Here is a 60,948-nt window from a genome sequence, read left to right as displayed (position 1 = left end):
TAGCAAAAATGTCACTCATCACACATTTGCAAATGTATATACATTTCAGTGTAACATGAAATTCAACCACATGGATGATCCCGTCAACCAAATATGCAGCAATCGTCATACTTTCTGATAGAGCATAGCTTAAAAGAGGAAGGTAACAGGTGTGTTCTTTATTCTTTTGAATGTTTTAATTCATGTTAGCAGATGAACTGATACTAGTCCTGACCTGCATGCCCTTCACTAACATACTAGCTGAAGGGAAAATGGCTGCCGATTGCTTTGTTTCATATCTACAGAAATGTGGACCATACAACTGTTTCATGTGTCAATGTGTGCAGATTGTAAAACAAGTTGTAGAAAAATGGCAACCTAAAAGTTACTTTTAAAAGCAACAGTAGCTACAGTAGAAGTGCTATTTATAATACTTGTAATACAAGTAAACCGTAGACCCCAGTCACACACTTTCACGCACACACACGCGCGTGCTCGCACGGATGCACACACACGTGTTTGCGCACACACACACACACGCTCACATAATACCCATTGGGGGGTGGCCATGAAAAGATCAAAAGTGCTCTTACATCAAATGGAAGTGTTATGCAAACTGTGGGTCCATATAGTACACCATACTATTTATAAATCGAACCAAATCACTATGTTGAAAGAATCAGGCTTTGAATTCAAATAATGAATGAACTATGAGTACAGTGTGCAGTACAGACGAGTGCTAAACTCAACGCCAGGTGTCATATGCACATATTATAATGGAGTTAGACATCTTTGGAAAAAGACCATCAATGTGTTCCCTTTATTATAATTTTGTTAGTCATCTTTCTTTACAAGAGTGCTTCAACAGAAACAAGGAGTGGAGAGAGAGAGAGAGAGAGAGAGATATTGAAATACATCTGTCATACACATTGCTTTATGACAATGAATGTCTACGAAAATGAAGATCTCATTGAATCCCTCTCAATGAATCTGTTGACATACATTCAGGATCTCTGTGTCCGTGGGCATGTTCATAGAAACAGCGAGGGGAGAACAACAGCAATTCATATAGATGTACAAGATATATCTTTACCAAGTGTCACCGATGATAGGTTGTGGAATTAAGCTTGTGCATAATGTAACGTTCACGTGATGAGTAACCTTGCCTGAGACCTGAAGACCTGGGTTAGTCTCAGACCTTACCTCAGCGGGCTAGCATAGTCTTGTGGTGTGCAGGAGACCCGGTTAGTTACATATACAGTACCTATGCTTATTCCCAGAGGGATACATGAAAACTGCTGCCTGAGAACAAATAGTTCTGGGAGTAACAAAACGTATATGTGGCGTTAGTATTGGAACATGGATTTGTTTAGTCGCTGCGTTTTTCTGTACATGGTGTTTTTACAACCGTGAAAAGCAGCGGACACATTCTCACAATTACACGATAAAACATTCCTTACCATTAACAAAAATGAAATTATACTAAAATGCAAGAACCTTAAGTAACACGGCGATCGTTATTCAAGACACTGGATGTATAATGGTAGCAGCAGCACTAGCTACAGAAAACTTCACAGTATACTCATGTGTGTCAGATAGTAACACTCTACAGAAAATCACAAGCGGTTTCGCAATGGCTTTTTGAGTTGCCATCTTTCACTTACTCCTGGCAGTGATACATAACAATAATCTTCCCCTGCCTTGTTACTATGTAACCCCCTGGAACAGTCCCCTTAAATGGCTCCAATCCTGCTCTCAGGCCTCAGCCTTAGCTAGCTACACATCAGTTTGGCCTAGCACCCAACACCACCACACCCCCTCCACCAAGACATTAGCATACATCGGTCCTCCAAATCTGTAAACACGTTTTTCTTCAAAGCGAACGTCTTAGTACTCATCATTTGTCCTTTTGTTCGCTTATTTATTTTGCTCTCTCAGATCTTTGTCTCTGTTCTCTTTCTCCCTCTTTTCTTTCGCATATTGGTCCTTTTCCAAATTTGTGGCACTGTTGTACGAAGGCAGCGAGGCGGTGGAGGGCGTCATGTCCGTTTTCTCAGTGAGGGTGGAGTTGTCCGCGGACTGTCCTATCACCAGCACCTCCTTGTCCTCCAGCTCATACATCACACTGCCTTTAGGCTGCTTCTTGTAGAGCTCTGCTGCTTTCTTCAGAGCGAGTCGGGCCAGGTAGCGCCTGAATGACCTCTGGATCACCAAGGCAGACATTTCTTCCTGTTTGCGCCGCAGGGTACTGGTGATGGGTTCATAGGAGACTTTGGAGGGGTTGGAGGCCATGAAGCGCTCCTCCATCTGGCCCCGGAGGAGGTCCAAGCCTTCACCCTCTCCCAGGACACGCTTGGTGAAGGCAAACAGGATGTCAAGGCAGTGGATGCGCTCCCCGCTGACCATGGGCAGATCCATTTTGATCAGCTGGATGTGGTTGGGCTTGGCCATTCGCAGCGGCGGGTCCAACGCGTCTGCAAAGTCCGACAGCTTGTGGTACTCCACGAACTGCGTGGCGTCCGGGTCGAAGCGCTCCCACACCTCGTAGAACATCTCAAAGTCGTCCTCGCTCAGCGGCTCGGCCGACTCCTCGGTGGCCACGCTGAAGTTCTCGAGGATGACGGCGATGTACATGTTGACCACGATGAGGAAACAGATGATGATGTAGCTGACGAAGAAGAACATGGCCACTGGCGGGTTGCCGCAGTTTCCCCGGTACAAGGTGCCCGGGTGCTCCATCTGGCTGTCACAGTCGGGCTCCTTCTTGTTGAGGATGGGCGCCAGGAGGCCGTCCCAGCCCGCCGACGTGGTGATCTGGAACAGGCAGAGCATGCTGTTGCCGAACGTCTCGAAGTTGAACATGTCGTCGATTCCCGCCTCGTGCTTGACGTAGGCGAAGTTGGACATGCCGAAGATGGCGTAGATGAACATGACCAGGAAGAGCAGGAGGCCAATGTTAAACAGGGCAGGAAGTGACATCATCAAGGCGAACAAAAGCGTCCGGATGCCCTTAGCGCCCTTGATGAGACGGAGGATGCGGCCGATTCTGGCAAGTCGGATGACTCGGAATAACGTTGGGGAAACAAAGTACTTCTCAATCAATTCTGATAAAAACATACCTGTAAGGACAGAGACAAAAACCACACCAATTAAACACATACAATTTCTCAGTTACAGCTCCAAACATTTATTCTGAATGCTACATTTCGATTCAAAAGACTATGAAGAGTCAGGGTTCTTACCTACGATTGAAAGTATGACAACGACAAAGTCAAACACGTTCCAGCCAATTGTGAAGTAGTAATGGCGGAGGGATATCATTTTGAGCATACACTCCCCAGTAAAGAGCACTATAAAGACAAAGTTAATCCAGTGGAGGATTTTTTCCCTCTCTGGTGTCTGGTCGTCCTCTTCCACCATCATAGTGACCATGTTGAGGCAGATGAGGATCATGATGACAATGTCAAAAGCCTGCTTCGTTATGAAGTCAAACACACAGCCTTGGAATGCATTCTAGAATGGAAAGACAGATGAAGGGAGAGAGAAAAACAGAGAGGTAGAGAGCGATAGAAATATATATATATTTAATCATCATTACTGCGAGAATTCAAAATAAATATTGATTTACATTTTTTGTTATTTTGCTTTCTCAAAGCAAATATTATTTCTTAAATATTAATTCTTAATCAGTCTTAAATATTTGAGCTACTGCTTGGTTGAATGGTTATTGTAATATCAACAGGTATCAATATCAATGTCAAACCGTTGGCCTGGGAATAGGCTTCTGGGGTTTCTTGGAGCCGAGCTTCTTCATGGCATTGTAGTATTTCTTTTGTTCCTCTGTCATGAAGATGTCCTGACCTCCAAAGTATAGGGAACAATACAAAACCTGGTAAAAACCTAACACACGGACACCCAGACCGTCTCTCTCTCTCTCTCAAGTTTCTTTCACTCATTGTTAGCTCAGGGCTAGGCGCGCTTTTCCGATCTCTCTCTCTCATCCCTCTCCTCTCGATATCTCTCAGGCTATTTTACGCTCTCTCCTCTTCCTCCTTGATCTGTCTTTCTTTTTCTCTTGTCTCCTCTGTCTCTGTATCACGGAGACTGCAGTCACAGTGTTAGCTCTCTTAACGACTGGAAGGTGAATGTGTGTGTGTATGTGTATGTGTATGTGTATGTGTATGTGTATGTGTGTGTGTATGTGTATGTGTATGTGTATGTGTATGTGTATGTGTGTATGTGTGTATGTGTGTATGTGTGTATGTGTGTCTGTGTCTGTGTGTGTGTGTGTGTGTGTGTGTGTGTGTGTGTGTGTGTGTGTGTGTGTGTGTGTGTGTGTGTGTGTGTGTACCTCGTATGCCTGCTGTATTTAGAATAATCTCTCAGCTAGCAGCAGGTTTGACAAAACACTGAGCTATCGATATCGCAGTGTATACGAACACCTGGTCACTACAGAATACGTATCTTTTTCTTCTGTTGGTTGAAGTTGTCAATGATGACACCAATGAAGAGGTTGAGAGTGAAGAAGGAGCCAAAGATGATGAAGATGACAAAGTACAGATACATGTAGAGGTTCTGTTCATATTGGGGCTGAAGTTCCACCTGAAACACAAACAAGAAAGATATACAGCAAAATGTTTCATCATTGCACATATTCAAGTCAAACCTTTATTTACAGGACATTCCTAAGGGAATAAACATTATTTTACGAAAGACATAAAAACACCAACATTCCAATAAAAAAATGTCAACTCAAAACCTTAAATACAAGAGTCAACCGGACTTTAAACTGTCAGCCATTCTCCATGACCAGAGCCCCAAAGAAACACGTACATTACGAGAGTCCACAGCTGCATACATGATGTCCATCCAACCTTTAAACGTTGCCTAGGAGCAGAGAACAGAATGAATTTCTCTCAGAGGGGTCACTCTCAAGTGGTTACTTACATCTGACTTCCCTGTTCCTTTGCTGCAGCCTTGCAGTCAGGCTCCGCTCCACTACTTTTGGTTAAGGAGAGCTATTTTGGTAGCAGGTAGAAAATATTAAATGAACACTCTGTGAAAGGTGCTACGCTATGTCTCAAACAAAAAATACTCTACACTGATTTAAAAGCACAAAAGTGGCATAAAAGGTCAAAAACAAGACTGCCATACAGGCATAAGGTATATACACTGAGTGTACAAAACATCAGGACCATCTTCCTAATATTGAGTTGCATCCCCTTTTGCCCTCAATTTGTCGGGGCGAGGTGTCGAAAGCATTCCGCAGGGATGCTGGCCCATTTTGACTCCAATGCTTCCCACAGTTGTGTCAAAATTGGCTGGATGTCCTTCGGATGGTGGACCATTCTTGATACACACGAGAAACTGTTGAGGGTGAAAAATCCAGCAGCGTTGCAGTTCTTGACACACTCAAATTCATCTGATCAGTCTATGTCATGGAAAGTCTATGTCATGGTTTTCCTAATGTTTTGTTCACTCAGTGTAAATGAACATTATATGCACAATTCATAATAACTACACTTTTAAACCAGCTTTATGCATAATCTTCCTGAACGCCAACAGACAACTGACCATGTCCTCATGCCTGTCCCACTCACCACTTGCAACAAGGCCAAGTACCCGGCCCCGACATTATCAAAGTTGATCTTGACATTCTTCCATCGGGCGCTGTCATTGGCCAGGGCCAGACAGTCGCTCTTGTTGTTGACCACCTCGATGGGAAAGGTCTCGTCGTTGGTGGTGTTGACGCAGTAGTAGTACTTCCCTGCGAACAGGTTGACGCCCATGATGCTGAAGATGAGCCAGAAGATGAGGCACACCAGCAGCACGTTCATGATGGACGGAATGGCACCCAGGAGGGCGTTCACCACCACCTGTCAATCAAAGACGACACGGTTAGAGGGCTCGATCAAACCGGTTCTCTGAGGTTTCTCTGGATAGGACTAGAAAGTAATGTGACAATGTGTTGAGTGAGATAAAGTCGAAGCTGAAATGCACACTCTTGTTACTCAAGAAAACATGTATTTCTAGGCTTATCCAAGAATCCTGGTTACCATAGATAATAACATATGCAATAATATTATAATAACGTATAGGGAGGGTGAATAGCGGTGGTAATATTTAAATATTGTGTTAGGTTTAGGAACACATGAGAATATGTGTACAGTATTTTCACTATGTTATTTTTAGTACAAAGCATTTTACGAGCACTACCACAAGAGTTTGACAGTTAACTATTTAAGGAAAGGAAACGGAAGGAAATGCTCTTTCAAAGGAGTGGCGACAGAGCACATTTAACCACTCAAAGTTAAAAAAGCAAAACAGAAAAAACCTTAGAAGAGTCAGGACGAAGTCACAACAGTGTTTACTGTAAATGAAAAGACACACAAAGAAAATAATTACACATCAAAAGGCCCCACCCAAGCAACATCGAGGCAGAGCAATGTTAGAATCTATCGACACAATGTGGAGAAAGTCATGCAGATACACACGAGAGACATATCTCGAAATCTAGCTCTGTACACAGGCATGCGCCCATTTAAAATACATCACTGGTGTCTATTTTCCTCCTTCTAGAAGCCTCAGCCATTTCAAAAGGACTGTGGCTAAGAATGCTACAAGATGTCAAATGTAACAAGGCATTCGTCTCCTAAAATAAGTTACATTTAGTTATGACATTTAGTTATTTTCAAAAGACTCAATCGCAGTGGACTTTACCATAACAAATATCCTAAAAGCTGCTTGAGAGGCTCTTTCTGTTTGCAGTTCAGCACGAAACATGTTCTCCAGTAACCCTTACCCTCATGCCCTCGAACCGTGACAAGGCCCTCAGGGGTCTTAAGGCTCGCAGTGTTCGTAGGGATTTAATGGCACTCAGCTCAGAGTAGCCTAACGCATTGGCTACCAAGCTCACCAGAGACACCTGAGAGAGAGAGAGAGAGAGAGAGAGAGAGAGAGAGAGAGAGAGAGAGAGAGAGAGAGAGAGAGAGAGAGAGAGAGAGAGAGAGAGAGAGAAAGAAAAACAGACAGAAAAGAGAGAGAGAGAGAGAGAGAGAGAGAGAGAGAAAGAAAGAAAGAAAAACAGAGAGAGAAAAATACAAAGAGAGAGAGAGAGAGAGAGAGAGAGAGAGAGAGAGAGAGAGAGAGAGAGAGAGAGAGAGAGAGAGAGAGAGAGAGAGAGAGAGAGAGAGAGAGAGAGAGAGAGAGAGAGAGAGAGAGAGAGAGAGAGAAATAAGCAATGTCATGAGAGACATTTGCAGAAGGAGAACTATGTGTGGTACATGGGTAAAAAATGTTATGGAATTTCCATTTTCCAATTGGTAAATGAATAATCACAAAATTAATCAAATCACTTTAAATTGCTATCCAAAGCTTAGATTTGAATTAATCTGCTGACAAAGCGTGTTCAAGGTCATTGCGTGTGCACGGAGTTCGGAATACAACTCCAGCAAATACATACATCAACAATGAGGAAGTCCAGCCAACACCAGGCGTTGGTGAAGTACTTCTTGAATCCATAGGCCACCCACTTCAGCAGCATCTCCAGGATGAAGATATAGGTGAAGACTTTGTCTGCGTACTCCAGCACAATTTTAATGGTCTTCCGCTGTTCTATGTAAATGTCTTCAAACGCCTACACAGAGACACAAACGAGAAATCAAGCATCAGATAGTTGATAGTGCCTGAGGTCTGGGCTAAGGTCATGTTTGTCAAGTGTTTTGAGTCACATAGGTTGGTGTTTTTTTGGTCAATTGTAGGGCTCTGAGTTTTTTCTGAACACAAGACATGGCCAGGAAATACTCTGGGCCCTAGTTATGCATATGGATCAGAGTTTTCCCTGTACGGACTCAACCCTACTGATGAGTACACTCTGACCAATCAACGTTTCAGTTTTCACTTCAAAACAGAAGTGTTAGGCTAACCAAGAAGCCATAAAGCTCATCTTCACTCTACATCAAAGTAAGCAGACTGTAATTATTTGACACTCACATTGTGATGTAAAGACAACTAGAGCACACGTTTACTTGACTTTTCTTAAAGGAGCGGTAGAACATTACACAGGCCAGGTGAGCAGCAGCCACTCACCAGAGCGCCACTGCTGAGCAGGATCATGAAAATGATTAAGGTCTCGAACCAGTTGTGTTCCACGATGATGAAGCACGTCTTCCTCAAGGTCCACCACATCTTCCACTTGCCCTCCTCAACGTTCACCTGGAAACACTGGAACCTGAGCACACAGCCTGGGAGAGACAGAGAGAAAGAGAGAGAGAGAGAGAGAGAGAGAGAGAGAGAGAGAGAGAGAGAGAGAGAGAGAGAGAGAGAGAGAGAGAGAGTGAGAGAGAGAGAGAGAGAGAGAGAAAGAGAAGATAAAATAATGCCTTGTCCTTGCCCGAAAGAAACTTCTCCTCACATTTTCCAAACAGTTTCCCCCCCCTATCAGAGCTTGGAATTCCCTATAGACTACTTCTGATGTGTGAAAGGACAAAGTATGTCAAAGATAAAACATTTGTCTCTGTCAGTCTCTCTCAAACCTTCCTCTCGCCAGTCCCTCTCTCCCTTCCCCCCCTTTCCCTCCTTCTTCCCCGTCCTCTGCTCCAGCCCCTCCCTCCCTCACCATCGGTGAAGCAGTTCTCTGGGTCCTCTGACTCCTCGTCCTCCAGCTCCACTGACTCAGCTCCATCCCCCGGGGGACCGATATCCACCGAGCTGCCCTCCGATGAGATAAGGTGCTGGGGCTCTATAGGTAGCTTCTGCAGGGGGGGGGGGGGGACACACAACCTTCTGAGCTACTAGAGATCTTGAGATTCTTGTAATGGTTCATTCTCCATTGTCATGGACTGTAACAGTACAGTAGTCTCACCAGATTCTTTGATCTGGACTGGAGACATGACTTTGGCTTAAATATAAACTCAGAGTTATACTCGTTTCATCATTATCATCATCATTACATGCAGCGTCGATCAAAAGTACCTACAGGCTTTGAGATCAGTTTGATCAGGGGAGATCCAATCACACTGTAGTATACAGCACCTGGTAGCAACAATACATGCTACAGGGAGAGGTTGGTGTTACAATGCACTGTGGGTATGTTTGATATCGGCTCAGACAGTCGAAGGGGGCATGCAGTATTCCAGTGCATTTCCAATCCTGAAATCGGAAAACAAGCAAGAGTGGGCTGACGGAATTTCATGTCCACTGAAAAATGACCCAGGATTTAGCATTTGATTGGCGGATAGCCCCATCGATCAAAAGACAATAACAAATCAATTCCCCCTCTTCCCTCCCTCCCCCAAAATACTGAACATTTTCCTCATTGACATGAAAACACATTTTTCCCAATCCTTAAAAAAGCACAAGCTTCGGTCTCTGTTTCGGTAAATAAATGGGTATTGCCACATTAGCTAACCAGCAAAAACCAGTACTGTGCACTGTTTACAAGACAGCATGTGGTCTGGAGCTATCATATAATAATAATAATATAATGAATACTAATATAACATTAGATGCATTGTGACCATGCTGCCCAGAAAACATACAGGGGAGATACAGCTAAATGGGGTACTCTAACAGGATTATCCACTGGAGACTAAGAGGAAATGTCCCTCCAAGAGGAAATAATGTTGGAGGGATCTCTAGGGCTGACTAGTAAAACTGTCACGACTTCCGCCGAATTCGGCCCTTCTCCTTGTTCGGGTGGTGTTCGGCGGTCGACGTCACCGGCTTTCTAGTCACCACCGATCCATGTTTCAGTTTCGTTTTGTTTTGTCTGTATCACACACACCTGGTTTCAATTCCCCTATCATGCTCCCTATTTAACCCTCTGGCATACATTTCTGTTCTGTCTGTGATTGTTTGTGTCGTTAGTGGTTGTTGTAGGTGCATGTTTGTTTGTGATTATTCCTATGTGGAATTTTGCGTGTATTTTGAGTAAACTCCGTTGTTTTACTCAACACCTGTGTCCTGCGCCTGACTCCGCTACATATCTGCACACAATCGCTGACAAAAACTGTCCTTATTCTTTGCTATTGGCAGGATAATCATTGGATTATAATACACACTTTGACATTAGAGCCCTGCAATCCATGCAAGTTATCCATAGTACAGTACTTGAGATTTTTTTATATTTAATCTACAAGCCGATTGGGCTCCCGAGTGGTGCAGCGGTCCAAGGCACTGCATCTCAGTGCTACAGACCCTGGTTCGATTCCAGGCTGTATCGCAACTGGCTGTGATTGGGAGTTCCATAGGGCGGCGCACAATTGGCCCAGCGTCGTTAGGGTTTGGCTGGGGTAGGCCGTCATTGTAAATAAGAATTTGTTCTTAACTGACTTGCCTAGTGAAATAAAAAATAAAAAAAGTGTTCTGTGTACTGTATGGTGAGAAGGCTTAGCTCTGTAGGTGGAATCCCTGTCCTGTTTGCATTGGTAAAACATGGTGCAATGTTTAGGGAGTCTGGCTGGCTGGTAGACAGAGGAGTAACATGCCATCAATACTAGACAGTGCAGCAGGTCTGATTGCCGTGGGACCCAGCTAATACGTAGTGTGAACGATGGAAGCATGCTACCCTACCCGCTCCACGTCCCTCCCGCCCCGAGATGCACAATGTTCCAGAAGGATCGGTGGTGCTCTCTCTCACACACATTATCTCTCTCTCTCTCTCTCTCTCTCTCTCTCTCAAAGACTATATATAAATTGAGTGTGCCCTCCTGACATGCTTTTGGAAGGCAATATGTAATTTGTGTCTTGATTTCACTTGGGTGTTTGCTATAATTGCTGCATCAGTTCAGTATGAACTTTGCTGACTATGCAACCGCTAATCTACCAGGGGTTCAAAGAGACTAATATTCAGACTCCAAAACATTCACTAGGTCTATACAGGGAGAACATGTAACCCTCGTGAGTTTAACCTAAAGTACTTCGGGCAAAACTCATTTATTTCATCTTTGTCTCTTCCTCTCCTCCTTTTCTCTCTTCATCAATTCTCTGTTATTTTTTCTCAATCTTGGGGTGGTTAATGCCATTCACCTCCAAAATCAATCAATACAAACCAAGCAAGGAAACCAGAAGCAAAAACATGTCACATGACTTCACCTATCAATTTGAAAAGTGGATGCAGCTCATTCGTAATGGTGTTGAAACTACAAAAAAGCCTGGTGATCAAATTAGAAATAAAGATATGAGATGAAAGGGGGGATAGAAGAAAAGAAAGGCCAGGGACTACAACAGAGGAAAGCAGTTGGGGAGGGTAGTCAGGCAGAGAACAAAAGAATAGGCAATCCATTGAAAAAAATGCAAGATAAGTCTTGGTTGGTTCTGTAAAATGGCATAGGCAGTCTTCATGGTTAGTGCTATGTAGAATAAAATGGTCTTACAAGTCTCCTCTCTCTCACTGACAACCTTGTGAGCGTCTGTAACACAGCTGCAATAACAAACGGTGGGTTAAGCAAGGTACAGTGATACAACCATGAGCCAGCTCATAATGTACAGTACAACCTCGATGTCTGTTTTCATCAATCAGCTGCAAGGCACATAAGGACACAGGTTATCCACAGAGAAACACTTTAGAAGACAAGGCTAATATAGAATAGGATTAAACAGTTTGTGAGGACGACAATTGACCTTGTACTGTTCGTAGCCCAAAATCACACTCACACACACACGGTTTATGATCCCGTTCCCAAATAAATAGTCTAATTTGAAGCTATTATTTATAAGGGAGAAGGGGGATCAGCAGCTGGCATCTAATCCATATTTGTTGCATGGAGTCATGGCCAGAAACAGACCAGGCTAGCTTTCTCTAAGAACTGAAGGAGTTGGCTGGGTGCAGGTTGGCGACACTTCTGTAGGTCGGCTCAGCTCCACTCCACTCCCTGTACTTGGCTCTGGTCTGGAGATGTGGGGGCGGGGCTACAGAGCCCAGAAGGCCCTCTTACCCTCCGAGCCTAACGTGACATTATGTCTTTGAAGCAGACACACATCTTATTTTCAACATCTGCTCCAGAATGTTGTGTGTGTGTGTGTGTGTGTGTGTGTGTGTGTGTGTGTGTGTGTGTGTGTGTGTGTGTGTGTGGGGGCCAGTGAGTGGGGTATTTTAAGTCCTTTATCTTTCTTCCGGCCTTAATTTACAGTCTATTAAACATGTCATAAAAATGTGGTTTATTTTAAAATCTCACTGGTGTGATTTCTAATGAAAGGGATTCAATGTGTGAGAAATGAGCCCCCACACACATCCGTGAGCCCCCACACACATCCGTGAGCCTCCACACACATCCGTGAACACCCACACACACACACTTCACTTCGCTTCACCCTTTGCAAGGACGCTGCACTAAACAATTTCTTTCAACAAGCGCATATAATAGTGAAGACCTATTTGCCCGCCTGTATACTCAGTCAACCAGATAACACACACATCAGCCCATTATAGATATCTAATGAGAACATCCAGAAACGACCTGCTACTTGGGCCATAGGCCATTCTGACTCATTATCTGTAGTCAATCATCGTCAAATGTCAAATGTATTTATAAACCCCTTCTTACATCAGCTGACATCACAAAGTGCTGTACAGAAACCCAGCCTAAAACCCCGAACAGGAAGCAATGCAGGTGTAGAAGCAGTGACTGTACTGTCCTCTCATGCTACGTCATTATTTTGACTCCTAGGGCTTTATAACAGTATGCAACTCCCTGGATAGTGGACTAGGCTACAGAGACTTGGTGCAATGACTCAATGAGTCAGCAAAATATCTAGCTGGTAACTGCCTCTGGAAAGTCTGGAGTTCTCAGATTCTATCCATTGATGCGTAGTGGTAAAATAATCAGTGAACAAAGTAACGCTGTCTGTATTTCCAATGCATTTTTCCACTTTAGGCGGGTAAACGCCTGGCAAGATGAAAAGGTGGTGTGAACGCCGATTATGTGCGTTTCCCTTCCACTTCACCACTGATTCTGTATACAGATCTACGTCAAACACAGCAGACCTGGGTCAAATACATATGACGAAAACGATGAAATACCATAGAGTTGCGCTGTATTTAGCTGGCCTGACAAAATGGAACCAATGGCACAGTCCCAAAAGTGTAAACCAATGGAATAGTCCAAAAGGTGTAAACAAATAAGCCTTGTTTAACCATCCTGATCTCCTGAGCTCACATTCTGTTTCACTACACATGACACGTAACGGGAGCACGCACGGTTAGTTCTGGTTCACAAGGCTAGTAAACCAATGGAACAATCCCAATAGTGTTAACTGAAGAAATCGTCCCAAAAGTGTAAACCAATGGAATTGTCCCAAAAGTACAAACCAATGGAATAGTCCCAAAAGCGCTCACTCTGCTTAAGGTCAAGCTAAATCATGGCATCTCCAGTAACACAGACACCACTCAGAACTAACACAGACACCACTCAAAACTAACACAGACACCACTCAAATATACCACAATTAAAAGATGTGATGTGACTGTGCTCGTTGCTACTTAACAGAGCGAGTCTCTAGTCAAACCTCCTCTCTTACCTCTTTGCTGCCCATCGACATTTCCTCGGAGGCCGACTCGCTGCTGAAGTCCTCCGTGATAGTGGTCTCAAAGTCCGACTCGCACACCGCGATGGGCACGCTCACCGTCAGGCTGGGGTTGTGGATGAACGACATGTAGTTGTACTCTTCCTTTGGGTAATTCTCCGTACTGTCTCCTAACCCCACCCCCAACCCCCCTCCGGGCCGCCCGTTCCCCTCCTTCAGATAGACCCCACTCGGATCTTTAGTGATCTCGACCAACATGTGTTTTGAGTTGCAGTTGTCCCCCTTGCCGTTGATGGAGCTGTGGAGCTCGTCCAGGGTCTTACCCCCCTCCAGTGACCCCCCCTTGACCCCTTTGGTGGCTCCGCCCCCGAGGAACAGGCTCTGGATAACCTGGCGGATGGCCACCTTGACCCAGGCCACGCCCCTCTGGATGCGGCCCACAGCGATCTGCAGGTTGTTCATCTCGCTGTCGTCGTCCGTGGCCGCCAGGTTGTCGGCGCTGAAGGAGCTGAGCAGCAAGGCCAGGAACAGATTCAGGACCTGTAGAGACAGAGGGATGAAAGGAGTCAATTTTGATCTGGGTTCAGTTGTTAATATGGAGATTCAGTTCAAATTGAAAATTGCATATCACGTAAATATGGCAATGCTTTAAACATATTTGCGGCACCATTGTCAAACACAAATTGACCAAGAAAGATTCATCACAAGTACAGTGATATCATCCATAGGTATGGGGATTTTGGGATATACAATGACTAACAGCAAAAACACCTACCACCAGGTTCCCTATAACCATGACCATCATAAAAACGATGAGGCACATGCTCTGGCCAGCCACCTCCATACAGTCCCACATGGTCTCGATCCACTCCCCACACAGCACCCGGAACACGATGAGGAACGAGTGGAAGAAGTCATGCATGTGCCAGCGCGGCAGCTGGCAGTTGTCTGCGATCTTACACACACACTCCTTGTAGCTCTTGCCGAACAGCTGCATGCCCACCACGGCGAAGATGAACACGATGATGGCTAGGACCAGTGTCAAATTACCCAGCGCTCCCACCGAGTTACCGATGATCTTGATCAGCATGTTCAGGGTGGGCCAAGACTTGGCCAGCTTGAACACCCTCAACTGTTGACAAGAAGAATCACATGAGGAGTTTTGTTGTTCCTGGTTGTGGCTACGGTATTAATATCTAGCTAGCATCAATCAACAAAGGATGAAGATGAATATTACCAGTGTATCAAGGAGTACGTAAAAGAAAGGGCATCTGTCATTCAGCTAAGGGGGGTAGTATAGTTCTGTTTCCTGTAGAAATGTGGCAACTAGAAGGTACACAATCTGCTCTGACAGGGTCAACTCGGGAGAAACTGGTGTCAGAAGTGGGATCTTACCAATCGGAAAGACCGGAGCACAGACAGGCCCTCTACATTGGCCAGACCGAGTTCCATCAGACTCAGACTGACGATGATGCCGTCAAATATGTTCCATCCCTGTTGAAAGTAGTAGTAGGGGTCCAGAGCGATTAGCTTGAAACCCATCTCAGCCGTGAAGATGCCTGTAAACACCTACACAGAGACAGAGACAGAGACAGTAGTTAGATTTGAGCACGGTTAGAAATATTTCCAGAGAATGAGTGTTAGTGGTTGTGTGGGTAGTGTGTGGGTTAAGCTTGGCTAGCCATACATATTTGTACCTATGGATAGTGGATAGATGTACATCTCTGTATACAGTTTCAATAGTATGTGGCCAACTTGGTGGCTCTGAATCTTCTAAAATAGACTTAGACAATGAAACTGTGAAAAATAACAGATTGGGGATTTGGAAGATGCCATGTGTGACTTTGAGGAGAAGATATATCAGGTGCAAGAAACTTTCCTTACAAATTCCTTAGAAATGAAAAAAGCAGCAGCGGACATTTCTGAACTCTTATCCAACAGACCTGTACATCCATGAATGGATCTCTATCATTTGTAACTGTTTCTGATGTATGTATTGTGAAGTATTGTTCAATAGATGTACTATGTAAGGCATTTATTTATCTGTGTTTCTATTTCACAATTCATTTTACTTATGCTATCAGATTGCTGAGTGAAGGGTTTGGGTGTAAAAAAATATCTAAATATATATGATGTATTGTATGAAGTAAAAAATATACAATTAGAAATGGCTGTTAGGGGAGAAACTCATCCCAGTAACAGTCTTTCTTTAACAGCTTTATATTTCGATAAAGCCTTGAAAGTTTACATCAATAATATCAAACACTTACCAAGTTCCCGACAGAGAGGACATGATTGAACTCCTTGGTCATGGGATAATGTTCCATGGCCATGAAGAGGGTGTTGAGGACGATACAGACGGTGATGGCCAGGTCCACGAAGGGGTCCATCACCACTGTGTTGACGATCCCCTTGAAACTCAACCACATAGGACAGCAGTCCCAGATCAGATAGGTGTTGGCAAACTTATACCAGCATGGTGGACACTTCTGCCTGGACTCTTCAAGCTCTGGAAAGGGTTAAAACAGACACATTTTGGTGTCATTTTCCTCCTTTTTTTCTTTTTTTTAAACTATTTAGTCATTTAGCAGATGCTCTTCTCCAGAGCGACTTACAGGAGCAATTAAGGTTAAGTGCCTTGCTCAGGGGCACAGACAGATTTTTCACCCAGTCGGCTCAGGGATTTGAACCAGCGACCTTTCGGTTACTGGCTCAATGCTTTTAAACGCTAAGCTACCTGCCGCCTGTTGGCATGTATACATGTCCACATTTTGGCTATAAGGCATTATGACTTGTTATAAGCACGTATAAGAAGTATCAAATATCATATAGTTAACTTTCAGGAAAGTGCTATCGTGCTTTTATCATACTAAGGAGGACACTTCATTGATGGCATACGCATTATAATGTGTTGTAGGCTATGAGTCTTCAAGGTGTTCGGTTCACCGGTCTGGTATAAAAACATATTATTGAATAACTTGGTGTGACACCAACCCTCCATGGTGTTGGTGAGAATACTGGCCACACTCATAGCTCTGGCTCTGGCTCTGTCTGGCTCATCTAGGTAGGACATGGAAGCCTGGCGAGACCTCCTCTTCTTCAGCCTCATCTCAGAGTCAGTGGTTGTCCTCTGGAGATCAAGAAACATCTGGAAGAGTTATTCAGTGTACGGACTAGGTGGCCTGTAAGGGACTCCTGACCCTAACCATGACTATACCAACAATGTTGGCTTCACTTCAAATAGTATTTCTTTTCTGTCAAATACTTTAGCTGGGCAATGCAATCAACGGAATAATCCCAAAAGTGCAAACCTGGTCATCTGGCTCAATCAAAAGAAAAGTAATAATATTTGGAGCCTGGACTGATAAAAACTATAGGTCACCTCAGGCAGGAGCAGTCCTACAGGCGAGGTGGGCACCGAGGTCCCTCCCACTAGCGAGACGACGCCGTTACAGTCCACGGTGCAGTGCATCTTGCCGTTGGAGGGCAGCAGGACGCGCTGAGGGGCCAGGCTAGTCTGACTCACCATGCTGGAGCGGCGCTCGATACGGCAAGGCACGAACAGGGAGCCGCGGCGGCTGTCGGTGTCCTCGAACGTGCTTTGCTCGTCATCGGCGAAGTCGTTATCGGAGACCACATCGCGGGCGCGGCCTCGGAAGCTAAACAGGCTAGCTCGGCTGTTCCTCCTCGGGGAGAAGAGGGAGCCGCGGATACTGAGGAGAGACTGGTGGAAGGGGAGAGGGAGAGGGAGGAAAGAAAGAAAGGGGAGAGGAGAGAAAGGTATCAGTACTGAAAAAGAGGAGGAGGATGGAGGTTAGGGAGACGATGAAATGGAAGAAAGGAGATCAACATGATTGGAGTGACTCAGTGGACACTCCGCCCAGTGGAGTGATGAGGAAGATGATGGTAATGAGGACAATGGTGACTAAGACTATGACCCTTTCCCCTCACTGTGTACTCGCCTGGTTGGGTGAGGAGCATCTCTTCTCGTAGGACAGCCGGTTGGCATCTATCGAAAACCGGAAGCTTAACCTCTTGGTACTGTCCTCCGACTCGGACTTGTGGAACTTCTTGTGCTCGCCCCTCTCTTTTCTCTTCTTCTGATGGTTCATTCTCTCCTTGGCGCTCTTGGAGCTGAGTTTGGAGGTCCCTGAGGAGGCTTCTGTGGAGGGCCCCCCTCTCTCGCTGTACTCTCCGTGGCTCTCTGTGGCTGCTGCCACGGCAACCTGCCAGCCAATCACACACAAGCACAGTTGTCACGGCAACCGGGCACCCGTCTTTGGTGGCCAGAGCACAGAGCAGAACAGCAGGCAACACAAATACCCAAATCAGCTTCAAAGAACTTCTAAAAATGGAGGCCTGTGTTTTGTCCCACAAACTGACTGTTTTCCTAACGAAACTGGCAAAGACTAAAAGGTTATCTGTTCCGGAAGCAAGTGAACAACCCAATTGCTCTTTAAATTAATAACAAGCCCTGCATAACCTGAATCACTGTGGATTCATTTACAACAACAAAAAGCATGGGAGACAAAGTCATTCATTTTTCAAAAGCAACCATGCATATACTCAGTATATAAAATCTTCGTGATATCCATGTTTTTGTTATTATTGTATTGCTGGACACTTGGTCAAGCTGTTATTGTAAATAAGACATTATATGTAGCAGATGGAACCTCCCTCCCTACACGGAAGCTAATGCTGTACTACCAATAACGCACAGAGGAGTTATTCCTTCTCTATCTACCTCTTGTTTCCATAGTAATGGAGCACCCTTGTCTGTAGAAGCTTGACACCAAGCAAGCACCAAGACATACTTATGTAAGAGAGGATTATGGACTTAAGAGAGAAGGGCCATAGAGGGCAGGGTAGGGAAAGACAGAGAAAGACAGGGAGGACTTTGGCTGTGTCGTCGCTCTGGATAAGACGGTCTCTCTAATGACTCAAAGGCAAATTATAAAAAAAGTCAAGCTCTGCAAGCAAATGCACAAGCAGAAATCAGCCAATACCAATGCCTCCTCCTGCTGTCTCTTGAGCTGCTCCAGCATAGCCTGGAACTCCTCCTCCTTCTGGGCTGCCTCCTCTATGGTGGCCTGGTTCTGCTCATCGTAGGCCATGGCCACCACAGCCAGGATCAGGTTGACCAGGTAGAAGGAACCCAGGAAGATCACCAACACAAAGAAGATCATGTAGGGCTTCCCCGCCGCTCGCAGGGTCTAAGAGGGAGGGAGAGAGAGAGGGACGGTGGAGGGAGAGAGGGGGAGGAAGAGAGAAGGAGACAAAGAGAGAGTGAGAGAGAGAGAGAAAGGGATGGTGGGGGGAGAGAAAGGGGGAGGGAGGGAGGGGAGGGAGACAGAGAAGAAACGAGGGAGATAGAGATAGGGAGGTAGGTAGTTAGGGAGGGGAAAGAGGGAGAGATAGATGGAGGGGAGGGAGAGAGAGAGATGGTGGAGGGAGAGAGGGGGAGGAAGAGAGGAGACAGAGAGAGAGTGAGAGAGAGAGTGAGAGAGAGGGATAGAGGGAGGGGAGTGAGAGAGAGATGGTGGAGGGAGAGAGGGGGAGGAAGAGAGGGAAGAGAGAGAGAGTGAGAGAGAGAGAGATAGAGAGAGAGAGAGAGGGGGAGAGAGAGAGAGAGAGAGAGGGATAGAGGGGGGGAGGGAGAGAGAGAGAGACGGTGGAGGGAGAGAGGGGGAGGAAGAGAGAAGGAGACAGAGAGAGAGAGAGGGATAGAGGGAGGGAAGGGAGAGAGAGAGGGAGAGAGGGAGGGGAGGGAGAGAGGGATAGAGGAAGGTAGTTAGATAATTGTTTTCATTATATGCATTTTCTTTTCTTTACCAGTATTCCTGAGTTGTTTCACTGTTATTGTCAATGATAAAGCACTAAAAGGGGATCAAGTGTATCAGATCAGCAAACAGTGAGCGGCCATTTTGTTTCTAACCAATAGCTTTGGCCCACCTGTTGGTAGAGGTTTTCCCAGAAGTCCTGGGTCATGAGTCTGAACAGGGACAGGAAGGCCCAGCCAAATGAGTCGAAGCTTGTGTAGTCGTAGTCTGGGTTCCTGCCCGCCTTGATGCACGTGAATCCCTCTGGGCACAACCTGTGGTGAAGAACCACATACACAACACACAGGTCATCAACCATGTGGTGGTCACTAATCCACTGCTACAAGCCACTTGTACAGTACAGAGCGATACAGTGGATATTTACAGCGTCCACTGAGCAGCATTGGTTTTCATTAGATCGACTTAACTGTACTTACACTGAATATGATTTGATTTTCTACGATCAGCCTGACTACATTAACACTATCCACAGTAAGTGGCATCCGTTTTTATTAGACTGACTTGACTGCATCAAATTAACCAACTAAATTCTGCTGAAATAGTATTGTCCTCTCCACTCTCTTGTATTAGCGCCAAGTGCTCTATTCTAGTTAGCATTTCTTCAATGCCTAAGTGTTAAGGAAACAAGTGAGTATGCTTACATGCACACTAATAACTCGATATTAAACTGATTATGGCAGAAGGCCGAGTATGGCATTAGTCATGTAAACACCTTAATCTGATTATCTTAAATCGGCGTAAGGTCAAAGTCGATTAAAACACCTGGTTTTCTGAGCAATCGTTCTAATTATTAGGACATGTAAACAGCTTAATCGGCGTTCCAGCTGTGTATTTGATCTGTGCCAGGACTGGAAGCATTAGCCTCCCTCGTATGCGTGAGGGAAGGGAGTTCGGGGAAAACTGAAAGGATGCGTCTTTGAAATATTTTTCACAAACAAACTGAATTTGTCCAAACTCAGAATCAAATCGTCTTTGCAAAAATAACATGTTCAGTGTTGTAAAACGTTTATTTTGTCTGCTGATTTTCAGATGTGTCCATGTAAACATGATTATTAGGTAAATCGTTCTTCTTGCAAAGCATGTAAAGGTTTTAATCAAACTATTACATTCATCTGACAGTGCACAATAATCATATTTATTGTGTGCATGCAATCGTGCTCAGTAATTCCGGATGTGTGTTGAGGCTGTGTTGGTGAATGTAATTGGCTATATAAATAAAGGATGTTGTCAAGTCTCACCCGGCTCCACTGCCATTCCCACAGAGGAGGGCGTCCCTGCGGTTGGGGAGGTAATAGTAATTACCTAGAAGGAAGAACAGAGAGAGGAACAAATCAGTCAATATGTTGAGGAGCGCAGGAGGAAAGGATGGAGGCAGGCAGGGAGGAAAAAGAGGAGGGAGGTTTGAAACTGGATTAAAAGATTAGAAATTTAGCCAATAATCTTAATGGGTTTTCAAACTTGTACAAAATTCTGATTTATGAATTAAGCAAACAATATGTTGTGGCCCAGTGGTTGAGTGCTTTAAGTAAAATAAACAAAAACACTTTATTAAAATAATTGTTATTGTCATTATATCCTGTATATATATGGTATAAAGGGGAGTGCAACTCAATATTAGGAAGGTGTCCTTAATATACTGTATACTGAACCAAAATATAAACGACTGACTTGACTGCATCAAATTAACCAACTAAATTCTGCTGAAATAGTATTGTCCTCTCCACTCTCTTGTATTAGCGCCAAGTGCTCTATTCTAGTTAGCATCTCTTCATTGCCTAAGTGTTAAGGAAACAAGTGAGTATGCTTACATGCACACTAATCATTTATTTCAATTGACTGATTTCCTTATGAGAACTGTAACTCAGTAAAATCATTGAAATTGTTGCATGTTGCATTTATATTTTTGTTCAGTATATACAGTATATGAATATATATATATATATATATATATACAATTGAAGTCGGAAGTTTACATACACTTAGGTTGGAGTCATTAAAAGTCGTTTTTCAACCACTCCACACATTTCTTGTTAACAAACTATAGTTTTGGCATGTCGGTTAGGACATCTTCTTTGTGCATGACACATTTTTTTTTTACTATTGTTTACAGAATATTTCACTTATAATTCACTGTATCACAATTCCAGTGGGTCAGAAGTTTACATACACTAAGTTGACTGTGCCTTTAAACAGCTTGGAAAATTCCAGAAAATGCTGTCATGGCTTTAGAAGCTTCTGATAAACAAATTGACATAATTTGAGTCAATTGGAGGTGTACCCGTGGATGTTTTTCAAGGCCTACCTTCAAACTCGGTGCCTCTTTGCTTGGGCCCTTGACATCATGGGAAAATCAAACGAAATCAGCCAAGACCTTAGAAAAAAGACCTCCACAAGTCTGGTTCATCCTTGGGAGCAATTTCATCTGTACAAACAATTATAACCAAGTATAAACACCATGGGACCACACAGCCGGCATACTGCTCAGGAAGGAGACGCGTTTTGTCTCCTAGAGATTAATGTACTTTGGTGCGAAAAGTGCAAATCAATCCCAGAACAACAGCAAAGGACCATGTGAAGATGCTGGAGGAAACAGGTACACAAGTATCTATATCCACGTAAAACGAGTCCTATATCGACATAACCTGAAAGGCCGCCCCAAAACCGCCATAAAAAATCCAGACTATGGTTTGCAACTGCACATGGGGACAAAGATCGTACTTTTTGGAGAAATGTCCTTTGATCTGATGAAACAAAAATAGAACTGTTTGGCCATAATGACCATCGTTATGTTTGGAGGAAAAAGGGGGATACTTGCAAGCCGAAGAACACCATCCCAACTGTGAAGCACAGGGGTGGCAGCATCATGTGTGGGTGCTTTTCTGCAGCTGGGACTGGTGCTCTTCACAAAATAGATGGCATCATGAGGCAGGACAAGTATTTGGATATATTGAAGCAACATCTCAAGACATCAGTCAGGAAGTTAAAGCTTGGTCACAAATGGGTCTTCCAAATGGACAATGACCTCAAGCATACTTCCAAAGTTGTGGCAAAATGGCTTGAGGACAACAAAGTCAAGGTATTGGAGTGGCCATCACAAAGCCCTTACCTCAATCCTATAGAAAACGTGTGGGCAGAACTGAAAAGCGTGTGCGAGCAAGGAGGCCTACAAACCCGACTCAGTTACACTAGCTCTGTCAGGAGGAATGGGCCAAAATTCACCCAACTTATTGTGCAAAACTTTTGGAAGGCTACCCGAAACGTTTGACCCAAGTTAAACAATTTAAAGGCAATGCTACCAAATATTAATTGAGTGTATGTAAACTTCTGACCCACTGGGAATGTGATGAAAGAAATAACAGCTGAAATAAATCATTCTCTCTACTATAATTCTGACATTTCACATTCTTAAAATAAAGTGGTGATCCTAACTGACCTAAGACAGGGAATCTTTACTAGGATTAAATGTCAGGAATTGTGAAAAACTGAGCTTAAATGTATTTGGCTAAGGTGTATGTAAACTTCCGACTTCAACTATATATACACACACACACACACACACACACACACACACACACACACACACACACACACACACACACACACACACACACACACACACACACACACACACACACACACACACACACACACACACACACACACACACACACACACACACACACACACACACACACACACACTGACTGTACAAAGCATTAAGGAGGTCTGCTCTTTCCATGACATAGACTGACCAGGTGAATCCAGGTGAAAGCTATGATCCCTTTTTAATGTCACTTGTTAAATCCATTTCAATCAGTGTAGATGAAGGGGAGGAGACAGATTTAAGCCTAGAGACAATTGAGACATAGATTGTCTATGTGTGTCATTCAGAAGGTGAATGGGCAAGAATGGGCAAAATTGTGAATGGGCAAAACCTCCAGGCTATCAAGAAGTAGAGTGATGGAGTGCTGCATCAGATGACCTGGCCTCCATAATCCCCCAACCTCAACCAAATTGAGATGGTTCGGGATAAGTCGGACCGCAGAGTGAAGGAAAAGCAGCCAACAAGTGCTCAGCATATGTGGGAACTCCTTCAAGACAGTTGGAAAATCATTCCAGGTGAAGCTGGTTGGAGAATGCCAAGAGTGATGATGCAAGTAGCCTAGTGGTTTGAGCGTTGGGCCAGTAACCGAAAGGTTGTAAGATAGAAATCCCCGAGCTGACATGGTAAAAATCTGATGTTCTGCCCCTGAACACGGCTGTTAACCCACTGTTCCTAGGCTGTCATTGTGAATAAGAAAGTGTGCAAAGCTGTCATCAAGGCAAAGGGCTGCTATTTGAAGAATCTCAAATATAAAATATATAATTTGATATATATATAATTTGATATATGTATATGTGTGTGTATCTATATACTGTATATATGTGTGTATGTATATATATATATGTGTGTATGTATGTATATATATATATGTATATGTGTGTGTGTGTATATATATATATATATATATGTATATATATATATATATATATATAGTGCAGAGGTAATAACTCTAACAATATCTCATCATGACCATACCTGGAACACTATGGACCAAGGAGGACCACAATTAACACCATAGCCACTACTGTGGGTGAATGATAGATTGTTGTCAATAAATAAATAATTCACAAAAACAAAGGATGCAAGGAGTAAACATTACATTATACAAGGATATCAATTATTCAAACCAATGCATCCCCTGAGACTGGAGGTCAAGGAGACATATACTGTCTGTTTAACAGTGTACAACAGCTCAGGGGAAGAGGACAGAGTCGTCCAAGAGAGAGTTTGACCCCGTGACCTACTGGCCTTGAATACTAAAAGCTGGAGGCTGCAGAGAGATGGAGAGGCTTACTGGAACTCTCACCCAGCTAACTGCTACACCTCCCTCCCAGACCTCTGTGACTCACATCCTCCATTACTCTCTCCATCTTTCCATCTCTCACTCAAATGGATTTATTTGTATGATATTGGATCAGTTCCATTGTCAACACTGACTGTCATTTTCCCCTGTTTTCTCTATCTTCTCTCTCCCGCTCTCGCTCTCTTTGTAAATCCATTTCCTCTTTATCCTTAGACCATTTTCACTCTACCCTTTCTCTCTTCTTCATTTATCTCCTCCCTTTCCGCCTTGTCCCCTCTCTCCCCATGACATCAGTGTCATATGTTGCTGGTCTGGTCTGTGTGTCAGCCTGCCTGCCTGCCTGCCGCGCCCCACCAGCGGCCAGTAACCAGCCCTCTCTCTCTCTCTCTCTCTCTCTCTCTCTCTCTCTCTCTCTCTCTCTCTCTCTCTCTCTCTCTCTTCTCTCTCTCTCTCTCTCTCTCTCTCTCTCTCTCTCTCTCTCTCTCTCTCTCTCTCTCTCTCTCTCTCTCTCTCTCTCTCTCTCTCTCTCTCTCTCTCTCTCTCTCTCTCTCTCTCTCTCTCTCTCTCTCTCTCTCTATGTGCCTGTTTTCTCACACACAGACAGCGTGTAGGAGGGGATGGGGAGAAGGGGGTTGTTGAGGGCGATTATCTGCCACGTTTGCCACAATTTCCCACCAGGCACTGCTTGCACTTGCCCCGGCCTTCCGGCCAATCGCTGTCACTCTTTATCATGCTGCTTCACAGAAAGTGGGCAGGGCATGGGCTGTCTGGTTTTATTACACAGAATATGAAGTCTGTCTGAGTAGTGTGACTCAGATACTGTCTGAGGTATAAAACTTGACCCTCATTACCCCGGCGCCCCTGCAGACAAACAAGCACTTAGCTTACTCTCATTGTTGATGTACTCAGTCCAGTTCACGGAGCTAGTGATGTTGAAATCGGTTCCATTGAAATGGGTTCCATTTACGTCTGGAGTTCCCAGAGTTCTGTTCAGGCGGTCGTCGGTGGTCGTGTCATTGACGAGGTTGCGGATACACTTCTGCCTCAGGTTGCCCATGAAGAGCTGCAGGCCAATCAGGGCGAAGACGCTGAGACAGAAAACGGTGAGGATCATGACGTCGGAGAGCTTCTTGACCGACTGGATCAGAGCGCCCACGATGGTCTTTAGTCCTGTAAGGGAGGGACGACGCACAGTCCTGGTTACCAGCTCCAACTGATTAATAGAACAGATAGATAATATAGTATAGAAATATAGTATAGAAATGCTAAGGTATATAGAAATGCTTCAGCCACCAAATGATAGCTAGCAAGCAGCATAGGAGATCCATATGTCAAGTTTCTGTATGGCATTCATACAGGAGCCGGTTGAGGAAGAGACTGATAATCTTTCCTCGTGGATCTCTCCAGAGATGGTGTTGTTGGTGTTAAGATCACCCAGTTCATAACACACTTATATAAACCCCTGGCAAACTGTCTACACAGAAAGTCTAATGTTTGTTGATAATCAAATTCTCTTTTTGAATAGACTCAGATCACTACAGATATCGTATCATATTCATATCATTACTTAGCGATCTGTACAGCAATGTAATAATGGTATAATAGACAAATTGCGATCATTCAGTTTGATAGGGACCAAGTGTGTTGGGGTTTTAGTGATGTTAAGCAGATGCTAAACTACAGTTTTACTACAGACTGTTTTGCTAGCACAGACTGGAATATGTTCCAGGATTCTTCTGATGGCATTGAGGACTACACCACATCAGTCATTGGCTTCATCAATACGTGCATTGATGATGTCGTCCCCACAATGACTGTACGTACATACCCCAACCAGAAGCCATGGATTACAGGCAACATCCGCACTGAGCTAAAGGGTAGTGCTGCCGCTTTCAAGGAGCGGGACTCTACCCTGGAAGCTTATAAGAAATCCATCTATGCCCTCCGACGAACCATCAAACAGGCAAAGCATCAATATAGGACTAAGATCGAATCGTACTACACTGGCTCGGACGCACATTGGATGTGGCTGGGCTTGCAAACTATTGCAGACTACAAAGGGAAGCACAGCCGAGAGCTGCACAGTGACACAAGCCTACCAGATGAGCTAAATTACTTCTATACTCACTTGAGGCAAGTAACATTGAAACATGCATGAGAGCATCAGCTGTTCCGGATGACTGTGTGATCATGCTCTCCGCAACCGATGTGAGTAAGACCTTTAAACAGGTCAACATTCACAAGGCCGCAGGGCCAGATGGAGTACCAGGATGTGAACTCCGAGCATGCGCTGACCAACTGGCAAGTGTCTTCACTGACATTTTCAACCTCTCCCTGTCCGAGTCTCTAATACCAACATGTTTCAAGCAGACCGCCATAGTCCCTGTGCCAAAGAACACTAAGGTAACCTGCCTAAATGACTACCGACCCATAGCACTCCCGTTTGTAGCCATGAAGTGCTTTGAAAGGCTGGTTATGGCTCACATTAACGCCATTATTCCAGAAACCCTAGACCCACTCCAATTTGCATACCATCCCAACAGATCCACAGATGATGCAGTCTCTATTGAACTCCACACTGCCCTTTCCCACCTGGACAAAAGAAACACCTATGTGAGAATGCTATCCATTGACTACAGCTCAGCGTTCAACACCATAGTGCCCTCAAAGCTCATCGCTAAGCTAAGGACCCTGGGACTAAACACCTCCCTCTGCAACTAGATCCTGGACTTCCTGACAGGCTGCCCCCAGGTGGTAAGGGTAGGTAACAACACATCCGCCACACTGATCCTCAACACGGGGGTCCCTCAGGGGTGCATGCTCAGTCCCCTCCTGTACTACCTGTTCACTCATGACTGAATGGCTCGGCACGACTCCAACACCATCATTAAGTTTGCAGACGACACAACAGTGGTAGGCCTGATCACAACAATGACGAGACAGCCTATAGGGAGGAGGTCAGAGACCTGGCCGTGTGGTGCCAGGACCACAACCTCTCCCTTAACGTGATCAAAACAAAGGAGATGATTGTGGACTACAGGAAAAGGAGGACCGAGCACGTCCCCATTCTCATCGACGGGCTGTATTGGAGCAGGTTGAGAGCTTCAAGTTCCTTGGTGTCCACATCACCAACAAACTAACATGGTCCAAGCACACCAAGACAGTCGTGAATAGGACATGACAAAACCTATTCCCACTCAGGAGACTGAAAAGATTTGGCATGGGTCCTCAGATCCTCAATAGGTTCTACAGCTGCACCATTGAGAGCATCCTGATGGGTTGCATCACTGCCTGGTATGGCAACTGCTCGGCCTCCGACCGCAAGGCACTACAGAGGGTATCCAGAACCTCTATACCAGGCGATGTCAAAGGAAGGCCCCGAAAATTGTCAAAGACTCCAGCCACCCTAGTCATAGACTGTTCTCTCTGCTACCGCACGGCAAGTGGTACCAGAGCGCCAAGTCTAGGTCCAAGAGGCTTCTAAACAGCTTCTACCCCCAAGCCATAAGACTCCTGAACATCTAATCAAATGTCTACCCAGACTATTTGCATTGCCCCCCCCCACCCCCCCCCACCCCTTTACGCTGCTTCTACTCTCTGTTATTATCTATGCATTGTCACTTTAATAACTCTACCTACATGTACATATTACCTCAATTACCCTCATCTAACCACTGCCCCCACACATTGACTCTGTACTGGTACCCCCTTTGTATAGCCTTGCTATTGTTATTTTACTGCTGCTTATAATTATTTCTTACTTTTAAATCTTATTTTATTTGTATTTTTCTTTCAACTGCATTATTGGTTAAGGGCTTGTAAGTAAACATTTCACTGTAAGGTCTACTACACCTGTTGTATTCGGTGCATGTGACAAATAAACTTTGATTTGATTTGATTTGAAAGCGGGCTGATGTAGGTTGAGGTTAGAGACCCCCACTAATCATGGGGCCAATGATGTGATTGGTTCGTCCATGAAACCGAGAGATGACAACTTTGTGAGAGTGTGTGTCATGGCATTGCCTAGCATCACTCTAGTACAGCCCTATTCAACAACCACCATACACAGTGAACAAGACATACATGCAACATAGAACAAGGACAGAGGGGGAACCCTAGACACAAATGCTCACCACACAAATTGGCTTTTGCAATGTCTCATGCATAAAAAGACCAACAAATCATAAATATTCTACTTAATTTCCCCAAAGGGCAAGATAACAAAGAAAGAGATTTACAGGAAGAAAGTGAAAGTAACGTTATGTGTCTAAAAGCGTGGAATCTTCTCCATCTCGATGGAGTGGGACTGGATTCCTGCTTTTACTGGCCTGTGGAAAGGCAGCGTGACAGAGGCAACAATGCTAGGCTAAGCTAACGTGAGATGAGCAGTTACTGTATCTCAGATGGAGTGAATTAGCCATTAGCTGTTAGCTTATAGCCTTGTTGCTAGCATTTAAGCGTTTAACATTTAACCTCTGACCTCTGACCTGGGCTCTCTCACCTGGGATGACTGATATAGTTTTGAGGGCTCGAAGAACCCTGAAGGTTCTGAGGGCCGAGACATTACCCAGGTCCACAAACTCTGTCACATATCTGTAAGGGAAGGCAGCATGGGGGCGGTTTGGGGGAGGGAGGAGGGGCAAGGGAAGGAAGGGGAAAGTCACACGCACAGGACACACGCCATGACAACACAAGGGGGTTGGGGGGGGGGGGGGGGGTCGACAAATGTCACAAACAAAAGACATCTTGGCTGACGGGTGAGAGAGCAGGCATAGGTTCTTACCTGGGATTACCGAGATAGTTTTCAATGCTCGCAATACTCTGAAAGTGCGCAGAGCTGAAACATTGCCTAGGTTTACAAACTCTGTTACATACCTGCAGGATTAAATGCACAGTTAAAAATCAGCGTTGTATGCTGACATACTTATAAATGCACACGCGTACAGACGCAGGTACACACATCCGCGCATATGAATACACGTCAAGCACACACTTTCACAGTGGAATTAATTAGATGAAATGCACTACACCATAAACATAGGAGTACATTAGATATCATACATACAGTATATACGTTTTTGAGAAAGATTACTTGAATGATACAATTTTATTTAGTAAATGTAGTTAATGGTTTCTTTTCATTTTGAAGAGAGATTAAAATGGAATGAATTGATGGCTATTTGTTAATGTAAAAATAGAAATGTAATGAATGTAAGGCTGCACCATTAGATTTGGGGTGGGGTCTCGAGAACAAAATAAACGGGGTCCCCAGAAATTCTGGCAAAAAAAATGGGGTCCCCACTGAAAAAGTTTGAATACCGCTGGTCTAGAGTGTTGAGTGTAGAGCACTGCTCTGACCTCATTACTCTAACCTCTGTGTCCTGACAGACCTCTGTGGCCTGACAGACCTCTGTGGCCTGACAGACCTCTGTGGCCTGACAGACCTCTGTGTCCTGACAGACCTCTGTGTCCTGACAGACCTCTGTGGCCTGACAGACCTCTGTGGCCTGACAGACCTCTGTGGCCTGACAGACCTCTGTGTCCACACTTTTCAAACCAGTCCTTCCAGTTACATGGCAGAATCAGAATATACACAGAGTGTAGAAACATTAAGGACACCTGCTCTTTCCTTGACATAGACTGAACAGGTGAATCCAGGTCAAAGCTAGGATCCCTTATTGATGTCACTTATTAAATCCACTTCAATCAGTGTAGATGAAGGGGAGGAGACAGGTTAATGAAAGATGTTTAATCCTCGAGACAATTGAGACATGAATTGTGTATTTTTGCCATTCAGGGGGTGAATGGGCAAGACAACATATTTTGAACGGGGTGTGGTAGTAGGTGCCAGGCACACCGGTTTGTGTCAAGAACTACAATGCTGCTGGGTTTTTCACACTCGTCATGGGCCAGCATTTTGAGTGTGGGGTGAAGGTGGGGGGGAGCAACTGAAGGTGTTCGTAATGTTTGATATAGTCAGTGTATATTGATATTTGGATTAGTGACATGAGTAGCAGTTTTGTAGTGGAGTGTTATATTAATTATACTTTTTTAAAATCAAATCTATACTGGTTAGGAGGAATACATACATCAGTCCTATACTCAAACATGCTTGTTGTTGATATGGTCAGCAATGCTAGATAATATCCTATTCTATTGATCCTAGCTGGAAATATAAGTCATCCATACAGTTGAAGTCGGAAGTTTACATACACCTTAGCCAAATACATTTAAACTCAGTTGTTCACAATTCCTGACATTTAATCCTAGTAAATATTTCCAGTGTTGGGTCAGTTAGGATCACCACTTTATTTTAAGAATGTGAAATGTCGGAATAATAGTAGAGAGAATGATTTATTTCAGCTTTTATTTCTTTCATCACATTCTCAGAGGGCCAACAGTTTACATACACTCAATTAGTATTTGGTAGCATTGCCTTTAAATTGTTTAACTTGGGTCAAACGTTTCGGGTAGCCTCCCACAAGCTTCCCACAATAAGTTGGGGGAATTTTGGCCCATTCCTCCTGACAGAGCTGGTGTAACTGAGTTAGGTTTGTAGGCCTCCTTGCTTGCACACGCTTTTTCAGTTCTGCCCACACATTTTCTATAGGATTGAGGTCAGGGTTTTGTGATGGCCACTCCAATACCTTGACTTTGTTGTCCTTAAGCCATTTTGCCACAACTTTGGAAGTATGCTTGGGGTCATTGTCCATTTGGAAGACCCATTTGCGACCAAGCTTTAACTTCCTGATTGATGTCTTGAGATGTTGCTTCAATAAATCCACATAATTTTCCTGCCTCATGATGCCATCTATTTTGTGAAGCGCACCAGTCCCTCCTGCAGCAAAGCACCCGCACAACATGATGCTGCCACCCCCGTGCTTCACGGTTGGGATGGTGTTCTTCGGCTTGCAAGCCTCCCCCTTTTTCCTCCAAATATAACAATGGTCATTACGGCCAAACAGTTCTATTTTTGTTTCATCAGACTAGAGGACACTTCTCCAAAAAGTACGATCTTTGTCCCCATGTGCAGTTGCAAACTATAGTCTGGCTTTTTTATGGCGGTTTTGGAGCAGTGGCTTCTTCCTTGCTGAGCGGCCTTTCAGGTTATGTCGATATAGGACTCGTTTTACTGTGGATATTGATACTTTTGTACCTGTTTCCTCCAGCATCTTCATTATGCTGTTGTTCTGGGATTGATTTGCACTTTTCGCACCAAAGTACGTTCATCTCTAGGAGACAGAATGCGTCTCCTTCCTGAGCGGTATGATGGCTGCATGGTCCCATGGTGTTTATACTTACGTAATACTGTTTGTACAGATGAACATGGTACCTTCAGGCATTTGGAAATTGCTCCCAAGGATGAACCAGACTTGGGGTCTACAATTATGTTTCTGAGGTCTTGGCTGATTTCTCTTGATTTTCCCATGATGTCAAGCAAAGAGGCACTGAGCTGGAAGGTAGGCCTTGAAATACATCCACAGGTACACCTCCAATTGACTCAAATGATGTCAATTAGCCTATCAGAAGCTTCTAAAGCCATGACATAATTTTCTGCAATGTTCCAAGCTGTTTAAAAGCACAGTCCACTTGTGTATGTAAACTTCTGACCCACTGGAATTGTGATACAGTGAATTATAAGTGAAATAATCTGTCTTTTAAACAATTGTTGGAAAAATTACTTGTGTCGTGCACAAAGTGGACGTCCTAACCGACTTGCCAAAACTATAGTTTGTTAACAAGAAATTTGTGGAGTGGTTGAAAAACAAGTTTTAATGACTCTAACCTAAGTGTATGTAAACTTCCGACTTCAACTGTACATCTGTGGTAATACTTACGCCATGGAGATTACCATGAAGTCCAACCAGTTCCATGGATCCCTGAGGAAGGTGAACTTCCCCACACAGAACCCCCTCGCCAAGATTTTAATGAGAGACTCGAATGTGTAAATCCCTGTGAATGTGTACCTGATCAAACCAAGACAGAAAGGCATTATGGTAGTTGCTATGGAAGTCAACAACAACAGCCCTATTCAATCAAAATCTTATACCTGTTTTCCGGGGCTAGACCAAAACATTTTCTCCTGTGCCAGTGTAGGCTCTGTTACAATTTTGATAGCAAGAAAACAAGTGTAAGTCTTATGCTAGTGTGGATATCAGTGGAGGCTGCTGAGGGGAGAACGGCTCATAATAATGGCTGGAGCGGCGCGAATGGAATGGCATCAAACCTTGTGTTTGATGTATTTGATACAATTCCACATATCCCTCTCCATTCCTCCCCAATGAAGGTGCCCCCAACCTCCTGTGGTGGACACTAGAGCGTAGCCAATGTTTGAATTGTCATGCTAATTCGTTTATTTTGGTTTCTCACAGTAAAAATGTCTGAGAGATTACTTGAGGTCAAACGCAATTACGCATTCTCACACTGGAAACAGAATTGTATCTTTGTCTTACCAAGGAAGCTATAAAAACAGGTGTCAATTGAATAGTTTAACAGCCAATAATAAGTAACCTACAGGGATTAAATCTAGAATATAAGTTACTTACTCAACATTCTTGGCCCAGTCCGGGGGGTTGCTCAGAGTCATAAAAGCACAGTTGGTCAGAATGGTGAACATGATCAACATGCTGAACATCGTACAGAGACACAAGTCAAGGAAAGAAGCCAATAAGTTCAGAGACACATGTAAAGCAATGTCACATCAAGGGTAACTAATAATGAGGATTAGGCCCCGAGTGTTCCGTGACCATAGGCCATAGGCTATCTGTTTTGTCACCAAAGCCCCATATACTACCCACCACTGCGACCTGTATTTGCTAGGTAAAGCCCCGCCTTATCTCAGCTCACTGGACACCATAGCAGCACCCACCCATAGCACGCGCTCCAGCAGGTATATTTCACTGGTCACCCCCAAAGCCAATTCCTCCTCCGGCCGCCTTTCCTTCCAGTTCTCTGCTGCCAATGACTGGAACGAACTGCAAAAATCACTGAAGCTGGAGACTCATATCTCCCTCACTAGCTTTAAGCACCAGCTGTCAGAGCAGCTCACAGATCACTGCACCTGTACATAGCCCATCTGTAAATATACCATCCAAGTACCTCATCCCCATACTGTTATTTTTTTATTTTATTTAGCTCCTTTGCACCCCAGTATCTCTACTTGCACACTCATCTTCTGCACATCTATCACTCCAGTGTTTAATTGCTATATTGTAATTATTTAGCCACTATGGCCTATTTATTGCCTTACCTCCCTTATCCTACCTCATTTGCACACACTGTATATATAGACCTTTTCTATTGTATTATTGACTGTATGTTTATTATTCCATGTGTAACTCTGTGTTGTTGATTGTGTCGCACTGCTTTGCTTTATCTTGGCCAGGTCTTAGTTGTAAATGAGAACTTGTTCTCAACTAGCCTACCTGGTTAAATAAAGGTTAAATAATTTTTAAAATATAAAAATAACCCGAAAAACTCCATGCCCTATACAGCCTAGAAATATCGACCCAGAGTTTTTCTTGGTCAGGTCACATGGTCACGAACCACTCAGGGAACCCCCTACCGTAACATATTTTCAAAGTCAACATACAATTTAGTCACATTACTCTCACATATTTGCTCGATATGACACCAAACTTGGCCATAAGTATATCAAACCAAACCTTGATATAGATGTGAAAGGATATGAGTGTACTAAAACTGCAATTGCTATTCTCCGTAGAGGATTGAAGGGGCTTAGGATGTAACAGGCAGGAGTGGCGTTGAAACGGAATATTGCCTTGCCGCGATTCAATACTATAAATGTCTGAGAGAGAGAGAGAGAGAGAGAGAGAGAGAGAGAGAGAGAGAGAGAGAGAGAGAGAGAGAGAGAGAGAGAGAGAGAGAGAGAGAGAGAGAGAGAGAGAGAGAGAGAGAGAGAGAGAGAGAGAGAGAGAGAGAGAGAGAGAGGTTGAGTTGCCCAAATGACATGCAGTAATACCCATCCCAGCTGTACACACCACCACAGCACCAAGGCAAGGCCAAGACATCCTCCACTGTTGATGGTGTGCTGAGGCTGTGGTCCTGTTACTATTGGTGTTGTTCCTTCTGTCTGGCACGCTCAAACCCCAGAGGACAGGAGAGCAGCCAGGCAGTCCCTCTCTCTCTCTCTCTCAGATGGACTCATGATGTGTGTGTGTGTGTGTGTTGCCATCTATGTGGGTGTGTATGTGTGTGTCTGATCATGGCAGTGTGAAAGTGTTAGGCAGGCTCTGTAAACATAAGGGGCTTCTGCAGTACATTGTGTCTGGATGATTACATCAAAGACTCAGCTGGGGCCACAGTTTAGCTCAGTTCCTGTCACTTGTGCGTTGGCTGCTAGTTAGCCTTGGCACCATCTGAGAAAGACCCTAGAGTGTTGGCTGCTAGTTAGCCTTGGTACCATCTGAGGAGGACCCTGGAGTGTGTTAACATGAACTGAGTGCTCAGAAACAGTGTCTCAAATGTAATTTGGTCTGTTTTTGTTATTCTTTGAAGATGCATCACTGAGTGAACCAGTTAATACATAAATGACACAACATGGCACATGAAGGCAGCATGAGGACATGGCACCATGTTGCCGCTTTGGAGCACAGTATGCTAGCTTTGTTTAAAATTCAGAACATTCTGTGAACTCCTATGTGTCATTAATGGCCAGCAGGGGCTAACGTGATTGCCAATGAGTCTTGCAATGAGTCTTGCAAAGTATGAATGTATCATAATGCTTTTGGATTGAAAAATAGACCAAACCTTAACGGTTGTGGGTGGGGTTTAGCCTGAGTCCCATATGACATGAAATAGGAGTTGGCACGACAGCACAAACAGATCTGGAATTTAGGCTAGGTGTGGGTGTGTCCAGTACTTTCTGATTGGAGTAGAAGGGGTCCAGGTCCTCCAGAGGGGTGGAGACAAAGCCTTCTGGGACGTCCCCGTAGATGAAGGGGAGGGACTTCCCCGCCTCCAGGTCGCTGTTGGGCTTGGGCTCGTTGTCGTCATTGCTGTCGCTACAGCGGTCAACGCGGGGTTTCCGGGCCTCCTCCTCAGTGATGCGCCTTTCGATGGCGGCAAGCGAGTCGGGACAGAAGCGGCAGAAGCTGTCAGGTCCGGGCGGTACAAGCAGCTGTGCCATCTTGTCATGGTGCTCCTTCACAGGGAAGCTTGGGGCTCCGCCGGGGCAGGGGGCTGGGGAGAGGGAGGGAGGGAGATCAGGAAGGCCCAGCTACAACAATTAGCCTACAGCACATGTTGTGCATGACAAGTGGCCTGGGATACACCCAGTACTCTACTGTATGTTTAGACAAATACTCTCACCTCCCCCTAAGATGAACGTCAAATACGTACAACTGAAACAGCATGAATGGCAATATAATCGTAATTTCCCATGACTTCTATTGTAACTTACTGTACTGTAGCACCATGTTCAGATATACCATTACGTCATCATACACAGAGACCTGGTTTATTTCTCTCTCTGATGGACAATCAAAGAGACTTAGTGTAGCATCCTTAATCCTAGTATCTTTCCACTTGAAGACATCAACGTGGCAAGAGCATTACAGGGTAATGTGCACACAGCTCATACATGTACATGTATCTACTGTTGAGAGTGAAACCCTGGATGACTGTCAACCGCACGCACGCACGCACGCACGCACACACACACACACACACACACACACACACACACACACACACACACACACACACACACACACACACACACACACACACACACACACACACACACACACACACACACACACACACACACACAGCGAAAAGGAGGGGAGACATTAGAGAGGGTTCGCACAGTTCCTCTGCCCGGACTGAACTCTGTGTAGTCTTTCTTTCGAGATGCCCAGGGGGTCATAGGCGGGGACGAGGGCAAGGCGAGAGGGCTGAGCCTTATGACAGCCGAAGAGGGACCTGAACTGATGCAGAGGGACACAGACAGCCTTGGCCGAGGCCAACCAAACTGGACATCAGAGGCCTGTTTCAGCCAAATAAAAAATTGAAAAACCCCTTTTATTTGTATGAAACAATACACACTCTTTTTCTGCTGAGAAGGGAAGTGGTCACCAAGTTAAATGAGATGTAGGTGACAACAGAGATTTTTCAAAGCGTATTAAAGTGTAATTCTATGTAGGTGACTTTCAATATGTCCCCAGGGTTGTCTGTCAGGGTTGTGTGCGGAGAATTATCGGAGTCAAGCGCAGGACACAGGTGTTGAGCGAAACCACAGTGTTTTACTCAAAATATAGGCAAAAGTTCCACAAATGGAAATAATCATAAACACACGCGTATAAACCGCAACCACTAACGCACAAACAATCACGGACAAAACAGAAATGAAAGCCAGAGGGTTAAATAGGGAACATGATGGGGGAATTGAAACCAGGTGTGTATAATATAGACAAAACAAAACGAAACTGAAAAATGGATCGATGGTGACTAGAAAGCCGGTGACGTCGACCGCCGAACACCACCCGAACAAGGAGAAGGGCCGACTTCGGCGGAAGTCGTGACATTGTCACTGCCACTGTGGTTGATTTAAAAACAGCCAACTGCTGTGGATAGATCGCACTCATTGTGGATACATCTGTGATGGAAATAAACACTCATTTTCTCTCTCACCATGGCCTGATTCTCCATCAACATCAATCAACGCCCACACACACCTTCCTCTCCCCCCATTTATCTTTTTGTCCCCTCTCTAAAAAGGCCTACCCTGTTTCCTCCAGAGGCCCAGGGAGAAATACAAACAAGCGCTCCCCTAAAACCCAAGTGGGCCCTTAGAACAAAGCCTGTACCTTTAAGACAACACATATTCAGACGCCAGTGAGGGCAGTGGGGCCTTCCTGTCTGGGAGCAGGGGCCAAGGAATAGGACTGTGTTCCCCCCACCGGCTCCTCTCTCATCACATCTTTAGCACTGTGATCCTCGTTACAGAATGGTACTACTGACATAGCCTTTATTGTCATTCTTTACCATTGAATATTTCTGAAACAATGGAGGAGCTGCAGTTGTGTCACCTAGCAACCCTATACTGTCTGACTTATGAGACTACTACTGACACATGGCACATCCAAAACAGTGTCACACAACCCAGCATACACTTCCATGGGGCTCCTAGGCCAGCCGAGGAGGGATTTCATTTGCATTCATCATGTTAACACCATTTGCTTTCTGATTGCCGTTTGAGCAACTGACATCAAAGTAGGTGTTTTCAGAGTTGATTGGTGTTTCGACAGACTATAAATAACAATTCAATGAACTATTTACTAACCCTAACCCTTATCCTAATCCTAAACTTAACCGTTACCCTTATCCTAGCACTAACCCTTACCCTATAACCCTTATTCTAAACCAAGCCCTAAGCGTAACCTTAGCAACCTGTTGCTTATCAACAGAGAGTTTGTTGATAGTATGACCATCGTTTGAGCATCTACAGGTGGACTGTCAGGACTATCTAAATAAAGTGTGACTCGAAATCACCTTTGCTCTAATTCATGGCATGGAATAGGCGCATAAATGAGGAATTACAGTGACCTCATATATCCTATGGTTCCCTGTACTGTAGACCATATCTGTGTCACTGTGTGCTAGCTAGCTTTTCCCATGGGGAACTTCATAAACCCATCAGCTTGTGTTCTAAAGACAGCCTGGGGATCCACTGCTCTGATGTGTGAGTTAGTTGACAGCAAGTCACCTAACAGCCCTATGAAAGGTTTGCTAGACACTATGCTAGTACACACTCCCCCGACTGAACCAGTCTCTGACGGCTTGTTTTGACTGAGGTCAAACAACACCGCAGACACGGATTATTTCTATACTCTAAAGATGAATTAAATGGTGTCTCCAGTTCTAGCATGCATCGGTAGCTATACTGTCTGGTATGTTAGGGGTTTTGAATGGACATTACATTTCCGAAGACATTTCAAATCAAAAGGTAGTCCTGGGTGGATGGCATTTATTCAAAGAATGTTTAAAATGTCGACCTCCACATTTAAAAAGGTTGTTTTAATATTATGATGTCTGTCTGTGATAGGGATAAAGAAGCTTTGGGAATATCATACTCGGCCTGTGATCAATATCACAGCTAGAATGTTGTCCGATCTGTTCAAAGTTACACGAATCCCTCGAGACTTTATGTAGGCTGTTATCAACACATACGTATGTACTCAAGACATACATTAAAGCAATACATACTGTTATTATATCAATACATTAAATGTGACATATGAGTAGTAGTAACCGTTCATATTAGTACGTATTGCTGCGTAGCCTAATTTTCTCTGAACACGTCTGCTGTCCATGGTGCTGAAACGGAATCAAACCAGAAAACACAAATTTGGGGCTCATACACCAAACGGCAGACAGAAACCAAATGGTAACCTACTAACAGAGCCACAGGTATGTTGTCATCATGAAACGCATAGCCAAACACATGAAGGTGTGAAACAAGTTAGGAATCGATGGATGGCTAATAAATCCGTCTAGACAAGTGCAGTGGTTTGCTTTCAAATACGTTATGTAGCCTTACCACGAACAATGAGCACAGGCTACAGGTATAATCTGAAAGAGAAAGTGAGGCTAGTAGCCATACCTTAATTGTCGTGGATTCAAAACGAGCAGGGGAGGCGGCAGCTGTCGCCATATTGACGTATCCGTATATTTCCTCGAATTTACCGCTTCTCATTTGTAACATCTCCGCCCTGCCACCAACATCTGACACGCACACAAGTCTCCAAAAACCGAGGCACTCAGATCATAGCTGGAAAGGGCGAGGAACATTAAGTAACACGAGTGGCTATCTCTTTCAATCACCACAATCCCTGAAAACACAGCGACGTGAGTGAGTGACAAAGCTTCCCAAGCGCGCGTCAGCCACCCAACTGAATGGGTGTGAATGGACCTCTCATAGTGCCTGGGCGTGTCCTTCCTTACCGGTTGTTTATTCCTTGTAATGGATCCACTATGGATGCTGTTAGCTGGAATATGGATAAACATTTGTATTTTGCATCTATATTCTATTTTTACATTCTAAGTAGCAGTGTTTCATCTATAACCATGAGAATATCTTATGTCATCTAAGAGGCAGTGGTGCCGTCTATTTTTCCATTATCGAGACATGGCCGCAAATGACTCAAGCTACTTGAACACTATCGATTGGATTTTTTTGTTGCTCAATGCGTTCGTGTGTTTGAGTAACACACATTTCGAGACCACAAAATCCCTGCCAATTTTGATAAATGCATTGCAAGAAATGTATATGTCAATTGAAGGCAAATCTGTTAAACAATAGGGTTCTTGTCATTGATATGTACTACAACTATTTAAATGATCGAATTGCGACACCCATGTTTAAAAAAAAGTAAAGCCATAATTTGGAGATTATAAGAAAGAAGCATAGGAAGGTAGCCTAAATAATAATGTATTGTCATTAATTGTCTATGTCAGGGGTTCCCAAACATTTTCACTCGGGCCCCCGCACGCCCACTGTGCGCTCACGCCACGTCTATTTCTATGGGCACAAGCACTGTTCATCACAAATCAACATCTTGAACCCCATTGAAAATCTGTGGATGGAGTTGAAAACATTTTACACAAAGGCTCAGTGTCATTATCCTCGCAAGGAGAGGGCGCTAGAGTATTTAAAACAGGGTTGTTCCTATTTTTTGCTCATCTTTATCAAGGGTGCCAATAATTATGGATCTGGCTTATTGCCAATGATATCTCTAGATGTCTGACAGGGGGGGCTGTTTTAAAGCCACCACACAGACATTTTGGCACTCCCCTCCGTTGTAAAAAAATATTTTGAAATGCATTTATTAATGTCTACATTCGTTATTTTGGGGATTGGGGATCATATTTAAGTAGCATTTTTTCAACCTGTGTTTTATGGGATATTGTTTTGAGTTAGTGCACATAGCACCGCTGTAGTCACGGTTCGTTTATTGTTTTGTTTTGCTAAGTTTCACTTTCTAATAAATTATGTGGAACTCAACATCCGCTGCGCCTTGGTCCGATAATTATTCCAGCGAACGACAGAGATTTCCTAGATGCAGGCTAGATGCAGGGTCCACTAGCCTTCCTCTCAGCTGCTGCTCAGTCACTCCATGACTCTGCTTCCGCTTGTTCACGAGACAGTTTGAAGAAACGTGGATCTGTTGTAACAGTAGGCTATTGCAAAAATAAGCACAACACAAACGGGTTGTCTAGCAATTTCGTATGTTATTCAGGAGGGGAGTTACATGCAGATAGGCAAGTTATATGTAGCCTACACATCATATCGTACAAGTAAGTCAGACAGGCAGTCAATAGCGATTTAATGTTTAAACCATTGTTTAGCATCTTTGCAAACATTGGCTAAACTTGAGGCAGACTGCTAACTATATGGCAGCATAACTACAAATATGACATCACACAAAACGCTAATTGTTTTTGCCCCAATGCAATGGTGTAGACTATGTCTTGCTCGTGCTACGGCAATATCTGTTGCAGCAGACAGACGCTTGTATGTAGACTTCTTATACAGTGAGCTGCAAACGTATTGGGACAGTGACGCTTTTTTGTTGTTTTGTCTCTGTACTCCAGCACTTTGGATTTGAAATGATACAATGACTGTGAGGTTAAAGTGCAAACTGTCAGCTTTAATTTGAGGGTATTGTCATCCATATCAGGTGAACGTTTAGAAATTACAGCACTTTTTCTACATAGTCCCCCCATTTTAGGGGACCAAAAGTATTGGGACTAATTCACTTCTATGTGTATTCAAGTTGTCAAGTGTAGTAGTATTTGGTCCCATATTCCTATCACTCAATGATTACATCAAGCTTGTGACTCTACAAACTGGTTGGATGCATTTGCTGTTTGTCTTGGATGTGTTTCAGATTATTTTGTGCCCAACGGAAATAAATAATGTATTGTGCCATTTTGGATTCACTTTATTGTAAAGAAAAATGGAATATGTTTCTAAACACATCTACATTAATTTGAATGTTGCCATGATTGAGGATAGTCCTGAATAAATTGTGAATAATGATGAGTGAGAAAGTTACAGATGCACAAATATCATACCCCGCCCAAAAACCTTCAGTTATTGTAATAGTGAGAGGTTAGCATGTCTTCGGGGTATGATATTTGTGTGTAACTTTTTCACTCATTATTCAATGCATCCAACAAGTTTGTAGAGTCACAAGCCTGATGTAAATCATTGCGTGCTAGGAATATGGGACCAAATACTATACTTTTTGACTACTTTAATACACATAAGTGAATTTGGCCCAATACTTTTGGTCCCCTAAAATGGGGGGACTATGTAAAAGAAAAGTGCTGTAATTTCTAAACGGTACACCTGATATGGATGATAATACCCTCAAATTAAAGCTATCAGTCTGCCCTCATTGTATTGTTTACAGTTCAAAACTACAAAAAAATGTCCCAACTGTCCCAATACTTTTGAAGCTCACTGTATATTTTTGGAACGTATGCTCAGAAATATGAGGAAGTGACATAGGCTACATCATCATATCAATCTAATTGGTTGAGGCTTCAGAAGAGGATGAGTAAAGAGAGAAACATGGCTGTGTGTGAATAACACATGCACAGTATGGGATTTGGATTCTTAGATTTGAGAGAGAAGTTTCCAGAAGGGGAGGGACGGGAGCGAAAACTATTCGTAGCCTCGGCCTAAAAATAAATTCCAGCACACGGGTGATCTTGATCCTCCACAACTGCACCAATCTGAAAACACCAAATATAATGGCAGAAATCATATTAGATGATTTGTCTTCCACCTATCCAGCCGTTTCATTCAGATCAATGCAGAAGACGAAGGATAGGACACAAGGTCAGGGTGCCACTGTAGACTATTGGGACGCAGGCACTCTGTCAGATGGGCTGTAGTGTAACGTGGGTGAAAAAGGCTACTGATCTGTCTTCTTAGCACAAGCCATACTTGAGCATTCTAAAGAACTGCACTTCCAACTTAAGAGCAACATGTGTTCTCTCTGAAGTGGCACTCAGGGAGAACCGGCATGCAGTGAGTGTGTGCCTCCTGAAGGGTAGCCACCCTGCGATTCTTGCAGGTCCCTGCCCTCTGCTGGTGAAAGTGGATTTTTTACAACAAGCCAAGAAAGCAGTGTGCCACCAATCTCCTAATTATCTATCTCCATCAAATACACATCTAAACCCTCACATGTCAAAATATACCTGAATTTAACACATGACATTTTCGTTTTTTCAATGCCACACGTTTTTCAATGCCACACTCCCATGTGGAGTGTCTGACTGTTTGACATTCACCTGGCTCCTCATCAAGGGAAGTTCCTGAAGCTGCCTGTCATCATGTTACACTGTTCTCTTCTCATTACTGTCTCTGTGATGAAAGTAATATGTGTGAGTTTCTGTCACATACACGCGCACGCAGTCAGAAAAACACACAGGCACCTATACACACACATGCACACTGTGCATTCGGAAACTATTCAGACCCTTTGACTTTTTCCACATTTTATTATGTTACAGCCTTACTCTAAAATTGATTAAATAAAATGTTTACCTCATGAATCTACACACAATGTCCCATAATGATAATGTTTTTTGAAATTTTAGCAAATGTATTTAAAATAAAAAACAGAAATACCTTATTTACATAAGGGAAAGGGGGATACCTAGTCAGTTGTACAACGGAATGCATTCAACTGAAATGTGTCTTTTGCATTTAACCCAACCCCTCTGAATCAGAGAGGTGCGGAGGGCTGCCTTAATCGGCATCCAGAAGTTTGGAACCACTCTTCGCAGAGCTGGTCGCCCGGCCAAACTGAGCAATTGGGGAAGAAGGGCCTTGGTCAGGGATGTGACCATGAACCCGATGGTCACTCTGACAGAGCTCGAGAGTTCCTCTGTGGAGATGGGAGAACCTTCCAGAAGGACAACCATCTCTGCAGCACTCCACCAATCAGGCCTTTGTGGTAGAGTGGCCAGACGGAAGCCACTCCTCAGTAAAAGGCACATGACAGCCCACTTGGAGTTTGCCAAAAGGCACCTAAAAGACTCTCAGACCGTGAGAAACAAGATTCTCTGGTCTGATGAAACCAAGATTGAACTCTTTGGCCTGAATGACAAGCATCACGTCTGGAGGAAACCTGGCACCATCCCTATGGTGAAGCATGGTGGTGGCAGCATCATGCTGTGGGGATCGAGGGAAAGATGAACGGAGCAAAGTACAAAGAGATCCTTGCAGATCCTTGCTGAAAACCTGTTCCAGAGCACTCAGGACCTCAGACTGGGTCAAAGATTCACCTTCCATCAGGACAACAACCCTAAGCACACAGCCAAGTACATGCAGGAGTGGCTTCGGGACAAGTCTCTGGATGTCCTTGAGTGGCCCAGCCAGAGCCTGGACTTGAACCCGATCGAACATCTCTGGAGAGACCTGAAAATAGCTGTGCTCCCCATCCTACCTGACAGAGCTTGAGAGGATCTGCAGAGAAGAATGGGAGAAACTCCCCAAATACAGGTGTGCCAAGCTTGTAGCATCATACCCAAGAAGACTCGAGGCTGTAATTGCTGCCAAAGGTGCTTACTTATGTAAATGTGATACTTCCGTTTTTCTATGTTTAACATATTTGCAAACATTTCTAAAAACCTTCTTTTGCTTTGTCATTATGGGGTATTGTGTGTAGATTGATGAGGAAAAAAAACATTTAATCCATTTTAGAATAAGGGTGTAATGTAACAAAATGTGGGGAAAGTAAAGGGGTCTGAATACTTAGCGAATGCAATGTACACTCGCATCACGCAAACACACCCACATAATCTCCCAATCAACGTTCACTCCATCGACAGACACACCCAAGACTTCAGTTTAGCATGACTTTCCAAGAAGAACAAACTGGGGTTTCTCCCAAACACCCTCTTTATAAGCCTTAAGGCATCTAATCAAACGATTGATCAAGCGCTGATCTAAACCTCGACCTGACATTCAAAGTGACCACAGGCATATGCAAAAAAATATATTTTAAAAAATTGTCACAATGTGACATTCCAGACACATTACATTCTCCTCGAGTAGAAGGAGACAAGGTGGTCTGGGAAGGTGTCTGGGATGTCATATTGTGACAAAATCTTTAGTTGTTAATCAGGCTGGCAGAGCATGTGAGTGACCTCACTGTGCTCCTGAAACAATGTCAGCTATGTGACTGAGGTGGAGCTCATGTCTCCTGTCCCCTCTTGACATTTGGCTGTGACTCTGCTAACATTTTCATTAGAGGGCTAGTGGTGAATGTGAGTGCCTTGCAACAGCTTGACCCTTACAGCTCTGTGGTATTTAGGGTTATATCATACCATAGTACTCAGTGGGTGTTGGGAGTTAGTTAGCCACTCAATACACTGTACATCTACTGTACTTCCTGATTATTCCAAGACTGAAAAAATAGTCATAACTGGATAGGGACAATTCGGAATAAATTGCCTCTATACACTTTTAAGGAATTGTGCTTCGGTCAAATGTTGATTTATTTAAAACTGTTCATTTAGTCAGATGGTATTGTTTTCTGACTAACCTCCATTTTGCTGGTGGACATGTGATTGTACAGGACAGGAAACCTGTAGGAGTCTAAGGGGTACACACACAAGCCAGAGTAAAAACTTCCCGAGTTACCTCTGACCTATTCAATAAACTGGCTCGAGTAAATAGTGCATTGAGATAACAAAGGCATGCGGGAAAACAGAGAAGGAAAATGAGTTCATATTATAATTACTGACTCTATTTCCTCACCTAAAGATAAGAATATTCACTATGGGGTGCAACGTTTTTCAGAAATGTTTAAAGATGGACAAGTTTAGATCTGTGTGCGTAGGCTGTAATAGTAGGGGGGTTTTATGTATTTATTTAACCTTTATTTAACTAGGCAAGTCAGTTAAGAACAAATTCTTATTTACTATGATGGCCCACCAAAAGGCAAAAGGGCTGGGATTAAAGAAACGAGGGCTGGGATTAAAGAAATTAAATATAAATATAGGACAAAACACACATCACTACAAGAGAGACAACACTACATAAAGAGAGACCTAAGACAACAACATAGCAAGGCAGCAACACATGACAACACAGCATGGTAGGAAATGTTAATTATTCTAAGACAGCCATTTCAAAATGATAGTGTGTGTCCATCTCACAGATTTCAGTACATAAACATTAGTGCGCACCAGATAAGTGACAAGTGATTTGTAACAATGAAATGTGGCCAACGCAACACATTTACATGAGTATACATTTACTAACTAACTGGTGCAGGGAATCGCCACTGTTTAACCACCAAATAAGATTACACGATTACAGTCAATGTGGACATGTGTTCCTGGGCTTAATTTGATTAAACTCCTATTTGGTAAGTGACTGCTACTATGTAAATTAAACTTTAGGATAGGGACAATGTCCATCGCATGACATAGCCCAGTCTGACCTTGTGTGATAGTGTTGAACCAAGCAGAGCCTCCAAACCTTAGATTTCTACTCCCTCAATGGTGCTACTTTGTCTCAATAAATCACAGGCAAGGGTGTGTGTATTCATTAGTTGCATTCCGTTGCAAAACCTTTTGTCTGTTGCATAATGCTTTGCAAAATAAACTGTTTACTGTTTGCTTTAGGTGTGGGGGTGCTTTGCTGGTGACACTGTCTGTGATTTATTTAGACATCTTATACATCATGGCTACCACAGCATTCGGCAGCGATACACCATCCCATCTGGTTTGCGCTTAGTGGGACTATCAGTTGTTTTTCAACAGGACAATGACCCAACACACCTCCAGGCTGTGTAAGGGCTATTTGACCAAGAAGGAGAGTGATGGAGTGCTGCATCAAAGGAACTGGCCTCCACAATCACCCAATCTCAAACCAATTAATTGGACCGCAGAGTGAAGGAAAAGCAGCCAACAAGTGCTCAGCATATGTGGGAACTCCTTCAAGACTGTTGGAAAAGCATTCCAGGTGAAGCTGGTTGAGGGAATGCTAAGAGTGTACAAAGCTGTCATCAAGGCAAAGGGTGGCTACTTTGAAGAATCTAAAATATACAATATATTTTGATTTGTTTAACACTTTTTTGGTTACTACATGATTCCATATGTGTTATTTCATAGTTGTGATGTCTTCACTATTATTCTACTATGTAGAACATAGTAAAAATAAAGAAAAATCCTTGAATGAGTAGGTGGGTCCAAACTTTTGACTGGTACTGTACATGAATTTGTACAATACAAACTCTTGTTTTCATTTGGAGGAAAGGGTTTTTGTTGCAACATTTTGCAATGGAATCTGACTAATGAATACACCCCAGATCAGTCCTCCCCATTTATGTGAATGCATTGTAGACACAGAAATCGGAATGGGTTAACTTCAGTATAGTATCACCACACAGGACAACATGACTGACGATGCAAAGACGGCAGCACACAGACCTATAAGCCATACTGTATAGTCTTTAGTCCAAGCAGGATGAGAAGGGTACAGTAACTAAAACTATAAATGTTTTTACAAATTAAAGGGACTACGGAGGGTTCACCCTGTTGAAATTAAGCCATAGGAGCCCTTAGGGTTCAGTAGGCTGTATAGTACAGTAGGGTCTAGGTGTAGACAGGACAGAGTCTGTGATGTCAGAGGGCTGGGCAGGGCCAGAAGGTGCAGTAGGCTGTCTGCTAAACAAGGATTACAGAGCAAGGGATCTCTCCCTCTCTCTAATTCTCTCCCTCGATGGTGGTGAAATGACAGTCATGTTGATGGAAGATATCTCATTTCTGGACAGAGAGAGGTAAGGACATTGTCTATTTGAAACTGATTTGTGTATTTGATTGTTGTGTAACTGCTGGACAATGTGTTGGGACAGGGCTTGGAGAGCACTAATCCGTCTAGCTCTTGGAGGAGTAAAGCCTATTCTGGTTTGCATTAGCCAGTTGACCAACATGGCCCAGGCAGGGCTGCATTTAATTATGTGCTTGGTCTATTCTGAGTATATTTCCTCTATTCTAAAGAGAGAGAAAAATGTGTGAATTTAAGTGCTTAACCTATTCAATTAGATGCCCTGATTACCACGCTCATTCAGTTGTGCATTGGTTTAAGAGGACAGGACAGAACGGCTATAAAGTAAAACGTGTTTTAGTTATGTAATTTAGATGTTCACAGGAGCCCCCAGCATATTCTTCCACATTGGGTGGAGGGCAGGCATAGCCAAAGTGTTGGAGTCCTAGAACTATAAAACATCCTAGCAACGAGTTCCGGAGAGCAGCACTCACGTGTTACAAGTATAGGAACGTGGTGACGAACGTTTACGCACAGCTGCAGAGGAAGGCATGCATTGTTGAACTAATTTCTTTAAATACTCTGGGGTTGTCTGATATGAACTAGGAGTTTGACACTTTGCATGCTGGTGCTCAGTTTTGTCAACAAAGCGTGCCCCAAAAACGTTGAACAATACGTCTGTGTGCGTGAATATTAGGTCTTTCTTATTTGAGGAACGTGTCCAGAAAAGCCGTTCTGATGTTGTCTCGTAAGTAGACTTCTGTTGTTGTACTTTGTATCACTTTTAAACGACAGGTAGTATTAAAACACTTGGAAGTGACATTAAGACATTTAATTTCGAGCTAGTGTGCCAAATTCGCACAAAGTCAAAATCCAGTAATTGTCAGGTGGTCAAGTCTGGTGACAATTTAAAATTAAAACAATTTAAATGTATTTACTCTTGCTGAGTAAATCTTGTAGGATATGTCCATGTTTTTGTCTGAGAAAAGGAGGACGACTGTGGTTTTAGATTTCACAACTAACAGTTACATAAACATTGTATAATTCACCATACCTCATGTACATAAGTATTGTATGTCAATCACTTGGATGTGTGAGTAGCCCCAGCTTTACAAGTGGATAAATGTTTATTTTTTTCAGAGACCATGAAGGGATGGGAAGGGTTTATCGGTTAGGCCCAGAGGGGCTCCTCTCTCAGCATTTAAATGCCATCTCCAAAGTACTTTTAGAGCAGGAACAAGACATTTCACACAGGTACTCCGAGTTCGGGGCCAGGCAAGACTTAGTTTGTGATAGACTATATATGCATAAGTATGTGGACACCCCCTTCAAATGAGTGGATTTGGCTTTTTCAGGCACACCTGTTTTTGACAGGAGTATAAAATTGAGCATGCAGCCATGCAATCTACATAGTTAAACATTGGCGGTAGAATGGCCTTACTGAAGAGCTCAGTGACTTTCAATGTGGCACCTTCAAGGGATGCCACCTTTGCAACAAGTCAGTTTGTCAAATTTCTGCCCTTCTAGAGCTGCCCTGGTCAACATATTAGTGCTGTTATTGTGAAGTGGAAATGTCTAGGAGCAACAGCGGCTCAGCCGCAAAGTGGTAGGCCATACAAGCTTACAGAACAGGATTGCTAAGTGCTGAAGCACATAGCGTGTAAAAATTGTCTGTCCTCGGTTGCAACCGAGGAATCTGTGTTTGGCGGATGCCAGGAGAAGGCTACCTGCCCCAATGCATAGTTCCAACTGTAATGTTTGGTGGAGGAGGAATATTGGTCTGGGGCTGTTTTTCATGGGATAGTCCCCTTCATCGGGCCCCTTAGTTCCAGTGAAGGGAAATCTTAACGCTACAGCATACAATGACATTCTAGAAGATGATGTGCTTCCAACATTGTGGCAACAGTTTGGGGAAGGCCCTTTCCTGTTGCAGCAAGACCATGCCCCCGTGCACAAAGCGAGGTCCATACAGAAATGGTTTGTTGAGATCGGTGTGGAAGAACTTGACTGGCCTGCACAGAGCCCTGGCCTCAACCCCATCGAACACCTTTGGGATGAATTGGAACGCCGACTGCGAGCCAGGCCTAATCGTCCAACGTCAGTGCCTGACCTCACCAATGTTTTTTTGTGGCTGAATATTAGCCAGTCCTCGCAGCAATGTTCCAACATGTAGCGGAACACCTTCCCAGAAGTGTGGAGGCTGTTATAGCAGCAAATGGGGGACCAACTCCATATTATTGCCCTTGATTTTGGAATGAGATGTTGGACGAGCAGGTGTCCACATACTTTTGGTCATGTAGTGTAAGTCCTGTACCACGGTAACACTTTTAGTTGACTGTGACATCAGCTTCTCACAGGATGTCATCTCTTCTCCTTATGTTGACATTGTCCCTCTCTGTTTGGAGATTCACCTGAGAATCAGTCAAGTCTCAGACTTTGGTCGCATCTAGACCCCTGGGGAAGATCCATGGAGGAGAAGGAGGAGAACCCGGTGGAGAGGGAGTATACTCTAGCAGTGGTTCTACCAGGAGGCCTGGAGAAAATGGCCACGGTACATGGGAGGTAAGAGGCATACAGACAGAATGTTTCATTGGAGCCATACGAAGTCATGCTCTGTATTTGGAATGGATTGACTGAATATGAAAAAAGTATGAAAATGGATGCACTCACTAATGTAAGTCGCTCTGGACAAGAGCGTCTGCTAAATGACTTAATTGTAAATTGATTCCTTTTATATTTGAACATCATTCAAATGAATTTTAAAACATGAATATATCTCTATACTGTGGACACATGTAGTACACCTGCACTGTGTTTGTATCTCTACAGTAAACCTGTGATGGACGTACTGGTCACACTCTGTGCCCAGTACCACCTGAATCCATCTGACTTCACCATAGAACTCCAGTCAGCCAATAGAAACGACATCTCCTTCAAACCCAGCTCTCTGATTGGAGCCATGGAGCCTCACAGGATCCTGCTGAAACCTAAAGGGGGAGAGGAGAAGATAAGGAGGCCGTACGTGCCAGAGGTAAATAGTGACAAAATGCATCTGTACACACTAGCCAATCTCCAACCTAGGTCAGTTTATGTACTGAAGGGATACTGTTTCCTATAGGTCACTGTACGTCTGCTGATCAACTACAAGAAGAACCATAAGGCCGTTGTGAGGGTCAACCCTAGAGTCCCTCTGGAGCGGCTCCTGCGTGCGGTGTGTGAGAAGTGTGAGTTTGACCTGGAATCCACCATTTTACTGAGAGCCAACGACTCTGAAGGACCTTTAAACCTGAGCAGGTCTCTCGATGACTATGGACTAAGGGAACTATACGCCAAGGACATGGCAGGTGAGAGATGTTTTTGTTACTCCGCTTTTGAGTTTTGGTGGCACTGGTAGTGATGACGTACTTGTTTCGTACCCAAACTGTTTTGGAGACTGTCTACAGAATATGATTTACCCAATGAGTGAGTGCATAGTGTATGTATACTGTAAATATGAAAATGCTAACATGGATGTCTTTTTTGAATCTTGAACGGCTGTCAGTCTTGAAGTGGTTATCACACTACCTCCCCCCGAGGGTACAAAACTTAACGAAAATGTCTGAAAATGCCCCAAGATTTCGGCAATGAACACATTTCATTAGAATACCAGTTCCCGACCTTCTGTCGTTGCGATTTCCTTCTCCTAGAAGCACCTGTAGAAACACCAAGTAAAGAGAAGCAACAGAAGGAGAAAGAGAACAGGGGATTGTTCGGCTTATTCAGGAGAATTAAGAAGAAACCAGAAAAGGTACTTTATTTTACTCTCCCACAGCTTAGCTTTACCATCGTACGCAAGCATTGTGTAAGAAGTAGATTTTAGACTTTGACTAGATCTGTGAATGCAGTTGTTTTTTTTCTCAGCTGTGCTATATTTCAGTGTGTGGTAGGATTTCAGTGTACACTGATAAAGCTTTGTGATATGTGTTTTTTGCTGTGGTCTTCTTCTAAAGGGTCTCTCAGTGAGTGCCCCGGCCTCGCGTGGTCTGAAAAACCAGCGGGTGGCCAGCATCAGCATGAACTCCCTGGGTATCCACTCCTCCAACACCCTGCCCATGGACAACACCATGGTCAAGAAAAGACGGGCACCCATGCCCCCCATGGCAGGCTCCGAAAGCGTCCCTGCTAACCTCAACGTCCAGCTGGTGAGTGACTGGTGCTTAGGGAGTCGGATTTAGGTGTGTCTGTCGATACTCTTTCATGGTTTCCTTTGCTTGTTTGCTTTGTTAAGCCTGCACGAAACACAGCCCTTTAAGTGTTTCTAAAATCCCCTATTGGAAAAACGTTTGGAACCATTTCCTTGTTTGACCAGTAGGTTTTTATGGGTATTATTACACCACTGTGGGGCTCTATATGAGAAAATACAGGGGAGGCTTCCACCATGTTGACTTCACCTGATCTGATTGCCTGATTATGCCCTGTGAGTTTAGTGGTTATAGAGAAAAGGACACAAGAAAAGGAAGCATGTCAATTCTATTGAGACTCAGCCGTAGACTTTAGACTTCCAAATCGTTGTTCCCTGACCACATTGAGAATGTATGGTAGATTTAGAGGATCCTGGGTTAAACCGCTATTTGTTTCTGGTGTTTTCCCAGTTGACCTCTAGGAAGAAGAGGAGAGCCCCCCCGCCACCCCCCTGTGCCCCCCCACCACCATCCTCCTGTGTTAACACCCACAAAGGACCACCCCAGGACACTGAGGTCAAAGGTCAGTCATATTGAATCACTAGTTGACTTGTAATCTGAATGGACCCTGTGTTGTAATGTTGAGTTAGATTGGCAACTTTGATGGGGTGGTGGCGGGTCTGCATACCCAACTCAACATTTAGCGGCTGACTCATGACCGCAGCGTTGAACAATTCACGTTTTGAAGTTCATTTCCTGCAATTCTTAAGATTTTCGCCATGGGACGGAGAGAAAAATTACCGCACACTTCCTGCAATTCTACACATTTTGCCATAGGCTGGAGGCAATTGTTTTTTTTATATGATAACTGATGATCAGTGGGCCCCACCCCAGTCAGTAATTCCACCGTGCTTACTACAAGTTTATATGGCTAGCTGCTAGACTAATTTACCAATAAATAAAATGCTGACGTGTGCTAATTGAGTGACTGCTGATGCACAAACGCAATTCTCAACAGCACCTTGTCTATTCAATTATTATTCTAACTCAACAGTAAGTTGAGACCCTGACTGAGTTCCTATTTTGAAATGGCTCCGCGGACCTACAAAAGGCTCATGAGCTGCCCATCCCTGAGTAAGAGGGTAGGCCCATGCAGAATCATGTGCTGCATATGGTGTCTCACCTGTCCTCTAGTGGTCAATATTTTAGTGGGCTCTTTCTGTTGACTCATTCCCCTGTCTGACTGATTGTCCTGCTTGGCTGTTGGTTCTCCTTGGCAGTGGTGTTCATCTTTAGGCTGTTAATCACAGATTAGGGCTCCCAGTAGGCGGTACTTTTCAATCCTGGCACCTGAGCAGGATTGTAGACCACTGTTCTAAGCAGTGTCCCTTCTTTCTCCCCTGCAGACGGCGAGTGAGAGCTGCTGCGTCCTCCTTTCCTCCTCCTCCTTCCTCTGTGCTGCTCCTTCTGTTCCACTCTCCTCTTGTCCCCGTGGTGAACGATTCCTCTCTGCCATGTTGGTTTTTGAACTGTCATGTTTGTCACTCGGTAGTCTTCTTTATAAGCTCTTATTTGTTTTATTTCTGTTTTATTTGTTTATTTTGTTGTGCTTCTACCGCCTGTGTAACCTCTTTGTTTAGATGGTAGGTTTCACAGTACAGTAACACAGCTTTATTTCCTGCCACATCATAACTGTGCCTTCTGAGGAGACGCGTCATACAATACACACCTCAGTGTAAATGACGTACATTACTTCACAAGTTCACTTTTGAATGAAACCATGACGGGATTAGGTTTTATTGTCTCAAACGTGTCTTTTCTGTTTTCTTTTGTTGTTTTTCTGTTCCTCTATTGACATGTTTTCTACCATTCTCCTCTTTTCAATCATAGTTTAAACTACATCTGTTGAGGAGATAATGTTTAAAAAAGTCAGACATAGGTTGCTATTCCTTGTGCAAATGTATTCATTCGATTTTAATAAAGTGCTTTGATTAACTTGTTTTGTCAGGAACTGGGCTTTCTGTATTGTCTAAAATGAGTTACAAACACCTTAAAACTCATTTCAATCACAATCTAATCTACAATCATCTTTGCACCCTTATTTCCTATATTGCAATCCTCAGTTACTCAAACCACCAGTCATTCTCTATTCTAGATTAACCTAACATCCTAACAGTTTCTCTGTCTTTACAGGGAATGGAGTATCACTTTACACACTGGAGGAGATGGGAGAGTGTGAGGAGGACCTGGACTCCCCATCATCCCCAAACATCTCCAGCCTTTTGACTCAGCCCCGAGTGCCCACCACTCCCCCTTCTACCCCCTCCACTACCTCTTGTCCCTCTAGCACCTTTCCACCCTCCAATCCCTACCACCCCTCTCCTCTCTGCCCTCCCTCCCCTCCCACCCTAGGGGAGACACTAACCCCTTTCCTGCTTTGTCAAACCAGGGCCAACCTCAAGCATCCTTCGTTCCCAACCCTAAGACCTGTCAACTCCACCAATGGAGGCTCCCCTGTGTCATTGACACAGTCGGGTGGAAGTAAGGGATTCAGTCCTCTCTCTTTACTCCAACTCAAGACCAAGGCCCCTGGTGAGGCTTGGAGGAGTCCCGGTCTGAGGGAGGGGTTGACCACCTTCACCGTGGTGCCCCGAGGGCAGTCCCTGATTGTCCAGAGGGGCTTGGAGGCGGACCCGACCCTGGCGAAGACCCATGCCTTAGACCCAGCACAAACCATTGATGAACCCTCTAATGGTGTTGCTGAGCCTGGGTTGGAGCACCACCGGACAATGAAGAAGACTCCTGTATTTCTGGAGAGGTCAGCGGTTGAGGGATCCACCCCAGAGCCTGTTATGGATTCTAAATTTTCTCCTCCAGGGTTTCCAGAAGGTTCTACTGACCAGGTCATCAGTCCTCCAACTGTGTCTAGTCCTTGCGAGCTTTACCAGACCGCACCAAATTCACCAGTGGTAGTCAAGCAGGAGAGTTCAGAGATCGAGGCCCAGGAGGAGTCCGAATCACCCACAGACAGTCCAGATTCAGAACTACAGAAAAGTCTAGAGGTCGAAGTCCCAGAGGAGTCAGATTCTCTCTCAGAGATACCCAACCCATACGCAGCTGACCTGTTGGCCCACACCAATGGAATAGCTGGAGATGAGGTGACCTCAACTCCTGAACTACTAGAGAGCAGAGGATCGTTCCGGAAGCTCAGTCTGGTGATGGAGGCCGAAGAGGACCGTTTCTGTTTCCCTCCTCCCCCTCCCCCTGTGTGCTATGATAAGGAGGTGGAGGAGACGGAGCCGACCCAGATACGATTGAGGCCTCCTGGGGGAAGAAATCCCCGCCCTCCCTCTTATCCTCCCCCTTCTCTTCCTACGCTGAGTCGTACCTTCTGTGAACCAGCAGAGGGAGACAATCAGACTAACGCCCCTTCACCCAAACCATACGTGCCTGCAGCCAAAGCCCTGACCAGAAAAACCGCTATCCCCTCCTGCTTTGCCCAGGCTGTGGCTCTAGCCGTCCGTAAGTCTCAGTCCTCCCGAAGGCCAGCACCAGACTCGCTTCCCCCCTGTTCCTCCCGTTCCGGCTCCTCACCCTCCTCCGCCTTACCGCTAACCAATGCGGTGAGTGATGATTTTGACCTGCGCTGACACGGTGATGACATGCTGGCAAAATGTGCCATTGTAGCAACTGGATTGGACCCACAACTGAACCGTTGGTTACCCCTATTGTACTACGATGTGGTTGCTTCAATACATAAAGTTACCATTCTTACCTTTCATGATCTCTCTCTGTGAACCTCACATGTTCCACAGGTGAACTCTTTACACCAGTGGAGGCTGGTGGGAGTGGAATGGAATGGAGTCAAACATGGTTTCTGTGTGTTTGATACCATTCCATTAATTCCATTCCTCCTCCCGTAGCTCATCCCACCAGCCTCCACTGCTTTACACAGGAAAGATGGGAAGGGCATGTCTTTATGTGAGTGTGTACATTCTACGGTGGGATTTCTTTCTCTCTGGAAAGACGTCATTTGTTACATTAAATGGCGACATACGCCTTTCTAAACAATCCTACCAGGCTGGTATTCTTCTGAGACCCCTTGGTGTTTGTCTGTTATCTTCATGTGTATGTGGTATATGGCCCTGTGGAATACCTCTGTGGACACGCTCACACTCTGTGTGACCTGGTGGAGGAAGGACCTAATCTAAACTGGTGATATTTGTGTCTCTTGTCCTACAGGGGCCATAATGGCTTCTTAGTAAATCTGTGAATGGAAGTTCCTGTTTAGGGTGAGGCAACTGCAGTGAAGTAGAGCCAGCCACCACCTAGTCACATGACCTCCAAATGGACCCCACTTAGAGGTCGACTGACAAATTCCAAAGGAGCCCAGGCCCCTGTTTTGCCCTGGGAGTCAGCACGTTATAAAAACAACAGTTATCCATGACTTCATCCAAGAGTTTGGCTAGTGTACCGTTCATTTTATGTTCACTGAATGTTTTTTTTTTTTTTTGTATCGTGCTACCTGTAATTGGAGGCAGTGCTGCCTTATGTTATTAAGATGTTTGACTTTGATGTGAAGATGCATTTCCTATTTGACCTTGGTAGTACAGTATTTCCGGGATCTACATTTTTGTACTTGGAGTTTCCTGTTGACTCATTTGTGTTGAAATGTGCCAAAACCGAAATGAAATAATGTAATCTCATCTTTTTTTGTTTGTTTTTTGTAGGTCAAGGACAGAGCTCTGAAATAAGACGACTTAAAATGTTACATTTCGTTCTGTACGTATCACACCTTTCTGAGTGAATAATAAAAAAAAAAAATCCAGACATGCATCATTAATATATATATAATAAGCCATAATCAACTAAAGTGTGTTGCTTTCTTTTGCCACTGGAGGGCAGGAGCACACTTCACAGTCAACTCATGCACAGAACCACTGAGTGAGCTGTTTTGTGAGACTCTTCATAAATTATTAGCATTGACATATCCAGATATTTAAGAAGAGCATCAATTATCATTCATTTTCTTTGTCTTTACTGGTTATACTTTTTTAATGCATTAGTGTGTTTCAGTTGTTTTTATTTTGTCCATTATTGAGTTATGGTTGGTATTTCACAAGGATATTCTACAGGGAGCTATATTAAATGTACATGATGTGAAAAACAATGTCCTTGTTATGCATTCTATGTTGTTCAGAGTGCAACACTACAGAATAAACTGAGAATATACCGTGTTAAATCTTGTACTGTTGACATATTGTACCCCTGCCCGAAGGCTGCACTGCGTAACAGTATGCATGGGTGCTGAGTGCATCCACAGTATATTGATTCAGCTCTGGCCTTAGAGACAGCCGGCAAGCAGCAGTTGCTACATACAGTCAGACCTAGCCAGAGCAGATGCAGCCTGTGGTTAAAGCCTCGTACTACTATACCAGGGCAGAGCACTGGGATACACTCTTCTCCTCTAGCTTCATCCTTTTCACCACCTGAGAGGGGGGGGGGTTGACGGGAGGCGACCTCTGACCCTATCGTGTTTCCACGGTGATCCCCCGGAGGATGTGTCCTGGCCCTCAAGGGCAGCGGCGATGTCATGCGGCCGTTGTCATGGAGAATGCCATTATCGCCCCTAAGGGAGAGTCACGTCTCAAAGGTAGAGAGACACACACTCACCCACACACACATTCAGAAGCTACCTAAAGATATCCAGTACAAGTGACAACTCTGGCATTCTCCTTCTTGCGAGGAAAGGTTGCATTTCAACCTGGGCTATGATGTTATACACTACATGACCAAAGTATGTGGACACCTGCTTGTTGAACATCTCATTCTAAACTCATGGGCATTAATATGGAGTTGGTCCCCCCTTTGCTGCTATAACAGCCTCCACTCTTCTGGGAAGGCTTTGCACTACATCTAGTGCTGCGGGGACTTGCTTCAATTCAGCCACGAGCATTAGTGAGATTGGGCACTGATGTTGGGCGATTAGGCCTGGCTCGCAGTCGTTGATCCAATTCATCCCAAAGGTGGTCGATGGGGTTGAGTTCTCCTTGCATCCGCCAAACCCAGATTTGTCTGTCGGACTGCCAGATGGTGAAGCGTTATTCATCACTCCAGAGAACGTGTTTCTACTGCTCCAGTCCAATGGCGACTGGCTTTACACCGCTTCAGCAAATGATTGGCATTGTGCATGGGCTTGTGTGCGGCTGCTCGGCCATGGAAACCCATTTCTTGAAGCTCCTGACGAACAGTTCTTGTGCTGACGTTGCTTCCAGAGGCAGTTTGGAGCTAGGTAGTGAATGTTGCAACCGAGGACAGACGATTTTTATGCGCATGCGCTTCAGAACTCTGCGGCCCCGTTCTGTAAGCTTGTGTGGCCTACCACTTAGCGGCAGAGCCGTTGTTACTCCTAGGCGTTTCCACTTCACCGTCACAATAACAGCACTTATATTATATAGAAATTTGACAAACTGACTCGTTGGAAAGGTGGCATCCTATGACGGTGCCACGTTGAAAGTCACTGAGCTCTTCAGTAAGGACATTCTACTTCCAATGTTTGTCTATGGAGATTGCATAACTGTGTGCTTGATTTTATACACCTGTCAACAACAGGTGTGGCTGAAATAGCCGAATCAACTCATTTGAAGCGGTGTCCACATACGTTTGTATATATAGTGTATCTTGTCAGATGCTTATGCAGATGTTTAAAGCATGAGGGCAACCTTTGAGATTACAACATACTGTAAATGTAGGGTCATATTGTGTCAGTCACAAGATTGAATTAATAAAGCCTTTGATTAAGCAGGGCCTTTTAGATCAAATTAAATCAAGCTTTATTTATACAGCACATTTCAGACATGAATGCAACACAAAATGCACTTCACAGGAAAAAACATTCATTAAAAACTGAAATAGGAGGATAAAAAAAAGAATAACAAAGACTGAACCACTAAAATGCACCCTTAGGAAAAGCAAAACTAAAAAGATCTATTTTAAATTATGTCCACATTTTCAGCCCACCTCAGGTTCTCTGGCAGGCTATTCCAGAGGCTGGGGGCATAATAACTAAAGGCTGCCTCTCCATACTTCTTGGTCCTAGGCTTTGGGGACAGAGTACCTACTGGGTACATAACTTAACTTAAAAGCATGTCTGACATGTATTGGGGTGCACAATTGTGGATTGATTTAAAAACCCTCTTGAATAATCTTAAAATGTATTCTGACACTCACAGGCAGCCAGTGCAGAGACTTTAAAACTGATGTGATGTGTGCTCTACGTCTGGTCTTGGTCAGTACCCGTGCTGCAGCGTTCTGTATGTTTTGCAGTTGACCAATGGCTTTCTTGGGCAGACCAGACAGGAGAGCATTGCAGTAGTCTGCTTGTAATTAAAGCATGGAGAGAGTTTCTCTGTATCAGCCTGAGAGAAACAGCCGCACCTTGGAAATATTCCTCAGGTGGTAAAAAGCTATTTTGGTCACATTCCTAATGTGGGATTTGAAATTGAGTTCAGAATCTAAAATGACACCTAGGTTTTTTACCTGGTGTTTTATCTTTATTGCCCGTAAATTAAAATGTGAGCCAAATAATTGGCTCCAATAATAAGTACCTCAGTCTTGTCTTGATTTAGCTGGAGGAAGTTGTGAGCCATCCAAGTATTTATATCACTAATACAGTCTGATAATTTATCTGTGGAGCTAAAATATTCTGGTGACTCAGAAATGTAAAGTTGTGTGTCGTCTGCGTAGCAGTGAAAATCAATTCTGTGCTTTCTGATAATGCTGCCAATGGGTAACATATCCTGTATAAGCTGAACAGTACCAGACCAAAAATCAAACCTTTTGGAACGCCACGTGATATCTATTTTCTCTGAGTTATGTTCACCAAGAGCGACAAAGATGAAGAGGCTGTTGAGTGTTGATGCGGAGGCCTTACTGTGGGGCGGTAGCGGCAGAGCCAGACACAGCCTGTTTAATGTCAACCTCAGACTGCCTTGAACACCACTACTAAGTCAAGCACCATTGTTGTGTTACTAGTTCACACTTTGATTTGGTTCCTGGTTAAAGAGGGGTCTGGACTTCTTATCATGTCCATCAACGTATGAATGTAACAACCTTTTACATTTTCAAATCAAATAAATCATTCATTTTTATGATTATTTATGATCTTATTTTCTTTTTCCTCTGCAATTCTCACTGTCAAAAATACAAGCAAAAGCCTGGATGGAGTGAAGGAGTCGCTTTACATCAACGGTACAAATTATAATTTATCGATCTCAAACTCACATCAGAGTGCTCCCTTCACATAGGGAAGAGCAGGAAGCCACTGAAGGTGCTGTAGTTACTCGACTTTTCATCGTAGAGCTCCTGATTTACTGGGAGACGCATGTAAACCACATCCCCGGCCTCCAGCTCTAGAGTCAACGCATTAGACAAGAACCTATTATGTCCATTGTCATTGTTCTGGTGATTGAACATGACACTCTTGTCGTTGTGGTAAATATAGGCACCTACGGACTGTGGACCCTTGAGACCCATGGCAGTGAATCTGATGTAGTAGAGTCCTCTCACTGGTGCTGTGAAGACACCTGCATCAGAGGAGAGTAAAATAAGTTAATAGACTGTCACAGACACTGTTAGCAACGCTGGAATCGCTGGTTGTCAACATGTTTTTATATGGGATAAAGATGACACAATCACAATGCATGTGTACACCTGGCTGATAGCAGATGTCTAATGTGAACACGATCTGATCCCAGATCACATTTGAATACAAGGTGAAAAGGGGGTCTTAGTGTGTTCAGTACCTGTATTTGGGTTGTAGGCCTTGCCGATGTTGGTGATGACCCTTCTGTATACTAGTGTGGTGATACTATTAAAGGGTCCTAAATATGCATCATTAGTCAAACCAGCAGAGAAGGCCACCTTTGGTCTGTCTATGAACACAGAGGAGGGAATTAAAATCAGTGATTAAAGACAAAAACTAACAGGGTAAAATGCATAATATGATCCTGATGAAGACAAAAAACACCTAAAAAAACATGGAAATGAAATCCTAACAAAAGATTTAAGTGAAAAACAAAGATGCAATCTGCGACATTTATCATATTACAAACGCATTCGGCCATGAAGCAAAAAATAAAACACGCTTTGATTCGCCAACAGCCCAACAGCCATTTCATTTAGATTACAAGCATGTGCAATTGTAGGCCTCAGTATATGCACCATGGAGTTTACCTGCATTCTCTCTCGTCAGCTCCTCCACCATCCCCTCGCTGGCATTCAGTCTGGCCTCCAAGGCTACCATTACAAAAAGTCTGATTAGTAAACTGATGCTTAAACTCTCTGTTTAAGCAGAATGATTTCATATATCCAGGCTGCATCACATCCGGCCGTGATTGGGAGTCCCATAGGGTGGCGCACAATGAGCTCAGCGTTGTCTGAGTTTGGCCGGGTTAATTGTAAATAAGATTTTGTTCTTAACTGGCTTACCTAGATAAATAAAAGTTAAATAAATAAATACAAAATAATATATGTGACTGAACTCAGGAAGGTGAGCTTATGTCCAATTTTCAAGATTGTCTTTCTTTTACATTTTATAAAAGTACAGACTCAGCTTCAAAACGGCATATAATATGATATAATTAAGTTATGCTTCTTTGAAATTTGATTAACCTGTTATTACATTTTGGAGACAAGTAGGAGGAAAAAAGACCTTGAAT

At 44.0% G+C, this 60,948-nt stretch overlaps 3 protein-coding genes across 4 annotated transcripts in view; 1 reads left to right on the top strand and 2 right to left on the bottom strand.

Moving 5' to 3' along the window:
- Positions 1–770: 770 nt before the first annotated feature.
- On the bottom strand, positions 771–39,404 carry LOC129859673 (sodium channel protein type 2 subunit alpha-like). Of its 2 annotated transcripts, none has more exons than XM_055929732.1 (27): positions 38,877–39,404; positions 35,133–35,452; positions 33,941–34,058; positions 32,797–32,887; positions 32,089–32,217; positions 29,034–29,125; positions 25,139–25,420; positions 20,582–20,645; positions 19,456–19,597; positions 18,510–18,716; positions 17,466–17,729; positions 16,886–17,227; positions 16,498–16,633; positions 15,774–16,012; positions 14,899–15,072; positions 14,279–14,635; positions 13,498–14,043; positions 8,597–8,732; positions 8,068–8,222; positions 7,442–7,615; positions 6,782–6,904; positions 5,580–5,855; positions 4,813–4,866; positions 4,444–4,581; positions 3,743–3,847; positions 3,222–3,492; positions 771–3,098 (listed from the first exon to the last, which is right to left on the bottom strand). In XM_055929732.1, exons 2-27 carry the CDS (start codon positions 35,397–35,399, stop codon positions 1,897–1,899), a joined length of 6,084 nt encoding a protein of 2,027 aa, XP_055785707.1. In that variant the 5' UTR covers positions 35,400–35,452; positions 38,877–39,404; the 3' UTR covers positions 771–1,896. The 2 variants fall into 2 exon arrangements, with proteins under 2 accessions (XP_055785707.1, XP_055785708.1); XM_055929733.1 differs by lacking the exon at positions 29,034–29,125 and adding an exon at positions 28,752–28,843.
- An 8,191-nt stretch (positions 39,405–47,595) lies between these two features.
- On the top strand, positions 47,596–56,455 carry LOC129859672 (protein cordon-bleu-like). Its single transcript, XM_055929730.1, has 8 exons — positions 47,596–47,817; positions 49,475–49,631; positions 49,899–50,100; positions 50,188–50,413; positions 50,756–50,856; positions 51,059–51,250; positions 51,701–51,812; positions 53,423–56,455. Exons 1-8 carry the CDS (start codon positions 47,808–47,810, stop codon positions 54,877–54,879), a joined length of 2,457 nt encoding a protein of 818 aa, XP_055785705.1. The 5' UTR covers positions 47,596–47,807; the 3' UTR covers positions 54,880–56,455.
- A 1,624-nt stretch (positions 56,456–58,079) lies between these two features.
- LOC129858853 (uncharacterized) overlaps positions 58,080–60,948 on the bottom strand; it is a 4,350-nt gene continuing 1,481 nt past the window's right edge. Inside the window, exons 4-6 of the mRNA XM_055928089.1 lie at positions 60,464–60,526; positions 60,034–60,162; positions 58,080–59,814 (exon numbers count right to left, since the gene is read on the bottom strand). Coding sequence (XP_055784064.1) covers positions 59,528–59,814; positions 60,034–60,162; positions 60,464–60,526 — 479 coding nt within the window. The 3' untranslated portion in view covers positions 58,080–59,527. The remainder of the gene's footprint in view (positions 59,815–60,033; positions 60,163–60,463; positions 60,527–60,948) is intronic.

Source organism: Salvelinus fontinalis, chromosome 7 (genome assembly GCF_029448725.1).
Source record: "Salvelinus fontinalis isolate EN_2023a chromosome 7, ASM2944872v1, whole genome shotgun sequence".
Classification (NCBI taxonomy): domain Eukaryota; kingdom Metazoa; phylum Chordata; class Actinopteri; order Salmoniformes; family Salmonidae; genus Salvelinus; species Salvelinus fontinalis.
This window is presented reverse-complemented; position numbering and strand designations above follow the sequence as displayed.

Coding starts and splice junctions, on each gene's coding strand:
- LOC129859673 (XM_055929732.1), bottom strand. CDS start 35,399: ATGGCACAGCTGCTTGTACCGCCCGGACCTGACAGCTTCTGCCGCTTC. Junction 7,616..8,067: donor TGCTCAGCAGTGGCGCTCTG/GTGAGTGGCTGC, acceptor GTCTCTGTGTAG/GCGTTTGAAGACATTTACAT. Junction 3,848..4,443: donor TCAACCAACAGAAGAAAAAG/ATACGTATTCTG, acceptor TGTTCCCTATAC/TTTGGAGGTCAGGACATCTT.
- LOC129859672 (XM_055929730.1), top strand. Junction 49,632..49,898: donor ATGGCCACGGTACATGGGAG/GTAAGAGGCATA, acceptor GTATCTCTACAG/TAAACCTGTGATGGACGTAC. Junction 51,251..51,700: donor CTAACCTCAACGTCCAGCTG/GTGAGTGACTGG, acceptor GTGTTTTCCCAG/TTGACCTCTAGGAAGAAGAG.